Here is a 72,089-nt window from a genome sequence, read left to right as displayed (position 1 = left end):
CCATTAATTAATTATGTGACCTTTGGCATGTCGCTTAATCTAACTTATACTTGGCATCCTGATCTGTGGAAGTCGAAGATCCCTAAGGCCCCTGTTTCTTGCCTTCACATGTAACAATTCTCACTTGTATCTTTGTTAGAATGTTTTAATCGAGACCTATATTGCATGATGTTATGGGTTACTGCACCAGGTGCTTCCCAGATATTAATGGTAGAAAAAACTCTAATGATTATCCTGAATTCATGACTGTACAACGTTCGGGCTTTCACACCTCATGGATGTTTCTCTCTCTTTCTACCATGACTAAGAACAAATTCTATAGAATAAAAACCTGTTACAACAAACTGATAGAAGGGGAAAGTTATCAGCATAGAAGTTTTCCCAAATTTATCCCTTCAATTTTTTAATATTTTTTAGTTGTAGATGGACAGAATATCTTTATTTATTTTTATATGGTGCTGAGGATCGAACTTAGTGCCTCACACATGCAAGGCAAGAGCTCTACCACTGAGCTACAGTCCCAGCCCTCCTTTCAATTTTTTTTATCATAATGCCCATTATGAACAGTGTCCACAGACAAAGGTGTCATATAATGCAAAATATTCTACTTCATCTGAAATGTTTATGTTCTAAATAGGAAATAATTTATGAATTCAGCTGGATATTGCATTTAACAACAATGATCTAAATCACTCAATATATTGGCTTTTCAGTAAGAAAGAAAATTAGTCCCATCATCTCACCCCTAAGCTTTAGATCCTCTCATTCTAAATATTGTACATAATAAAAAAGCCCCACTATCTAAACTGTTGTCTTACGACTTATCATTTAATAAAATGACCTATTTCTTAAAAGGTGCCCCACTCTCTCAGAGCCCAGAGGAATTCGAGCGAAGTCTTTACAAGGTGAATTAATGGCCAAAAGCATAGCCTTTTTGCCAAGCTAGTAAGTCAGAGAAAATCATTTCAACCTTCATCCAGAAATTAAATGGTTATTGATTGATATGGAAGATACTGTAACCTTTCAGATTAAATTAAGAAATGTTGCTGAACACAATTAAAATGTTTCTAACGTAACACTGTTTTCAGAGTGCATTTTTGACTAAATTCCATCTCTGAGGTTAATTACCATGTCTGGGGTCCAGGAATAATAGATTAAGTGGAAAGTTGGCTCCAAAAGCTTAAGAGTGGGAAGAAAGCAAGAAGTATCCAGCAGTGATTTATGTCCTAGTGATGAATATGAGGGAGGAAAGCCAAACAACCCTACCACTCGTCTATGCTAAAAGTTTTAGGCTGAAGTATGGGGAGAAAATTAAACGGATGTACATTCCCTTCCATGGGGAAGGAGTGGTTCTTCATTTTTCTCATAATTAGAAACCACCTTATTCTTGCTACTAGGGCCAATAGTGAAACATCTTAATGAACATTCTGGAGACATCCTGAGTGGTATAACAGCTTTTGTTTCTAAGGAACTTACCGCTCTTTATGAGCATCAATGTAGATATGAACAGCTCTGAGAAGGTGGGCAAGCTAGACTCATAATTCCAAATGCAAAATTTCTCAGACTGAGAAGAGTAGCATAATATTCGTGAGAGGCTTAAAGGAACTGAGTCTTTACCTTGAATGTATCATGAAATGGCTGCTTTCTGACAAGAGCAACTTTGCCTCATTTTCTAATCTGTAAAATGAAAGGTTCAGGCTAACTGTCTTCTAAAGTTGTTCCAGCTTTATGATAAATGTTTAAAAATTAGAAAGAGGAAAACCACAGAAGTTATATACACATATACCTACATATAGACAAATATGTATGTATGTATGTATGTACATGTATGTGTATACTAATATATATATAATCTTTATCCTCATTGTGAGGGCTCCTACTGGGACTCTGCCTCTCTAGAAGCATGCTGGGTAGAAAGTATGCACTTTTTGGGAACTTCAACTAAACTTGTTTTCATATAAATCAGGTTTCCAAAATGAAAGCCCAAGTAGCTAGCTCACTGTGAAAACAGCAAAGATATATACTTTAAAAAAAAAAAAAAAACACAGACTAAAAGGCCTCCTTGACACATTCAGTGAAGAGATGCCCTGGTAACTTTTACCAGTTAATTGATGCATAAAAGGTTGTGAAGATTAATGTACATCAAAATCAAAACTAAATTGAATTTTTGACATTTTTGCAAATAAAAACCCCAAAGAATACATAGGTGCCTTTTGATTTGTCACAGCTGGAAGACTCTGAATCACGAAGCGCTCTAGGAGAGGCCATTAAATAGCGTTAGATGGTTTGTCAGTGTGGAGGAAAAGTAATTGAAGAACCAAACTGTGTGTATGAGCATTGCATTTTAAAATATTTACCAAACAGAGATAAAGTGAGTCTTTTTCTTTCTCAACTAAAGCATAAAGTGTTGATTAGGTAGCCAACAGGAAAATTTAATAATTTAAATCCTTAACTCTTTTATGGGGTCAGAATAAATGATCTTTGCTTAGACATATTTCTAGTTTGCATTTAAAAAATATTGACCATCAAAAAATGTTTCCTCTTTATGAGCAGATAAAAGATTTTAAGTCCAACAACTGCCTTATAAGAATGATATTGGAAAAGACAAATTTGGCCTAGAGTTAATATAGAAGGTAAAGTGAGTATAAAATTCTTAGTATTGGTTCAGTAAGACTATGAATACAAAAATAATCTCAGATTACCTCATTCTGAGGGAAGTCATAAGGGAAGCTGCTATAGAAATACCAATGAAATAAGAAATTGCTAGAATGTTACTAAACATGAGCTTCTGTTGTATTCTTTTAAAATAATATGATTAGCACTCATGGAACTATAATATCTTTTTTTTAATACAAAACGCATGTAGAACACCACAAGGTCTCTATGGGAGTGTGCCGCAAACTGCCCGGCCCCGGGCCGGCTGAGTCCCGCTCCTGCTGCCGAGCACTGCCTGCGGCACCCCTGCTGAGCGATTCCCTGCTGAGCTGTCAGTGCACGCGGGCTTGCAATCTTGCAACCCGGTTGGGCACAAAAACACAAGCCAGTCAAACTGAGACAAAGTTTTATTTAGAGAGAGGCCGTGTGCGTCCCCTAACAGGTGGGTCCGCCACGTGTGTGTTCTACCTGAGCCGGGGGGTTTCCCCTTCCCCCGGAACACCCTCCTACCATCCTTTCCCAACCAATGGGAACTCTCCCATTACAAGAGTGACATGAGTAACCTGAGTCCTGAAAATGGGCCCAGCTAGACAGCATGAGTCCAATTACCATATGAATGTGAATTGCTGGCTGGCAGTCATAAAATCCAAAGGTGCCTGTATCAATATTTTTGCTGTGGCTCCTAACATCTGCCCCCTTCTGTTTAAATAAACAACAGGCAAATGTGGCTAGGGACCGTGCCTGTTAGGTATGTCCAATTCACATATGGTTCTTACCCGTCATGGGAAAACTGACCTTATTGCGTCAGTCTCCTGGCTTAGGTTGATACCACTGTAACCGAATCATACCCGTCACTGACTACCGGTCCAGTATATAGCCATACCTGTGTAATAGGCCTATGCACCAGTGGGGGGGTGAGGTTCTTGCCTCACCTCTGTTGGCCCCCAAATTTAACCTTGGTGCCAGTGGGGGGGTGAGGTTCTTGCCTCACCTCTGTTGGCCCCCAAAATCAGACCATCACTAGCAGAAGGGAGAAAGACGCAGAATTGCCACGACACCAAGCCAATTGACGGCTCCTTTGGAAACACTGGTGACACATCGGCTAAGATATAGCACTACCAGTTCGCTGTATCAACAAATAGAGCACAATGCATACAGGTGATACATAGTCCAGGCAAGTTGTGTAAGCAGTTCAAAGTGGAGGAGTCTATCAATATGTCCATTTCCTCCCAAGGTAAATTAAGTCCTTGATTGAGCAGTTCAAATTGGAGGAGTCTATCAATATGTCCATTTCCTCCCAAAGTAAATTAAGTCCTTGATTGAGCAGTCTTATTGAGTTATTTTGATTGATGTATCAATTTATACAGTTTATAGTGATAGCTATCATAAAAGTTGTAGTTTGGTCTTAGTCTTCACCGGCACTGGGATGGAGATGGGAATTATGGCCATGTTGCTAAAGAGACATTATCCTGAACAGAATTATGAAATATAATGAAAAGGAAAGGTGAAAGTAAACAAACATATCTGTTAACCACCTTTAAAAACAAAATTTAATAACAGCTGTTTACCTAAAGTAAATTAAACCATATAAGTCACGTGACTAAATTTTTTTTTTTGAATACTTGTATCTATATATACATGAGCGCTCCTTATAAATGAAATATGGACATACACACATACAGACATACAACACAAAACAGCATACATAACATAGAACATATAAGACAATAGTAAATAAAGGCCTTGTAGCTATAGCTAGGTGAAATCTCCATTGCAATGTTTAAAAACTTTACAGTTAAAAATAAATAAATAAATAAAACACAGTCAAAAAAATAAAACTGATCAGAAAAACATTAACCTAGGTTTGTATGAGCTTAAAAAATAAGGTAAAATAAAATAAAATAAAATAAAATAGAACTTTATGATGTGGGAAAAATGCAAATAATAAAATAGATATTGAAAAAGGCACCGTGGTAAATCACTGTCGCAGATGCAAGAATAGCCAGGCTGGAACTCTGGATATCAGCTGTTATGGATTTGAGTCAAATCATCTTCTTTTTCTGTAGAAATTGTTTTAGTTAATCTCTCTGGAATCCAAATTGGTTGCTGTTCCTCCTGTGGAAAAACACAGACGGAGCCCCGACTCCAGACTATTACTGGGTCCGGACCTTTCCATTGTCCTGTTAGAATATCTTTCCAAAGTACCTTAGGCTTATGTACATTTTTCGGATACATATGTCTTTCCGCAGCACTAAGTCCTGATGAATCCAAATTTAGAAAGTTTAGAGTAAAAAGGGTTATTTTAAGTTTATCTTTGGGGGATATATACCACTTACTAATTCCCTCCCTTTGCTTTAATAAGTACATTTTTATAGTTTGATGAGCTCTTTCAACTATGCCTTGTCCCTGTGGGTTGTATGGGATTCCTGTTATATGAGTAATGCCAAATGATGAGCAAAATTGTTTAAAAGACTTGGAGATGTAACCAGGACCGTTATCGGTTTTTAACTGTTTAGGAACACCCACAGTGGCAAAATTTTGTAAGCAATGAGCTATAACATCTTTAGTTTTTTCTCCGGGATGAAGGGAGCCCATCAAAAATCCAGAAGAAGTATCAACTGTAACATGTAAATATTTTAATTTTCCAAATTCTGGCAAGTGTGTGACGTCCATCTGCCAAATATGGTTAGGTATCAGTCCTCTAGGATTGACTCCAAGATTAACTTGTGGCAAAAATGTCACACAATTTTGACATTGTTTTATTATATGTCTGGCTTGTTCTTTAGTTATTTTAAAACGTTTTTGTAAAGTATTAGCATTGACATGGAACCTTTTATGAAAATTTATAGCTTCTTCTATTGTGGAGAAAATATGTATGTCATGTGTAGATTTATCTGCTAGTTCATTACCCAAACTAAGGGCTCCAGGCAATCCTGTATGTGCTCTGATATGTCCTATAAAGAATGGATCCTTTCTATCCCAGATTAGACTTTGTATAGCAGAAAACAAAGAGAAAACAGTAGAGGAAGGAGAAATCCTACCAGCATCTTCAAGAGATACGATAGCATTAACTACATACTGACTATCAGAAAATAAATTAAATGTAGAATCTTTGAACATCATAAAAGCTTGCAATACTGCATTGAGCTCTACCTTTTGAGCTGATTGTTTGGGTACTAAAAATGTAAAAGTTTGATCAGGAGTAACTACTGCTGCTGTACCATTATTTGACCCATCAGTGAATATATTTGGAGCATTTATGATAGGGGTTTTTCTCGTCATTTTTGGAAAAACTACAGGATGCTTAGACCAAAAGGACAACAAAGGATTAGATGGCAAGTGATTATCAAATGCAACACTAGATTTACACATGATTATTGCCCAAGTATTTAACTCATTAGCTAACTCATCAATTTGATCCATAGTATATGGAGTAATAATTTTATTGGGAGAAATCCCAAACACTCCTTTTGCTGCTTTTATTCCTTTGAGTATTAATTGCCCTACAGCCTCAGGATATCTAGTAAGAATAGTATTAGGAGAATAAGATAAATGTATCCATAATAATGGACCTTCTTGCCAAAATACCCCTGTAGGAATATTTTTTGTTGGTAATACAATAAATAATAAAGGCAAACTTATATCAATTCTATCCAAATGCATATTTTCCATATATGTTTCAATGATTTTTAATGCCTTTCTAGCTTCAGGCGTTAACATGCGGGGTGAATTTGGATCTGATGGACCTTTTAAAATATCAAATAAAGGTCCTAATTCTCCTGTTGGTATGCCTAGATAAGGCCTTATCCAATTTATATCTCCCAATAACTTTTGAAAGTCATTAAGTGATTTGAGTTGATCTACTCGTATTTGAATTTTTGGTGGACGGACCATGGTTGAGGATAATAGAACTCCTAAATAATTAATTGGAAGATTTAATTGTACTTTATCTATTGCTATCTCTAGATTATAATTTTTTAATAAGTTTGTAAGCGTGGCATAACATTCTAGCAATGTGTTTTTATCTTTATGTGCCATTAACACATCATCCATATAGTGAAATATCTGTAGTTCAGGGTTTTGATTTCTAAGTGGCTGGATTGCTTTATCAACATAAATTTGGCACAAAGTTGGGCTGTTAGCCATCCCTTGAGGGAGTACTTTCCATTCATATCTCTGATCAGGACCTTCATGATTCAGTGCAGGGATAGTAAATGCAAAATGTGGACTATCCTCGGGGTGAATTGGAATTGAGAAGAAACAATCTTTAATATCTATAGCTAGAACATGCCACGTTTTTGGTAAAGCAGACAGTTGGGGAATCCCTGATTGAGCAGGTCCCATAATAACCATCTCATTATTAATGGCTCTTAAATCTTGTAATAATCTCCATTTACCAGATTTCTTTTTAATAACAAAAATGGGAGTATTATGGGGAGATACGGAAGGTTGTATATGTCCTTCCGCTAATTGCTGTTTGACCAGATCATGGGCTACTTGTATCTTTTCTTTAGTTAGGGGCCACTGAGGAACCCACACTGGTCTTTCTGATTTCCAAGTAATTTTGATTGTCTCAGTGGCCCTTTTTGAAAACCCAATCCATGTTTATCTATCTCTTGATCTACTTGAATTGGTGCTGTTATATCTTGTTCTTGATTTCTTAATCTCTTTTCTTTTCTAAAGCCTTGTTTTGCCCTAGTAGTGGGCGCGTTAGGATTGACGTTATTTGTTAATGTCAATCCTAATTGATCTAGGACGTCTCGTCCCCATAAATTTATGGGGAGATGGTCCAATACATAGGGCTGTATAGTTCCTTCACATCCTTCAGGATCCCTCCAATCTAATACCATTGCACTTCTATGGGGATTAGTTGCCACTCCTAGGCCTCTAAGCGTTTGGGTCGCTTGCTGTAATGGCCAATGTTTAGGCCATTCCTGGCGAGATATGATGCTGAGGTCAGCGCCTGTGTCCAGCAGTCCATTAAAATCATGCCCTTGAATATTTAATTTTAGCATAGGGCGAGAATCTAAATTTAAAGATAGCATAGCCCAATCTACACCTGTGGAGCCTAATCCCTTGGAACCTCTTTCTACATTACAACTGGAAAATTTATCATGTAGGCTTGGTATTATTAATAACTGTGCTATTCTATCTCCTGATGAAATTACTGATATACCTCTTGGAGAACTAGCTATGATTTTTATTTCACCCTCATAATCGGGATCAATTACCCCAGGACTTATCATAAGTCCTTTAAGTGTAGAAGAACTGCGTCCTAATAATAAGCCTACTGTTCCCTGGGGAAGAGGTCCTTTTATTCCTGTGGGAATGATTTGAACTCCCATCTCTGGAGTTAATACTGCTCTGGCAGAGGCACAGATGTCCAACCCTGCGCTCCCTCTAGTCTGTCTGATGAGGGATCTGATGGATAATGCGTCCTGGGCACCACCTTGATGGTGCTGCTGGGTTCCTCCATTGCCCCGTATATTTGTGGTTTTGGGCCCCGGGGCATTGGGCCCTCCAATTCGTTTTTTGACAACGGGGCCTGATGCCTTTCTCCACGATATCGTGGGTAGACACTTGGTCTTTGTCCATTTTTTGATAACGGAATACCCTCTATGGTGGTTTGAGAATGGCATTCATTAGCCCAATGTCTCCCTCTATGGCATCGTGGGCAAATACCCGGGATTCTACTCTTTTATTACTTAGCTTTGTTAAACCCTCCTCCTATGGGGCAATTTCTTTTAAAATGCCCTTCTTGATTGCAATTATAGCATGTTTTTGGCTTGGTACTTAAAGCCTGTTTTACTTCAGCTGCCATGACTTGTCCTTGTTCATTAATGTCTCTACATAATTTAATATATGTGTTTAAATCTTCCTGTTTCCACGGTCTAATGACCTCTTTGCAGCAACGATTTGCTTGATCGTAAGCCAGCTGTTTTATAAATGGCATTGCCTGTTCTGTATTTTCAAATGTCTCAGAGGCTGCTTCTATAAGTCTAGCTACAAAGTCAGCGTAGGGCTCATTAACTCCTTGTATTATCTTAGATAGTTGACCTTGAAAATCCCCTTGTCCCTTTAAAGTTTTCCATGCCTTAATTGCATTTATAGCGACTTGAGCGTATACGCCAGGATCATATCTGAGCTGTTGCATTTGTTCTTGAAACTCCTCTTTTCCCAGTAACATTTTCAGGCCTCGTTCAGGGTAACCTGCTTCTGCATTTTGCCTAGCTGTCTCCTTGCAAAATTCCTCATTGGCAATTTTCCATAATAAATACTGTCCTCTATTTAGCACAGAATTACACACGTTAGCCCAATCTGCTGGTGTTAAGTTCCAGCCGGTAATAGATTCGACCATACTGACTGTGAAGGGAGCGGCCGGGCCGTAGGCTGCTACAGCTTCCTTTAATTGCTTTATTATTTTGAAATCTAAGGCACGGTAAACTCGTTCTTTTTCTTCTCCCTGCTCAACTACAGGGCATGCTAGTTTTTGGGGTCCCGCCTCAGGATTCTGTTCATCATCTATGGAGGCAGGTAAAGCTGTTGGTTGAACTATGCCCTCTGGTGGTGGAACGGAGTTAGTAGCAGCCTCCCTATCTGACGACCGTTTTTTCCCTGAGCTTGCCTTGTTCAAATTTTCTTCTATCTGACTAGCTTGAGAGACCTTTTGTTTTGCTTGACCTAATATGTTTTCTGCCATGGCTTGGACCTCTAACAATTTACTTAACAGTTTTTCGGTTTGTTTTTTACTAGATTCTAATCTACTATAAAGGTAACGTAACCCAATAAGATAGGATAGAAGAAAGCCAAAACAGAATGAAACAGAAACGGAGAGGAGGAAAATGATTATGTCAATTTTCTCTCTCTCAGGGCCGAATAACTTCAAACCTTGAGTTAACCATTTATCCCAACTCGTCTGAAAAAATTGTAAGGCTAGAGAGCCTGAAATAAGAGCAGAATAAATCAAAACAGAAATACCCATTCTGTCGCCTTTCCTTAGGGGCGAGCGATATTACTCACCTTTAAATTTTGGGCGTTCCCGGTACAGGGCCACCAAAATGCCGCAAACTGCCCGGCCCCGGGCCGGCTGAGTCCCGCTCCTGCTGCCGAGCACTGCCTGCGGCACCCCTGCTGAGCGATTCCCTGCTGAGCTGTCAGTGCACTCGGGCTTGCAATCTTGCAACCCGGTTGGGCACAAAAACACAAGCCAGTCAAACTGAGACAAAGTTTTATTTAGAGAGAGGCCGTGCGCGTCCCCTAACAGGTGGGTCCGCCACGTGTGTGTTCTACCTGAGCCGGGGGGTTTCCCCTTCCCCCGGAACACCCTCCTACCATCCTTTCCCAACCAATGGGAACTCTCCCATTACAAGAGTGACATGAGTAACCTGAGTCCTGAAAATGGGCCCAGCTAGACAGCATGAGTCCAATTACCATATGAATGTGAATTGCTGGCTGGCAGTCATAAAATCCAAAGGTGCCTGTATCAATATTTTTGCTGTGGCTCCTAACAGGAGTGGAAACACATTCTTGTTGAGGCCAATAGAGGAGACCTCAGGGGACTTTGTCCTATGGTCCATGTGGTTCCATGTGTTCTAAGGTGACCCAGGAAGAGATTGGTTGCAGCACATGAAAAGTAATTCTGCCATCTGTTCAACTGGATAGATACTGGTGAGCATATACAGGTATGTTTTTCTCCTTAGATGAAATGATTTATTTATTCCTCCCTCTTTCTCTTCCTCTTCCTCCTCCTCCTCCTCTTCCATCTTCCTCCTTTTTCTTCCTCTTCTTAAACAGTGTCATTTTAGTAATAGACAAAGTTAACAAAGAAAATGCAAAAATGGACATGCATTTGGTAATTCCAGAAAGTTCTTGCCATGCTCTTCATCATCTTTACATCCATACTTACTTTTTCAGTTGGCAAACTACAACTGTTTGCACCATGTAGGTATTAAAGACCAACCCTGGTCTTGAAAAACTGCTGCATGGAATAGAAGAAACCATTTCTATTCTTGGAAGGACAACAGCACTTTGTTTTAATCAGACGCAGTGGATCTAAGACTCTACAATTCTAAATGAGGTTAATAAATCAAGAAGAGTTAAAATGAAAACAAGTTTCATAATCAGCTTGCAGATAAACACTGTTGCATATTCTATTAAGATTAGTCCCAAGGTTAAGGCAAGTCAGAACAAATTTTTCATACATGTACACAGTTCAGGGTTTTTAGGTAGAAATAGATCAATACTGCTATTTAACTTTAAAAATGATAAAAACAGCATGCAATCAGAGGCTACCCAACAGACAGCTCCTTCTACTGAAAGTATTTTTGTAAATCTCCAGTTACCTGTATTTTTGGAATCACCTGCATAGGAAGTCTAAAACATCTAGTCATACCCTACTAAAGTCATCTCTGCCTCTCACTGAGAAATAAGTGTTCATAACATCCAAGCTTTTGAAATTAATGCTTTGATTGAGTTAAGATTTCAATGGAGTTCCCCACCTTATCCCTGAAGTGATACTATTTTGGAAAATGGACTGTCTGAAACAAACTCTTCTTCAGATCTCAAGAAATATTCCATCTTTCTAATTTGTGGAGGAAGATGACCAAGATCAAAGGGCCAATATAACTTTGGGAGATGACAATTATTTAAAACTTTGGTTCTTATAAGTAGAAGTCAATAGAACAATGGAAAGGAATAACTGTGGTTACCCAAAGAGCAATTGTAGACTGAAAAGTTTAAAACTAAAACATATAATTAAAATATTGAAAATTTGGGAAAGAGAAAAACCTACGAAGAAGACCATGAACAAAGAGACACAAGTAAAAAAAAAATCCAGGAAATCAGAGACTAAACAACTACAGAATTTGGTGTAAAATTAGGGTGAATTACACTCACTGGATTCTGTATATTATAGAACAATATTAATGACCCTAGCAACTGTGAGTCAATGAGACGTCACAATAGGAAATTAAGAAGAAAGTAAGAAATGAGTTGTTGAAAACAGGAACCCTGATTCTTAAGGCAGCTTTACTATATTAGCTAAATATATGTTCTCCAGTGGCAGAGAGACCTGGTTTTTATCCCTGCTTGGACATTTAAGATGGGACCTTGAAAAACCACTTAATGTCAAAGAACCACAGCTTTTGTCTTTACATTTGAGAATAGCAAATATCTTCCTAGGGTTTTATGAAAATACAAAGAGATATTGCATGTAACTTGCTAGACTAGCAAATGGCATATGGCAAACACTCAATAAAAGTCAGCTATTATTTTGAGAAGAAGTGAGATATAAAGTCAAGTTAAATAGTTTTTGTGTCCTTTGTAACTTTGTTTAGTTTTTAAATTTATTTATGTGGATTCATGTATAAATGGGTGTTTCAGAGAGGTGTATATTGAACATGGTTATAGGCTAAAGAAAACACGCCAGTGAATAAACAAAGAGGTACTTGAATTCAATCTAGGGTAGGAAATTTCTCCTTTTGGAAAATTATACTTTCATAAACCCAGTAGGGGCAGACGAGATCTTCTGAGCAGTAATTTTGAATGGTGCCAAGACATCAGAAAAGGAACAAAAATGCTTTAAATGAAAAAAAAATGAGATCCTTCTAATACTGAGCACAATTTGAGCCAAAGACTTATGCACAAATCATAAATTGAAAGGTGTTCCAAGGAAATAGGAGTAAAGAACCACAGAGATTGAAACTGGGAGGAGAAGAACCTAATATACCTCTGTGTTTCCAGAGACTTCCACCTGAAGATTGAAGGGTGGGGGGAACATTTATTGATGATGTTCTATCCCCCAGTGGTGGATGGTGATCCAGAAGGCACTGACTCCTTCACAGTTCAGGCTGTGCTTAGCATTTGCTGTGAAATTTCCTACTGGCATACCATGATGCAAAGTCAAAAGGCTTAAAAGACTTTTTAAATTTTTTTTTTTTTGGTGTATGTTTGAGACAAACATGCTGTTAGTTCCAAGTAAATTGAAGTCTTCATGGAATAAATTTGCTGTAGCTATGACTAGAATCAGAGATGAGGCCAAGAACGTGTGAGTTAGTGAACAAGAGACACCTGATACAGTTTGCTTATTGCAGTGTTCTAACTTTTCATTAGTTCAATCCCTAACTGAATCTTCTAGTTTGGGCCTTCGGAAGACATAGTAGAGGAAGATACGTTAAACTAGATACAATCCTCTTCCTTTCCTGAAATAGAACCTTAATTGATAGACATCTCTTGTCTTTAAGACTTGTTTTAAATTTCCTATATGCTAAGTCATACATCAACTAATCTGGCTGCTTGTCTGGGGGCAAAGCTGACTTTAACCACTGGATGGTCTGAGCCCTCAATAGTTTTGTCATTACAAAATGGCAATTATTGCAATGGCCCATTTACCACAATCAATGGACATATAAGTGCTAAGAAATACTACAGTTGATGCCTTGGGTTGCTTCCTTGAGTTTCTTTTTGTTTCCACTCAGAGATTCTTCTGTGATAATAGGACTTCCTTTTTTTTGCTGCTGTTCCATTGGCATGAGGATCCTGAAATGACCTGGTAAGAGCCATAACTTCAAGTTTAGTAGAAACCTTGTGTCCAGCCGAAAAAATAAGTTGTGGGATAAAATTTCCTAGGGAAGCCTGCTGGCCCTACTCACATGCAAACCCCTCACATGCAAACCCATAGTTGCATGAATGCTAGCACCTTTTGGGATAATCTTCAACCAAAAGATGCCCCAAATGCTACTTCTTGTCAGTCTGTCCCCCAGAAAAAAGGATTCATCTCTGGAAATGAGCACTTCTAGGTCTGCATAGCTTAATGCTGAAAGCATAATATCTGCAAATGATTAACCAGAAATAGTGTTGAGAGAGACCAACCCTGTTCCCAATGCTCATTTCTCAAACCAAGTAGTCTAGCTTTTGAGGAAAAAGCACATTAATTTAGCACTCTAACATGGCAGGGACTGACTTCCAACCTAGTTCTAGAAAATATGTGAATAGGCTACTCCTGTTCTGTTTGATCTCCTGCTTTCTGGAAATGCATATAATTATGGTGGGACCAGAGGATTCCATGGTCACATATCCCTTACTAAAAAATAGATTCCTTATTGTGGAAAATTCTGTGCCAGTAAATAAGGTATGGTGTGAATTACTAGATAATGGAGGTGATAGTGTAACTTTGGGCAGGGAAAGTAAAAGCAAATCTGAATTGGCTTTGGATTCTTCTATAAACTCTTGCTGTCTCCTCCAAGGTGTAAAGGTTTTGGTTAAAATCTAAAAGCCATCTCAGTGGCTTTCTTGGGATGGTTCTACAAAGAGAAATCATTATTGGTCTCAGATAGTGACAGGTGGGGTGTTCAAAAGTGTATCAGCCAGGCCAGGCTTGGGAAAGGGGAGTTGGTGTCTCTGGAACCACACCTAACTCACTTGCCATCTTAGTCTCTCTTTCCTGGCCCACTGTATAAGCACTTGTGTAACTTCAAGTTTAGTAGTAACCTTGTGTCCAGCAGAAAAAAACAAGCTGTGGGATAAAATTTCCTAGGGTCAGAAAAAGTGGCTCACTGAGGTCCATAATACAAACATAGGAAACCTTTCAAAGATGGGCTTATTCTTTCCTTTGAAGCCCTTGAGCCTGATTTTCACTAACATCCACACTGTAGCTACAGAAGATGAAGGTTTTTCTAGATGCTGCCTTGAAGGCCTTGATTTGAAATCTGGCAATCTAACCCACCCACTGCCCACCCACTGCCCCCCAGTTTAGGTCTTCTGAAGCTAAAAACAAAAGACAGCCAACTTCACAATACTTAAAATTATGATTGTTATCACTGAATAACACAGCACTCCCACTTCCTCTTAGCCTCATCCTATTTCATACAGGTCAGAGACTTGGTCATTGTGATGCCTTAACATGCCTGGGTTTCCTCATCTTGCTGTTGCCCCCTGCCAGTGAGATTCTTGTTTCTATCTATTCTGCAGTCATACCTTGTATATCTACTATCCAGGTAACAACTGGTCCTAACTATGGTCCCTCAGAAAGCAAAGCTTAATCAAAGAGTGCAAAGGTAGTTTATTTGGAAATAATCAAAGTGAGCAATCAAACAACAGCAAAATAGGTAGGGAGAAAAGGAGGTATGTTACCAAGCTAGTCACTGCCCTAGCAATAGCACTTCAATCACTCCAAAAACTTCTGAGAAGTATATAAAATGCTTCTCAGAATTTTCCACTGCAAAATTGACAGAATAACATTCATCAATTATTGGTTGAGGGCTGTGTCTGAGGATGTCAGCTTTCCTGAACTTTTGAGTTTTGCACATGGATAAGGTTCCCCTGACATCCCATGCCAGGACCTTGGCCAAGCCTCATATGATGCTCAGGGTGCAATTAAGATGAGATGCTGAGAGAATGAAGTGAGTCAAAATATATACAGACGTCCCCCTGCAGCCACAGCTAGAGACAAGTAAATTGGAAAGGACGGAAGTAGTCCACAAGGGGCCTTGTTACAGAAGGAGGGAGGAGAATATTAAAAAAGAAAAGATTAGAAAAATAAATATGAAGAGAGGATAGAACTAGATGCAGTAAAACTCCAAAATGGTGGTGTGCAACAAGGACATATTTATGAACAACAATACCTATCACATTTGAAGTGACAGTCATTATGACAGTATAGTCACTTTTCTATGTGCCTATAAAATCTTGAATGAAAAGTCCATGAAGCCAGTGAAATCTGTATGTTAACATATATTTGCCAGAACCTATGGAAGTGTGCACCTGTTACATATGAGTCATGAGGATAGCACTCAGGAAAGGCAGGAGGCCTGAAGGAAGAGGAAATCAAGAAAATGATCTGGGTACATTGGTGCATGCCTGTAATCCCAGTGGCTTGGGAGGCTGAGGCTGGAGGATTGCAAGTTCAATGCCAGCCTCAGCAATGGTGAGGTGCTATGCAACCCAATGAGACTCTGTCTCTAAATAAAATAGGGCTAGGGATGTGGTTCAGCAGTTGAGTGTCCCTGAGTTTGATCCCTGGTACCAAAAAAAAAAAAAAAAAAAAAGAAAGAAAAAAAGGAAGAAAGAAAGAAAGAGAGAAAGAAATGTTATCATGCTTCTCTCTAAGAAATTGAAGATACATCAATCAGGTGAATGCTTTTGAAATTCTAGTAAGTCATAGGATAATTTTTCCACTGAAATATAACCTTTACATCATAAAGTGTACAAATCACAAGTGTATTTTTACAAAGTGAATAACCCCATTGTTTTAGTCAGCTTTTTTACTGCTGTGACTAAAAAATCTGACCAGAACAATTTTAGGGCAGGAAAAGTTGATTACAGGGCTCACTGTTTTGGAGGTATCAGTATTAGCTCTTACAACCTAATCACTTCCCCTCTGAACCCTCTTGCATTGTCTCACACGTGAGCTTTTGGGGAACCCCTCACATAGAAACCATAACACCCATACAACCAGCATCCATATGAAGATACTGAATATTGCCTGCCCAGTATCCCAAAAGTCCACCATTGTGCTCCCCCTGCCCCATGACAAGAGATGCCATTTTCTCATTACTCACACCGTAGCTTGGCTTTGTATCTTTCTGAACTTTACTCAAACGCAAATGCTAAAAAAGTATTCTTTGGGGTCTGGTTTCTCTCACTCTACGCTTGGCTTGCGAGATTATGCAAGCCTTGAATTTTTGGTGGTGATATTCAAGCCAAACTTTTTATATGTGCTATTTCTATTTATTTTTCTGATACTTAAGTTGGAGGTCCTTAACAGCTATGGATTTGTCTTCTACTTGGTTACAAGGACCTAGATGTGTCTTATTAATCTTTTTCTCCCTAGTACTTTATTCAGTGCCTAAGATCATGATAAGGTGAATGACATCTCTGTTTATCTACCAAAGGACTGACTAGCACAGAGCCTGAATTTTTCTGGCACACAATAAATGTGAGTTGACTTTTTGACCATAAAATTATTGTAATTTACATTATGTCTCTAATTTGCTATTAACAGCTCAATCCATGAACACTAGTCTTAAGTATATAATTTATGCTTATACAGGCCTGTGTTTTTATTTCTTTACTTAATTTTTATTGAGAGAAAAGACTTAATTTTGCAGCCAAGACTCCCAAAATAGTATTAAGTAACAAAGAGACTCAGTAGTGATGGATTCGAAAGGAAGACACTCTGATTTCTCAAATGGCTGAAGCAAACTGAACCAAAGTGCAAATTTTCAAAGGCCTCAATTAACTATAATATCAATACCCCCACCATGTACCTGCCATTTTTTTTTTGGGGGGAGGGTGCTAAGTTACTAATGTAGACCACAAAAAATAGTATAGATTTGGAGATACTGGTTTCATGTGTTCTTGGAGAAAAAGGTAAATTTTGCAAATTTAAACAAAAAGCACAAAAACCAAGTTTTCAGAAATTAGGAATATTAGTTAAAATTACACTTTGTAACCTTTATTTTATCTTAGTAGAACCTATGTATAGGCTTAAAGATTAAGGAGACATTTTTTATATGTTGTTTACTTTATTATCTCTCTTACAGAGAACATACTCTATAGAAAATAGTCTCTCTTGTCTTGGGGGAGGGGGAGCACAATGGCAGACTTTTGGGATACTGGGCGGGCAATAATCTATCCTAAACTCTGTCATGATTTTCCATAAAATCCAATTCTCTTCATTATTGTAAACAACTTTTGTAATAGTTTCAGTTAAAGTATATATAGCTATAACTTAGCTATAGTAATAGGAATCATACAATAACATGCTAATAATTATACAACAATTAGCATAACTAGTACTTACTATGTGCCACATATTATCTAAATATATATGTCAAAACTAAGCAAATGTTTATTTATGTAATGCTCATTTAAATATTAACCTGAATATTAACCATTTAATCTTTATCTAGCATATAAAGTAGAAATTCTACTATCTCCATTGTATTATTAAGAAAACTGAGCCTCTTTGAAATTAAGATACAGAATCATATATTAGAGGTACTGACAGACTATAATCCTATAATCCCAAATTTTAGAATCTTTTTTTTTCCTTTTGTTACTGGAATTGACCCCAGATGCACTTTATCCCTGAGGGTACATCACCAGTCCTTTTTTTTTGGGGGGGGGGGTTGGGGGGGTTTGCTAAGTTGCTGAGGCTGGTCTTGAACTTGTGATCCTCCTGCCTCAGCCTCCTAAGTCACTAGAATTGAAGGCATGCACCACCATATCCTGCTGTGCTTTTAACTACTACGTTATACTGCTACCCATTAAACTAAAAAGGGAAAGCATTGACATTTGTACATAGTTTTAAAAGGATTTTACTTATTCGTTCTCACAGTCAAATGTCTCTTTTATGTGAACTTTGTTGAAGTCTGGAAGAGTGTAGGTGGTCTGGAAGAGAGGCAAAGAGCTGACCTGAGACAGAGAGGAACAAGTAAGAGGTGGTGGTGCCCAGCCTCAAGGCAGATGGAACAATTGGGGAGGGAGTTAGACCAGGTAGGATCCTTCAGTAGTGTGACTCTGGGTACTTCCCACAGCAGTTAGAAAATCAGGAACGTGTCACTCATAAGAATAAGGAAGAAAATCACCTGGATGTTAATAATCTATCCTAAAATATTATTTTCAAAACAAAATAGAGATTATGCCTTTGCTAAACTATCACTTGGAATGAATCTTAAAATATAAATTAATAAAAACAATTTTTAAACAGGCGCTAAAGGCACTTTAATGCAGTTAAACAATCAGAATGAGTACTGAAAGGAATTAATAAAATTAAGAGGGCAATTCTTAGATGACCAATAATGAACAAAATATCAAAGAAGAGAAGCACAGAAATCTAATTAGGAAAAGGAGACCTACACATTACCCTGCCAGACAATATAGCCCAACTCTACTTCCATCCTTCTTCTTCCAGCGCTTTCTATTCTTTTCCATGTTAGAAAAAGCTTGTGTGTGAAGAGTCAAACCCCTTGTTCAGAACAGCAACTTGGAGTAGCATTTTTGAATACCTTTTGCTAGAGCCCATCAGACTTATGTAAATATTATTAATTGATACTTTATCATTAAAAAGATATGTTATTAATTAAGCTAGGTGTCACAAACAAATCCCCAGCCTTCCGAATCCCATGTGGAATTAACATATTAACACTTTTAGGTAATAAACACAAATTGGACAAGTGACTCCATATCCCAAGATACATGTGGAATCAATTTGGAAACATTAATGAGCATGTAATTTATTCAAGACAAGAATTCTTAGATTTTATTCTGCATCTGTATTGCTGTTTGCAACTATGATTGATCCACAGCACGTACATATTTTCTGAGGGCCTTAACCTTTAGAATTTGAATAAAATGTATTAAATCTGTGAATACCTCAAAGATGTCTAATTTTTTGAAACATGGCCTCAGAGCTTGTGGGAAATTGGGTTTTTAGATGAACATATGAGCATCATATGAGCAAATATAAGGTAACGTACATTCAGCAAAATTTGATCTGATACCTGAAGGAGATTTTTAATTATGGTTGAATGCATCAGATATTATTTATCATTGATCAAGAAAAAATGCTTCAAATTAAATTTCATTTAATAGCATCTTTTGGACATTTACTATGTAACAACATTTCGAGGTCAAAAATGTGGAATGGCATGATTACCATCAAGAAGTTTATAAGCTTGTTGGATAAAAAACATTTAGAAATACACATAGAACAAATAACACTATAGTTAATCTACTATTAGAATGCATTTTGGGAGAAGTGGGAGAGAATTCTAATTGGCCATGGAAGATAGAAGTATTAACCAAAAGACACTGAGTTTCCTGAGCAACAAAGAGTAATAACATGAGAATAAGATTGAATTGAGGAGTCCCTAGAAAGGTGACCTAAATGAAAACTCCTGGGCCCTGAAGTACAGGTACAGAAAAAGGGATATTGTGGCTAGGCTGAGATGTTCATTCATGAGACAGTTACCTAACTGTGCACATACTGAATACCAGACACTCTTCTAGGCTAGATCCCCTGACTTCCTGGAAGTTATTTCCTAACTAGGAGAAGCACAATCACTGTCAGTAGCTTAAAAGGTGACAAAAGCTATGAAAAAAATATTAAAGCAGAATAAGGAGGACTGAGTATAATGGGAAGAGAGTGGGCTTTATACTAAAGAGTAAAGCAGAATGAACTTCATTAATAAATGGATACATGAGCAAAGAACCACAGTACGTAGGGCACAAGTGTTCCAGAACTCCAGTACAACAGCTCCTGGATTGCAGAAGCATACCACTTAGGAGAGAAGCAGCAAGAAAGACAGTACTTGGAATGGTATGAGCTGAAGGAGCCTAGAATCTGTAAAAATCATAAAGGTAAAGAGGCCAAATTACGCAGGGGCTTGTAGAAAATGATGAGAACTTTACTTTGAACTTGACATGGGGATTCCTTTAAAGGTTTGGGACTGATCAGTGCATAATAATAATTTAGATTTCAAAAGGGCCATTTTGATTGTTGTGTGAGGACAGTCCTATGGTTGGAGTTGGGAGGTCAAAAATTGATATAATTCACATAACTCTTGTAATAATCCACACAAGATATGAAGATTGGAACGGGGTGATACCAGTGGAAATGGAGAGGAAGAGCAAGAATTATTTACAAAGGTGTGGCTGTGGGGGAGCCACCAAAGAGAGTAGAGTATCATGGTGCTAGAACAGTCTCTTGACCAGAGGAAATATGGGATGCAGACAGTGTTCATTGAAACCTGAGGGCAAGAGTTCTATAGAATATGCTACTGTGAGAGGAGGCACAGAACCAGTTCAAAGTGACTTGAAGGTAGAGAGCCAGAAGAACACACACCCTGACCTTATTTTTACTCCTCCCTTCCTCCCTGCCTTCTCTTATCAAGGTTTCCAAAGGACCATGTTACTGAAATTCAGAAGGCACAGGAACCTGTTGATGTAACCCATACAAGTTAGTCTCAAGGGGACAAATGCAGGAATGGAGTAAGGTCCAGAGTGCCTTGGAACAGCAAATGGAAGACAGAGAACACCCATATTTTGGAAGCTAATGGATAATATATCAAGGGAGATGGAGTGACATACTGTGCCAGACCTAGGTGGCATAAAAACAAAGAGGACAGAGAATTGGCCATAGGATTGAGCAATGTGGAGTTCATTAAAAATCTTAAAAATGGGAGTTATGTTAGAATATGAGGGACAAAAGCTAGATTAGAGTGAGTTTAATATTAAATGGATAATGAATTGGGAATAGTAAATATAGACAACTCCTATAAAACACAGCAAGAATAGGAAAGCCATATGCTTGAATATTGGGCTTACTAAGTAGCACAAATATCATATGACAGTGTTATATAATAAAATACATTGCTCCTGGGTACTGTTGTGCCTGACATGTAAAAGTCCATGACATCATTCTTGGCTTCTTCATCCTAATGGACATCCCAAACTGTGTGGCCTGCCAAGACTGCAATTTGAGCACACTTCCATAAGATACAAAGAAAAGCTAGGAACTGTGACCACACATTGCATTTTATTTCTTTTTCATACACTCTGCTTTATAGCTGCTTCAAGAGTAAGTCAAAGTAAATGAAATTGAACTGTGCATTCTTGCCTATCCTTGAATATAAACCCATATCACGTGATCTGGCCAATCTAGGGCTAGTGTTATCAGGCTACTGTGATAATATAGGCATAAGGTGATATGCACTTTCTTAGGTTAGTGGAAGCAAAAATTTAAAAGATAAGATTTTAGAGATAAAGTAAAACTAACATAACCTAGCAAAATAATTGGATATAGGGGATAAAAGATAAAGAAGAGCCAGCATTTCTCCCAGTTTTCTTACAACAAAGCAGAGAAAATTTGTGGTTTCACAGACAGAAGCTTAGACATTTTTATAAAGAAAGCATTAGATCATGAAATTGGACGAAATTATCATAACCATTTCTGGAAATTGACCACTGAAAAAGTGAGAAGTATTTATTCATGAAAAGCTGCAGAGTTTTGTAGAAGGACACTCAGATTCTGTAGCGCTCTTGACTGTGGCTACCCCCACCCTCAGCTCAGTCACAGTTAATGATACCAGATGGGGCTGGCCATGAACACCAACAGCTTTGCTGCTCAAGGCAATGACTTTATATGAAGTGGAGTTTGGAAAACCCACACCCGGTAGTGTTTTCATAACACTGAATGTGATCCCCAACTGACTCACACATCCATTGGCAGAGGTTGGAAGGTTTACATAAGCTCCAGATGTTTGAGCAGAACCTGTGAGTAATCATTAGATGACCTCCAAAGCCCCAGAGAAACAGGGACAACCCCTAGACATTTAACCTTAAAAACAAGGGGCTTAAAAACGGGTGTGGAGACGGCAGCAGTCACACATGAAGGGGACAGATGCCACAGATTAAATCTAGTCAAATTACTAAAACGAAACCAGATTCCAGAAATGCTGTATCCTATGAAATGTCTACTTTTCCACAAAAGTTTATGAAGTATGCTAAGTGTATTAGTCTGGATTCTCCACAAAAGCTTAACCAACAGGATATATAAATATAGACAGAGATTTATTTTAAGGAATTAGTTCATGTGACATGGGAACTTGGTGAATCCAAACTCTGATGAGGTAGGCTAGCATAGGGGAGACTCAGGGAAGAATTCAGTTCACCTCTGAAGGCAATCCACTAGTAGAATTCCTTCTTTCTCAGGGTGATCATGAAATTCTGTTCTGTTAAGGCCTTCAGGTCATTGGATGAGGCCCACACACTTTATGGAGGGTGATCTGCTATGTTCAAAGTCCACTGATTTAAATCTTAACCTCATCTGAAAGAATCTTTACAGAAAACTCCAGACTTTTTGTTTGTTTGTTTGTTTGGGTTAGATTGTTTCATTCAAAAGAGTACAGAAATATTACAGTGTTTATCAAAATTAAAATTAAAATATGATTAACAAAATCCTGAATGGGGTCAACAATATAGAGACATCTAAGAAAGCCATCTTCCTTTTCTATCTTAGCAGGGAGCTTTTATAATATGAATTTAAAGCCCATAAAAAGAAAAAGCACAATGGTTCTGAACTTTCAATATTCCTCCTCTTTTTATTAATCCATATTAATTTTACAAATCAGTGCATTCCATTGTGACATTTGCATGCATGTGGATATCATGCATTGATTATGTCCACACTCCCTTATACCCTCTTTATTCTACCCCTCTCTACTTCCTTGCCCAGGTCCTTCCCCAATCTCTTACAGTCTCTCTTCTACTTTCAGGTCATGTTTTTATCTTTCTTTCTCTTTAAATCTCCCCATATGAGAGAAAACATGCAATACTTTTCTTTCTGCATTTAGCTTATTTTCTAAACATGATGATCTCCAGTTCTATTTCCTTGCAAATGACAGGATTTCATTTTTCTTTATAGCTGAATAAAACTTCTGTGTGTGTGTGTGTGTGTGTGTGTGTGTGTATGTGTGTAATATTTCCTTTATTCACTCACCTATGAATGAGCACCTAGGCTGATTTCATATCTTGGCTACTATGTCTAGATAAACAAGAGTACATAGGTATCTCTTTTGTATGGTTACTTCATTATTTCTGTTCTATACTCAGACCTGTATAGATGGAGCATATAGTAGTTACATTTTTTTAATTCTTGAGGAACTTCCAAAGGGTTTTCCATAGTGACTGTATTAATTTACATTCCCACCAACATTGCATTAGGTTCCATTTTCTCCTCACCAAAATTTGTCATCTTTTGCTTTTGTGGTAATAGCTATTCTAATTGGGGTGAGATGGAATCTCAATGTAGTTTTGATTTGCATTTTTCCTAAAGACTAGGATGTTAAATACTTTTTGTTCATTTATTGTCTATTAGTTATTGTTTTGATCAGTGTCTCTGAATCCTTTCCCCACATTTTTAGTGGATTATTATTTGCTATTATTGTTAAGGTTTTTGAGATCTTCTGGATTTTAAACCTATCCCAGATGAGAAGTTGGCAAAGATTTTCTCCCATTCTATAAGTGGTTTCTTCACTCTGTCTATTGTTTGCTTTGGAGTACAAAGGATTTTTAATTTGATGCAAATCCCATTTGTCAATTCTTAGTAGCTTTTCCTGAACTCTTAGTGTCCTGCATAGAAAATCATGGCCTGGGCCAATATCATAAAATATTTCTCATATATTTTCTCTAGTCCTTTCATTCACGTTTCAGGTCTTAGATTAAGGTGTTTCATCCATTTTGTGTTGACTTTTGTACAGGGAGACAAGTTTGATAGGAGACAAGTTTCAATATTCTTTGGGCACATTTACGGCACCATTGATTGAAGGCTATGTCCTTTCTCCAATGTATGTTTTTGATACCTCTGTCAAAAATCCATTCACTGTATAAGATGCACAGATTTATTTCAATGTCCTCTATTCTGTTCCACTGTTCTATTTATTTTTATGCCAATACCATGCTGTCACTATTACCCTATAGTATGGTTTAATTCAGGCATTATGATACTTTAAACATCACTCTTTTTGCTCACGTTTACTGCAGCTATTTAGGGTCTTTGTTCTTCCAGAGAATTTTAGGATTGCTTTTTATAGTTATATGAAGAATGTCATTAGTAATTTGATGAAGATGACATTGCATCTGTAGATTTTAACAACATTGATTCTTTCAATCCATGAACATGGGTTTTCTTTCTAGCACCTGGTGTCTTTTTGAAATTTTTTTCAGTGCTTTGTAATTTTTATTGAACAGGTCTTTCACATCCTTAGTTAGGTTTATTCTTGGGTAGCATGGAGGGTTGGGTGACCATTGTGCTTGGAATTACTATCATGATTTGTTTATCAGTGGTTTCATTTTTGGTGTATAAAAATGCTCCTGATTTTTACATATTGATTGTGTATCCTGTTACTTTTCTGATTTTAATTATCAGTTCTAAAAGTTTTGAAGAAACCTTTAGAATTTTTTATGTATAGAATCTGTATGTGTACCAGTCATGGATAATTGATTCCCTACATTTCTATTTGTATCCTTTTAAAATGTTCTCTTCCATAAGTGCTTTGGGTAAAATTTCTAGTATTATGTTAAATAGGAATTATAAAAGTGAGCATTCTTTTCTTGTTCCTGATCTTTGAGGAAATGTTTTCGGTTTCAGCCAATGATATTGGTTATGGATTTATCATATATGGCTTTATTAATTTGAGGTATAATCATTCCATTCCAAATTTATTTAATGGATTTTATCATGAACCGATGTTGAATTTTATTAAAGGCTACATTTATATTTATTGAAATGATGATGAGATTTTTTAGTCTTGATTTTATTTATATGTTATATTACATTTGTTGATTTGTATATGTTGTACCATTCTTGCATCCCTGAAATAAGAACACCTTGATCATGGTGTATGGACTTTTTAGTGTGCTATTTAATTCAGTTTATAAGTGTTTTATTTATTTATCCCTACATTCATCAGGGATTTGGGTCTATAGGGGTGTGTGTGTGTGTGTGTGTGTGTGTGTGTGTGTGTGTCCTTATAAGGTTTTGGTAGCAGGGTAATACTTACTTTGTAGAATGAGTTTGGAAGAGCTTCTACCCTTTCTATTTTGTGGAATAGTCTGAGGAAACCGATGTTTAATTAAGACCATTAACAATCAGCATTTTTATTGAGAGGTATATATTTTCTCCAGTTATTTTCTTCTGTTTGTTTTGGATACTGTATATTGATTTCTTTCTCTCTTATTCATGTTAGAAGCTTGATGACCTTATTGATAATGTTTTTTTTCAATTAAATAAACAGATTCACTGAATAAATTAGTAATAAGACCAAACAATAGGCCCCCTAGAAACTTACCTCACCAGTAGACATATGTAGACTTTAAAAAAAATCAATCAGTTACAAGTTCACTATTTATCAATCAAGGTAATAATACATTAAGACACAATAATTCCTTTTCATTTATGACTCTACTCTTTTAGTTGGATTTATTCTTATTGTGCTTTCATGTTTGTTTTTATCTTTATTTTCTGAGTGTAGGATTCCCACAAGTTTCTTCTGTAATGCTGGTCATAATGCATGAATTCCCTTATTTAGTGCTCATCTTTTAAGTTGTTATTTCTTTGATTCTGATGGATAAATTTACTGGGTATAGCAAACTTGGTTAGCATTTATTTATTTTCAGATATTGAAATACATGATTCCATGCCCTCCTTGGAGTAAAGTTTCTTCTGAAAATTATATAAATAATCTAAAATGTTTGCTTTTAAATGTGACTTTGTGCTTCTCTCACAAGGATAGCTCAGGACCATCAGATGAATTCCCTGCTATTTTTTCAAAATTTTAAAAATGAACAAGGATTCTAATATTATTTCTTTGTTTTGTATTTTGGCAATTTAGTTACAATATTGTGGTGAGGCTGTATTCTGGGCATGTGTCTTTGTGGTTCAAATACCTGGCCATCCCTATTTTTCCTAAGATTTGGGAAATTTTCTGTCATTATTTCATTGAATAGTTTTTCTATGCCTTCAGTCTGTAACTCTTAACCCTCATCTCTTCCAATCATGCATGTGTTTGATCTTTAATGATGTCCCAGAGATACTATATGTTCTATCCATTTTTCCTTATTACTGTCTCAATGCATTATTTCATCAGACTTGCCTTCAAGCAAAAATATCAAGATATGATATTTTTTTTCTGCCACTTTATCTAGTCTGTTTGACAATTTTTCAACTGAGTTGGGTTTTTTGTTTGTTTGTTCGTTTGTTTTAATCTGAGATGTTAAGCTTTTCATTTCCAAGAATTCTGTGTGGTTCTTTTTCAAACTCTCTTTACTATATTTCTCATTCATCTCAGGTATTATCTTCTTCAATTTATCCAATGCTTTATCTCTATTCTCTTGGAATTCATTGAGCTTTTAAAAAAATCATTCTTTTGAATTTTTTTATGCAACACTTTGCCCAGTTCAAAATCTGTTACTGCAGAATTATCAACTTCAGGAGATACCATTTGCCTAATTTTTTTCATATGTCTTGTGCTTCTATGCTAATATTTGTGCATGTGTTGTTGTGATGGATATCTCTTCCAATTATGTGAGGGCCTTCTTAGAAAGTAGCCTTCTAGAGATGATGTGTCTTGGGGTATCATTTTGTTGTGTAGTACTGCATATAATTCTATATTAGAATTAATATGGTTTCAAAGTGTGATATACCCCTGGTTTCTTAGGCTTTGATTAGTGGGTGGGTTTTCACACAATAAATACCATATCAGAACCTAAGGAGACTACTTTTTCTGTTGGTGTCACAAGAGTGTGGTTCCTTTGGTAATTCAAACTGGCATAGTGTAGGCAGGAGAATATGTAGGGGTGCATCTTCTGTAATTAGTTGTAAAATAGGAATGGTGAGGGTTTCCATGGGCACTATTAATATTGGCTCTGTTACTGAAAAGTGATTCTGATACCTGTTTCAATCATGATGAAGGGTCTGAAGCTTTTAATCTTTGTTTATAAACTAGTGCAGTTTCTGGTATTTCACATGGAGAGGTAAGGTCTGGGATGGGAGCTCCCCTTCAATAACATTCATGTGCAGAATTTTCAGTGATGTGAGATCTGATAGTGTGGGTGAGCAACAAATGCTGAAGACCTTTGTCAGTGCAGTGTACAAATCAGTTATATTATTTCTCTTTGCTATTACTTGGGGAGTAACTCTTCAGGTAAAAGGATCCAACCCAGTAGTTGTGACCAATAGGGGACATATTATCATATTATGGGGAATTGTGTCCTCCTATACTTTAAGGTGAAGTATCCTTCAAGGTTCAGGGGGGAATAGGTTGTGATTGGAACTATGTGTGATTGTCTTGGCTTAACTGAGAGTGTTACTCAATGAAAGAGCACAAAGTCTCAGGCTCAATCCCCACACCATACGAAAAAAGGAAGTACAAACAACATAACAAGAACAGCATCAAGAACAAAACAGAAAAGAAATGGTAAAAAAAATTATGATTATAAGACTAAAAAGAAAGTAGAAATAAATTTTTAAAAATATTTCTAATTTTATAAATTGCATAAAAATTACAGATACAAGTAGTTCAATAAGCTAAAGTAATAAAGCAAAGGTCTACTTCTAGACACTTGATATTTGAGCTCTTAAAAGTTTGAAAACCAAGAGAAAATCTTGAAAGCAACAGGAGAAAGTTACTCATCATGTAAGATGAACAGCAATACTCAACCATTCTCTTCACATTTAAAACAATGGGAAATATGAGATAATGTGTACTATATAAAGTGGTGAAAGAGAAAATAACTATAAATCAGGAATTCTATATTAGGCAGATTTATTATTAAAAATGAATAGAAAAAAATGATACATCCTCATATAGATAAAAGCTGAGAGAATTCATTATTAGTAGCATTGAAAGGATAAAAGAAAAAGATTAGAGAATATATAAAGGAAGAGTGCAAGTAATGGAAATATGTGAATAAATATAAAACACTAATATATTTTCTTAACCCACATTCTTGGAGAAAAGTATACATATAGACTAGCACAAAGTAAAAGGGAAGAAAATTATTAAAGAATCAATTTGTTACATTTAGTTGGATTTAAGGAATTTTAGCCTGAGTTACATTTTGATAAGTTAAGATGTACATTCTAATCCCTGGAGCACTCCTAAGAAATAACTAAAAATACACCATTCAAAAACTCAATAGAGGAACTAAAATGTTATATTGAAAAATGTTTCACACAAAAAGAAAAAGGGAGTGAAGGAGCAAAATGTCATAAAACTTAACAGAAAATGAGTAGCAAAATGTCAAAGGTAAATCCATCATTTCATATGACATTAAATGTGGATGGAATAAACACTCCAACAAAGAGACAGATTGCCAAACTAGAGAAAAAGGTAAGTTCCAATGATATATAATATCTATCAGAAACACACTTTTAATTCAAACACACAAATGGGTTGAAAGTAAAGGGATAAAAATATAGTCTTTGCAAATAGTAGCCATAAGAGAAATTTAATGGTTATGCTAAGATTAGAAAATATGGGGCTGGGGATGTGGCTCAAGTGGTAGGTAGCACTCTCGCCTAGCATGCATGAGGCGCTGGGTTCGATTCTTGGAACCACATAAAAATAAAAATGAAGGTATTGTGTCTACCTAAAACTGAAAATAAATAATTTTTAAAAAGATTAGAAAAGGACAAAGTCTTAAAATATAAGAAGTAAAATCTAATAGAACTAAAATAATAGAATACTAAAATTACAGATGAAGATTTTAGTATCATTTTCACTGTTTGCTAGAAAAACTAAATAGAAAAAATCATTAAAGATAAAAAAGGCTTGAAAAACACCAACTTGAACTAATAGACAATAAAATATTTCACTTAATAATAGTATAATACACACTATTTTCAAATTTATAAAAAAAAGTTTTCCAAAAATGAGCTAAACTATAGAAATGTTTCAATGTTTAAATGATTGAAATAATTCAAAGTATATTTTCTCTAACCATACAGAAATTGAGCTAGAAATTTACAGAGAGCTATCCTAATATATATAGAAATTAAACAATTCACTGCTAAATACCCATAAGTCAAAAATGAAGTCACAGTAGAAATTAGGAAATGATTGAATTACACGGAAATTAAAATATAACATAATAAAATTTATAGATGGCTGCTAAGGCAGTACTTAAAGGCAAATTTATAGTTTTAAAAAGAGTATATGAGAAAAGAAAACAATTCTTAAATCATTAATCTAGTTACCACCTCAAGAAACTAGAAAGAGAAGAGCAATTAAATGCAAAGTAAGCATAAGTAAGGATAGAAGATCACAGCAAAATCTATGAAGTAGAAGACAGAGAAAATCAATAACTTCTACAGTTGATTCTTTGAAAAATCAAATCACACTGAGAAAACTAGTTTGATAGAGCAAGGGAAAGAAATAATTCAGATGAACAAAATGAGGTATAAAAGAGGGGGAACATCACCATTGTCTTAGAGAAAATTCAAGAATTACAGGGAATATCATGAACATATTTTTTGTGGAAATTTTAGCATAGAAAAAATAGACAAATATCCAGAAAGACAAAAACTTAATTCAAGAAAAAAAGAAAATCTGCAAAGTTGTGAAACAGATATTTTAAAAAGAAACCAAATTAATAATTAGTAATAAATGATCTTCCAAGAAAGAAAACTCTAGGCCTAAATGGTTTCAAAGATGAGTTATAATATTTAAAGAAGAAGTAATATTATCTACTCATATTCTTTCAGAAAATAAAGAATAGAATACTTTCAAATTATCTGAGTCTAGTATCATTCCTATAGTATAGCCAGAGAAACATATCAGAAGAAAACTACAGGCCAAAATTCCTCATGAATATAGATGCAAATGCTTTAAATTTTTAGCAAATCAATCTGGCAACATATAAAATGGATGAGACACATGATGGATTTAACCCAGAAATGCAAGTTTGGTCAAAAAAAATTAATACAGTAGAAAGTACTAATAAAAGACAGATAAAATGCATTTGACAAACTTCAAAAATTCTTTATTATGATAACTTGAAAATAATCAAAGAAAGAGACATCTTTAATCTGTTAAAGGACATTTATGCAAAACTATAATTAATATAATAATTATGAAAGACTGCCTGATTTTCATCTAAAATCATAAACAAGTCCAGTGTGTCCATTCTTAGTACTTCAGTTCTTCACTGAAGTTTCTGACCTACACAATCAGGCAAGAAAAATAAAATCATACATAATTTTAAAACCAGCAGTAGCCTTTATTCAAAGAAAAACAATTCTGTATGTAGAACATCCTTTAAAAGGCACTTGAACTAATAAGAGAATTTAAAAGTATAGGATATAAGATTGATATAAAAACCACTTCTGTTTGTATATACAAGCAATGAACAATTTGATGATCAAACTAACAAAACAATTTGTTTATAATATTAGAAAGAATGATGTACTTAATAAAATTAACAAAAGAAGTCAATACTTGCACTCTGTAAAATACCAAACACCCCTTGTGAGGGATAGGGATGTTACCCAGTGCTAGAGCTCTTGCCTAGAATGTTTGAGGTCCTAGGTTCAATTTCCAGCAGAGAGAGAGAGGGGGGGGGAGGGAAGGGGGAGGGAGGGGGAGGGAGGGGGAGGGAGGAGAAGGAGAGAGAGAGAAATTAAAAGAAAAACAAAAACAATGATCCATGGAGTGAAATCCCATATTAATGGTTTGGAATACTTAATACTTTCAAGATACCAATTTCTTCCCAAACTTGTCTACACATTGGACACAAAGGGCCCAAAATAGCTGAAACAATTTTTAGAAAGAAGAGCATAGGAGAACTTATGCCAAATTATGAAATTTCAAAACTTACTCTAAAGATTCAGTAATCAAAACACTGTAGTACTATCACAAAGAAAAAAAGAACTAGACCTTCAAATATAAGATTAATTCATTTTTTGACAGATCCCAAGGTATTCAATGGTAAAAGGGTAGTTTTCTACAAGTGGTACTAGGATAATTGAGTAATAACATTGAAAAAATTACATCCCCTTACCTCACATCAGACATAAAAATTGACTGAAATTATAAAAGATCTTCAACTGTTGTAATACTTTCAGAGAAAAATTTTATGATCTTAGGTTAGGCAAACATTGCTTAGATGAGACTCTCTAAGCACACTCCATTAAAGAAAGCAAATGACAAATTAGATTCATTAAAATTGAAAACTTTTTCTCTTGACATCATTACATATAAAATGGCATTATATGAAGGAAAATATTAGAAAATCACCTATCTGACAAAGTGATTAATCATAAATATTTAGAAAACTCTTCCAACTTATTCATAGACAATCCAATTAAAAGGCAGTAACATATTTCCCAAAAGAACATATACAAAATTTAATATTTCATATAAAAGCACTCAACAAACTTAGTCATTAGGGAAATGCAAAATAAAATGTCAATAGATGCCATCAGAATGGTTATAATAAAAAAGCCTTCTAATACCAAGTGTTGGCAAAAATGTGAAGATGCTCATACATTGTTGAATAAAAAGTGATTCAGACATTTTAGAAGACAGTTTATGTTAAACACAAAACACTTATTACATAGCCTATCAGTCCCATTCCTTAGAATCTACTCAAAGTGAAAACTTGTGTCAACTCAAAAACTTGAATGGGAATATTAACCACCAAATAATTCATAATAGCCCCAAACTGCAAAGACTTGAATGTCCAGCAACTAGTAAATGCATAAAATAGTATTCAGCAATATAAAAGAAAATGGATCACTAATGCATCTTAAAAAATGCTGAACCTCAAAATATCATGTTAATGGAAAACAGAAACAGATAACATATATTATATAATTCTGCTAAATATCCAGAAAATACATACTTTGGGGAGAAAAAAAAAAACAGAACACTGGTTAAGGTGGTGGGGATGAAGGTGATAGTGAGAACTGACAGCAAACAGACACAAAGTGTCATAACAGGTAATGAAAATATTCCTAAAGGGAATTGTGGTGATGCCTGCACAATTGTTTACATTTACTAAAAGATCTTTTGTTGGGGCTGGCGTTGTGACTCAGTGGCAAAGAAAGCACTTACCTTGCATGTGTGAGACACTGGGTTCGATCCTCAGCACCACATAAAAATAAATAAACAAAATAAAGATATTGTTTCCCTCTATAACTCAAATAAATAAATAAATAAAAACAAAAATGATAATTTTGTTGTGCATTTACAATGGGTGTATTTTATGGTATACAAATTATACCTCAACCTTAATAACTTTTTCTAAAAATCAAATAGACTTTAAAAAGCACTTCAGCACTTTGTGGCCAGAGCATTTGAAATACGACTTCAATTCACTCTGGTGAAAGCTGTGGTATATAAATTCTACTTTGAGATGACTTTTTCTAAGTTCATTTTCTCTTTTCTTCCTCTCCAAGCTCAGAAAATACATTAAAATATACAGATAATAAATAAGTGACCAATTAAAGTATAATTTATTATTATATTTAATACTAAAATATATTCTACATAACATCACATACTGATATTAAAAATAAATTACTTCATTAGGTAATGGAATAATTGGTTGAGTCTAATACATAAAGTTTTAAAGATTTTTTACAAAATTATTTTTTAGCATCTCAGAAATATTTTCACATGATAAATACAAATAAAATATGGAACTAAAATTTCTTTCACAGTGATAAATACAAGTAAAATATGGAACCTACTTTCTTCCACAATGTCATCAGAATATGAACTCTTTTCAATTTCTTTTGTTTGGGGGGGGGGTGTCGTACCAGGGATTGAACTCAGGGGCACTCGACTACTGATCCACATTCCCAGCCCTATTTTGTACTTTATTTAGAGACAGGGTCTTAGTAAGTTGCTTAACACCTCACTTTTGAACTCACGATCCTCCTGCCTCAACCTTCTGAGCTGCTGGGATTACAGGCATGCCCACGGCACCCAGCTCAATTTTAAGTGTGGTAAAATGTGCAAAACATAATGATTACCTTCTTAATCATTTTTTTAAACATATAGTTTAGTGGCAATAAGTATATGCACATGGCTGGAGTCAGTGAATCACCATATATCCACAGAGCTCTTCATGTTGAAAAGGTGAAGTAATTCCATTTCCCCTTCCCTGTTCCCTAGCAACCAACTTCTACTTTCTGTCTCTGAATTTTACATCTCCAGGTACCTCATATAAATGAGCCATACACTGTTCATCCTTTTGCAACTGGCTTATTTTACTTAGCATAATGTCCTTGTGGTTTATCCATGTGGCAACTTGTGTCACATTATCTTTCTTCCTAACTAAGGTTGAGTGATAGTTATCACTCAACCTTAGTTGAGCCCTTAGTGAGCTTGCTGTTGTGTGTATACTCCACACCTTTTTATCTATTCATTTGTTAATGAATTGCATCAGACACTTAGGTTGCTCCTATCTTCTGACTATTCTTGAATACTGTGCTAGGCACATGAGTAAGAAAATCTCTTCTAGTCCCTTACTCCCAATTCTTTTGGCTATAGACCCAGTAGTGGTATAGCTACCACTATGGTACCATATGGGAATTTTATTTTTATTTTTTGAGGAATTACCATATTATCTTCCACAGCAGTTATAATATTTTATTTTCCCACCAAGAGTGCTCGAGGGATCCAGTTTTCCCACATCCTAATCAATACTTGTTACCTTCTGGTTTTTGTTAGTGTCCATATAAAGTGTGAAGAGGGGCAACTTGCCTTTGAACAGGGCAGTTCCATATTAAATTTCAACATTAATACATTGAGATTAAATTAATACTTAATTTCTATACCATGGATCATACTTTATATGCTTGATCTAATGAAATATAACTAAAAGAATTAATTATTCATTGTTAGAGCGCTGTGCTAGGCTGATGCTCCCTCCCACTATCCCTTTGAGGTCTGCTGTCCACCAACTTGGAAATGATATATTGGAGCAGCACTTCACCTGGAAAAACATGAACTCCAAAATGTATGAACTTGAAAGACTTTTGAATCAAACTAAAAATAAATTCAAATACTAATTAATGTTTTAATCATTAGCTACATTTTTTTCCCCAAGACAAGAAGCAGTCCCAATTAGAACCAAATCCTAGTGATTCCTTTAAGATAAAAGGTTTTTAAAAGTCAGGTGTGGTGGCACATACCCACAATACCAGCTAAAGTAGGAGGATCACATGTTTGAGGCCAGCTTCTGCAGCTTAGCAAAGCTCTATCTCAAAAATGGGGAAGCTGGGAATGTAATTAACAGTGTGATAGAGCACCCCAATTTAATTCCCAGTGACATACACACATACAGTTGAAAAAAAACCTCTAAAATATTTAAAACATTTTCTGAAATAAATAGCAATCTGTGAACCTTTGAACATTCTGTCTCATTCAAGTGGGACTACATGAACTAGTATGTTTTCAGTATTTTTGCTGATTATGGAGCATTTCCATGAAATATCAGACTTTCCTAGTAAACATTTATCTTCTCTAAAAGCTAGTTTTTCTGTATCATTTCAATTGATCTTTAGTTCCTTAGGCAATAACTTCCCACTTAGATTTTAAGAGTTTGTGTTGTTTCCTGTGCTCTTTATCTTTAAAACTTCCGCTAAAAAAAAAAAAAGAAAAAAGAAAAAAAAACACACAAACAAAAGCATTTGGTTTGAGGTGGCAGTAAACAGATTCATTCTTATTTCTGTCACCACCAATTGTCTTATCAACCAATGGCCTAACAAAAATGAACAGGAATATTGATCCTGATATTGATGAACCGGTCTCTGGTGAGCAAGGCAACCATCAAGAGCAAACCCATTTTAGAGTCTCCTGGGAAAGTGTGAACAGGACAGCAAGCAGCTTACATCAAAGACATTTTGCTTGAGCAACAAGACTTTCTGTTTGGGTAAGTGATATTCACCCAAACAAAGCATTAATCACAAGACCCATCTCATCTCCCTGGGGAAGCTGAGTTAGTGCACATGAATCCTGCTCTCTAAGTGTGAATCTGAACATGAAAAGAGTTTAAGGAAATATAGAGGCTGAGAAAAGCATCTTAGAATCTTGGATGTAGTAAGGGTTTCATGGGAATAAAAAGTACTGCTACAAGTAAATATCTGAACAGTATACAATTTTAACTTGTATGTTTAATAATAATAATAATAATAATAATAATAATAATAATAATTGACAATCCCCATCAACTTGGAGATTTGTGTTCATCTCTTTCTGGCTGGTTTCATTTAACATCAACTTGAAATTGGTAGAGAGAGTGGTGTTTCCATTATCTACCTAACCACTATTTGACCTCCTTGAGTGGAGGAGTTTATTTACTCATTTTTATTCTTTTTTGCCATATCTTAAAAGAAAAAAATTGAAAATTTTTTATTGCCAATAAAATCTGAAAGTGGGATATGCAAAGACATGAACATTGGTCTTTCAGGCCTAGGAAGGAGGCTGTAGTTGTGAAGGTTTTTGCCTACCCCATGCATCTGCTCAGAAATGTTGGCGGTTTGTTAAAATATTGATAGAGGCACCTACAATGGACAGATGATGGTCCTTTGGTCTATGTGTTCATCCTAACATTTACTCTTGTGGAAAACAATCAACTCGACTCACCCTGTTTCCTGTCCTCCATTTTTACCTCTGCTGTTATTCCTGAATCTCAAAACCTTGACATACAGCATAGGCCCCAAGGGGAGAAACAGTACAGATCTGCAATGAGTTATTATGGATTGGCCATGTCCTTTGCCGACTCTTTCAAAGGTGAGGATAAAAGGGCAATGTGGCTGTCTTTTCCCATATTGCTTTATAAGAATCTAGTTCTTGCCGAAATTCTGACAGTTCATAAAAAATATGAATCCTTAAACCTAAGTTCATTTTTCTGCTTTGCTAAAGATGGTAATATTTAAAATTTTAATATTTGAGCTAAACTAACACATAGGAAGTAGATTTTTTTAAAAGGATGGAATATTATTTTCTAACTTTTATTATAACTTGAAAGTGAGTGAACATATTTTACTCTAAATCTTGAAACAAACAGATTTGAGTTTGAAGTTTATCAAATATGGAAACACTAATAAATTGCTTTTGGAAATTACATGTTCTTAGAAACATAATGATGAGAGGTTCTTGTAAAGCTAATAAATATCTTTTTTATATAAAAACTTTATGGAGAAATGAAAACTTACATTCTCTCAGTAATCATGTCCTCCTTTACAACTCTTTTCATAATGAAGGTACTCCTTCATCCCATACCAGAGTCCTTCATTGAGGATATACTTCAACATCCTAACCTCCTTTTTTTTTTTTTTGCAATCAAACAAATCACTGAAAGGAAAAAATAAAACTAAATATCTCTATGCTGTTTGTTTGAATTGGTTGTAGCAAGGAAGAATTTTGTGACATAAGAGGAAAAATAATGTCTTCAACTTTTGCTTACCAAGGGATGCAGTCTGGCCTAATGCTCTCTATGAATGCACTGTAAACATTAAATGTATATGAATATATTATGTATATTGTTAGTGTATGTGTGCACTTATGACTGCATTCTTAGTGATGGATCAAGAAAACATTTTTGTGCTTACTCTTGTTTGTCTTTAGCATGGTAGGAAATGATGACTGAAGTCTATGCTATGATATTTCTCTTTTATGAACAATCCAAATTAGTGAAAAATGAAAATTTCTCCCATTATTGTTTTTATTAGCTAATCTCATGTAGACCGAGAGAAAGTAATCATTCCATTGTATTTGCTATTAGACACTTCTCAGAATGTGGTGGGCAGGTTTAATTTTCACTTTGATGAGAACTTTCAAATAATTCAGAACGAATAGAGGAAGAAACAAAGGGTTTCTTAATAAGATTTTAAGGAAACATAGAATAACTTGTATCTTTTAATTTGGGAGCTAAGGTAGATTTGTTTCTTCATCATTCTAAAACAACTGAGGAAACACAGTTTGTTTTATGAGGTGTATTTGATCTAAAGTGGCTGTGCCTATGCATTTGGTTAGTTAAAGGGGTAAATCTGGTAACTACACATGGATCATCTTTAAGTGGCTTAGAAAATAATGAAAAGAAGTAAGATTACTAATATCCACTTAAGTTCATGGTAGCACTTTGGGGAGAAGAAGATGGACAAATGATCCAAGCTTTTAGCAGGTACTGGGGTTACATTTCTCTTCAATGCCCCATTTATGACACTGTGATTCTCCACTCCGTTTAGCTTCAGGAACACTTTCTTTTACTATGACACCTTTTCATTACATTCTAGAGAATGTTTATAAACCCATCCCTATCGCACTGGGAAGCCCAGGCTGGCTCTCCAGCATGAACCTGTGAGCAGTGTTTGTCTACCCTGAATGGACACACTACAGGCTGCTTCTTTCTTCTGTCCTGTTTTGCATTAAACAGGGATTAGGCCCCTTTTTTTTTAATTCCCTGAAAACCACCTTAAGCAGGCTATCATTTGTAGAAGGAATGTTTTGTTTTGTTTTGTTTTGTTTTTGTTTTCTGGTAGGATCAAAAGCATGGGGAAAAAAATAAACAACCACAGAATAATTTACAAATATCTCCATGATGTCACTTATTGTGTTCATATTTGGCTTTCCTTTCTGGTGGTTGACCTCCAGTTAAGAAGAATTTCTCTCCAACTTGTGGCAGCACTATAGCATCTCCAACAGAGTCTGGGGCTACCCAACCCCAAGACTCAGAGAGATACCCCTACCTATTCCATGGCTGGGGCTACAACCTCATACTACAGTGCTGTGATGTCCCCAAGTAGATTCCAAGTAGAATTGATGTTTTACCCAAAAGTTTACCTTGTTGCTAGAAAAGAAGACTCCTTAAAAAGGAAGAATGTCTCCTCTACTGTGAAACCCTTTGATCAGATTCAGATAATTCAGGTGTTGATGTCATCAACTCTTCCCATTAGTTGGAGGAGACAAAAAATATCCACTACAGTATTTGACATGCTGTAGTGATATATATATAGAAACATAGGAAAGGCTTAGTTTCGACAGACAGTAGACTATATAGTCTTAGTCCTTTTTAAAAATAAAAGATATAAACAAATTGTATTATTAAATGCTTCTGCCTCTTAGGAACTGATACACATTCATCTCCAATTTAATAAACTCTTATGTACTTCTTTTTTTATTTTTTGATACTGGGGATTGAATCTAAGGGTGCTTAACCACTGAGTCACATCCTCAGCCCCTTTTTAAAAATATTTTGTATAGAAACAGAGTCTCATTGAGTCGCATAGGACCTCACTAAGTTGCTGAGGCTGGCTTTGAGCTCATTATTCTCCTGCCTTAGCCTCTAAAGCTACTAGAATTACATGTTTTTGATCCTATCAGAAAAACAAAAACAAACAAAAAAAAAACATTCCTTCTACGAGGTGGCATGTGCCACCCGCCTGGCTCCTTCTTTACATTTCTAGAGAGAATACACAGAGTAATATTTGGAGAAATTAATTTTGTCTAAGACAAGACCAAAAGCAATATCAATTTCAATATTTCAATATGTTCTGTGAAAAAAATGTTTATTTTCTTTGACTCAATCCAAGCCACAGAAATAAGAAAAAATAGGACAGGATGAAAAATATTTGAACTCAACAGCATTGGAAGTAAATCATTATATATACTAACTTTGGAATATACCTATAGCATTGATGGGAGTCTATTTTAGTATAATCTGTATCTGCGGAACTCGGACATTTTGAAAAAAGTAATTCTTAAAAAGTTTGTGTCTTTGAAATAGTTATTCCACTTGAAGAAATAATCTCTAAGAGCTAAATAAATTAGCCACGGGCGGGCGGGTCAGGCCCAGCAACCAGCCAAGTGACAGCAGCTACACGCGCCTGCGGGGAACGCGGACCGGACCCACTAGGACAGGTCCGGCGGACGGCTGAGGGCTAGGCCCGTCCCCTCCCCCAGTGTCTGCAGGTAGGCGGGACTGTGAACACCAGCAGAGCGGGCCCAAAGCCTGCTGAGGGGCGGAACCGGCCCCTCCCCCAGTGCCTGCAAGCTAGGGGAACCTGCGACCCATCGGGGGGTTAGGCCCAGCAACCTACGGAGTGACACAGGTGCCCCTGGTGCCTGCTGGGTAGGTGGACCTTTGACCTACCAGCAAAGCAGACCTAGGGCCTGCCAGCATGGTAGACGGATCACACTAATTGGAGGAGAATCACAGCCACTACCTGCCCTGCAAGGGTGATTTTTCAACTATACAAGAGCAATATAAATAAATAGAGGGAAAATATCAAAGACACAACAATTTCACCAAGCAGAAAGAAACGCCAGCAGTATGAAACGACAAGGAAAGAAAGGACCAGGCAATGCAGGTCAACTCAACTTTAGAAGAGGTAATAACTGCAACAGATGGAATGTCAGATAGAGAGCTCAGGACATACATGCTTCAGATGATCTGGAGTCTCAAGGAAGACATGAGACAGCAAAATCAGACAATGAAAGATCACATTGACAAACAAATCCAGGAAGTAAAAGATCAATTTCACAGGGAGATAGAGGTAATAAAAAACAAACAAATAGAAATACTAGAAATGCAGGAAACAATAAACCAACTTAAAAACTCAATTGAGAATACTACCAGCAGAGTGGATCACTTAGAAGATAGAACATCAGACAATGAAGACAGAGTATTTCAACTTGAAAAGAACATAGATAGCTCAGCAAGTCTACTAAGAAACCATGAGCAGAACATTCAAGAGCTTTGGGATAATATCAAAAGACCAAACTTAAGAGTCATTGGGATACAGGAAGGCACAGAGCTCCAAACCAAAGGATTAAGCAATCTATTCAGTGAAATAATACAAGAAAACTTCCCAGACTTGAAGAATGAGACAGAATCCCAAATCCTAGAAGCCTACAGGACGCCGATTGTGCAAAATCATAAGAGATCCACACCTAGACACATTATAATGAAGATGTCCAACATACAGAATAAGGAGAGAATTTTAAAAGCTACAAGGGAAAGGAAGCAGATTACATTTAGGGGTAAACCAATCAGGATAACAGCTGATCTCTCAACACAGACTCTAAAAGCTAGAAGATCCTGGAATAACATATTTCAAACGCTAAAAGAAAATGGATTCCAACCAAGAATCGGGTATCCCGCGAAATTAAGCTTCAGGATGGAAGATGAAATTAAAACATTCCACGACAAACAAAAGTTAAAAGAATTTGCAGCTAGAAAACCATCTCTTCAAAAAATCCTTGGCAAAACACTACAGGAAGAGGAAATGGAAAACAACAATGAAAACCAACAGTGGGAGTAGGACAGTAAAGGGGGGAAAATAATCAAAGAGGAAAACAAATCAGGTTTAATAGCATTAATAAACAAACTATGGCTGGAAGAACAAACCATATCTCAATAATAACCCTAAATGTTAATGGCTTAAACTCACCAATTAAGAGACACAGGCTAGTTGAATGGATCAGAAAACAAGACCCAACAATATGCTGCCTGCAGGAGACGCATTTGATAGGAAAAGATATACATAGACTGAAGGTGAAAGGTTGGGAAAAATCATATCACTCATATGGACTGCGGAAACAAGCAGGAGTGTTCATACTCATATCAAATAAAATAGATTTCAAGCCAAAGTTAATCAAAAGGGATAAAGAGGGACACTACATACTGCTCAAGGGAACATACACCAACAAGACATAACAATCATAAATATATATGCCCCAAAGAACGGGGCTGCTATGTTAATCAAGCAAACTCTTCTCAAGTTCAAGAATCTAATAGACCACCATACAATAATCATGGGAGACTTTAACACACCTCTCTCACCACTGGACAGATCTTCCAAACAAAAGCTGAATAAGGAAACTATAGAACTCAATAATACAGTTAACAACCTAGACTTAATTGACACATATAGAATATACCACCCAACATCACGCAGCTACACTTTTTTCTCAGCAGCACATGGATCCTTCTCAAAAATAGATCATATATTATGTCACAGGGAAACTCTTAGTCAATATAAAGGTGTAGAGATAATACCGTGCATCTTATCTGATCACAATGGAATGAAACTGAAAATCAACGATAAAAGAAGGAAGGAAAAATCATGCATCACTTGGAGAATGAACAATAGGTTACTGAATGATCAATGGGTTTTAGAAGACATCAAGGAGGAAATTAAAAAATTCTTAGAGTTAAATGAAAACACAGACACAACATATCGGAATCTATGGGACACATTGAAAGCAGTTCTAAGAGGAAAATTCATTGCTTGGAGTGCATTCCTTAAAAAAAGAAAAAACCAACAAATAAATGATCTCATACTTCATCTCAAAATCCTAGAAAAAGAAGAGCAAAACAATAGCAAAAGAAGTAGAAGGCAAGAAATAGTTAAAATCAGAGCTGAAATTAATGAAATCGAAACAAAAGAAACAATTGAAAAAATTGACAAAACTAAAAGTTGGTTCTTTGAAAAAATAAATAAAATTGACAGACCCTTAGCCATGCTAACGAAGAGAAGAAGAGAGAGAACTCAAATTACCAGCATACGGGATGAAAGAGGCAATATCACAACAGACACTTCAGAAATACAGAAGATAATCAGAAATTATTTTGAATCCTTATACTCCAATAAAATAGAGGATAGTGAAGGCATCGATAAATTTCTTAAGTCATATAATCTGCCCAGATTGAGTCAGGAGGATATAGACAACCTAAACAGACCAATATCAATTGAGGAAATAGAAGAAACCATCAAAAGATTACCATCTAAGAAAAGCCCAGGACCGGATGGGTATACAGCAGAGTTTTACAAAACCTTTAAAGAGGAACTAATACCAATACTTTTCAAGCTATTTCAGGAAATAGAAAAAGAGGGAGAATTACCAAATTCATTCTACGAGGCTAACATCACCCTGATTCCGAAACCAGACAAAGACACTTCAAAGAAAGAAAACTACAGACCAATATCTCTAATGAACCTAGATGCAAAAATCCTCAATAAAATTCTGGCGAATCAGATACAAAAACATATCAAAAAAATTGTGCACCATGATCAAGTAGGATTCATCCCTGGTATGCAAGGTTGGTTCAATATACGGAAATCAATAAATGTTATTCACCACATCAATAGACTTAAAAATAAGAACCATATGATCATCTCGATAGATGCGGAAAAAGCATTCGACAAAGTACAGCATCCCTTTATGTTCAAAACTCTTGAAAAACTAGGGATAACAGGAACATACCTCAACATTGTAAAAGCAATTTATGCTAAGCCTCAGGCTAGCATCATTCTGAATGGAGAAAAATTGAAGGCATTCCCTCTAAGATCTGGAACAAGACAGGGATGCCCTCTTTCACCACTTCTGTTCAACATAGTTCTCGAAACACTGGCCAGAGCAATTAGACAGACGAAAGAAATTAAAGGCATAAAAATAGGAAAAGAAGAACTTAAATTATCACTATTTGCAGATGACATGATTCTATACCTAGCAGACCCAAAAGGGTCTACAAAGAAACTATTAGAGATAATAAATGAATTCAGCAAAGTGGCAGGTTATAAAATCAACACGCATAAATCAAAGGCATTCCTGTATATCAGCGACAAATCCTCTGAAATGGAAACGAGGACAACCACGCCGTTCACAATATCCTCAAAAAGAATAAAATACTTGGGAATCAACCCAACAAAAGAGGTGAAAGACTTATACAATGAAAACTACAGAACCCTAAAAAGAGAAATTGAAGAAGACCTTAGAAGATGGAAAAACATACCCTGTTCATGGATAGGCAGAACTAACATCATCAAAATGGCGATATTACCAAAAGTTCTCTATAGGTTTAATGCAATGCCAATCAAAATCCCAACGGCATTTCTTGTAGAAATGGAGAAAGCAATCATGAAATTCATATTGAAGAATAAAAGACCCAGAATAGCAAAAACAATACTAAGCAGGAAGTGTGAATCAGGTGGTATAGCGATTCCAGATCTCAAACTATACTACAGAGCAATAGTAACAAAAACAGCATGGTACTGGTACCAAAACAGGCGGGTGGACCAATGGTACAGAATAGAGGACACAGAAACCAACCCACAAAACTACAACTTCCTTATATTTGATAAAGGGGCTAAAAGCATGCAATGGAGGAAGGATAGCATCTTCAACAAATGGTGCTGGGAAAACTGGAAATCCATATGCAACAAAATGAATCTGAATCCCTTTCTCTAGCCAAGCACAAAAGTTAACTCAAAATGGATCAAGGAGCTTGATATCAAATCAGAGACACGGCATCTGATAGAAGAAAAGGTTGGCTATGACCTACATGCTGTGGGGTCGGGCTCCAAATTCCTCAATAGGACACCCATAGCACAAGAGTTAACATTTGGAATCAACAAATGGGACTTACTTAAACTAAAAAGTTTTTTCTCAGCAAAAGAAACAATAAGAGAGGTAAATAGGGACCCTACATCATGGGAACAAATCTTTACTCCTCACACTTCAGATAGAGCCCTAATATCCAGAATATATAAAGAACTCAGAAAATTAGACAATAAGATAACAAATAACCCAATCAACAAATGGGCCAAGGACTTGAATAGACACTTCTCAGCGGAGGACATACAATCAATCAATAAGTACATGAAAAAATGCTCACCATCTCTAGCAGTCAGAGAAATGCAAATCAAAACCACCCTAAGATACCATCTCACTCCAGTAAGATTGGCAGCCATTATGAAGTCAAACAACAATAAGTGCTGGCGAGGATGTGGGGAAAAGGGTACACTTGTACATTGTTGGTGGGACTGCAAATTGGTGCAGCCAATTTGGAAAGCGGTATGGAGATTTCTTGGAAAGCTGGGAATGGAACCACCATTTGACCCAGCCATTCCCCTTCTCGGTCTATTCCCTAAAGACCTAAAAAGAGCATGCTACAGGGACACTGCTACATCGATGTTCATAGCAGCACAATTCACAATAGCAAGACTGTGGAATCAACCTAGATGCCCTTCAATAGACGAATGGATAAAAAAAATGTGGCATTTATACACAATAGAGTATTACTCTTCATTAAAAAATGACAAAATCATAGAATTTGGTGGGAAATGGATGGCATTAGAGCAGATTATGCTAAGCGAAGCTAGCCAAGCCCTAAAAAACAAATGCCAAATGTCTCCTTTGATATAAGGAGAGTAACTAAGAACAGACTAGGGAAGAAGAGCACGAGAAGAAGACCAACATTAAACAAGGATGAGAGGTGGGAGGGAAAGGGAGAGAGAAGGGAAATTGCATGGAAATGGAAGGAGACCCTCAGGGTTATACAAAATTACATACAAGAGGAAGTGAGAGGAAAGGGAAAAACAGTACAAGGGGGAGGAATGAATTACAGTAGTGGGGGTAGAGAGAGAAGAGGGGAGGGGAGGGGAGGGGGGATAGTAGAGGATAGGAAAGGCAGAAGAATACAACAGACATGAGTTTATCAATATGTAAAGCAATGAAGTGTAACTGATGTGATTCTGCAAGCTGTATACGGGGTAAAATGGGAGTTCATAACCCGCTTGAATCAAAATGTGAAATATGATATATCAAGAACTATGTAATGTTTTGAACAACCAACATTAAAAAAAATAGAAAAAAATAAATAAATAAAAAATATAAAATTATATAAATGGCAGAGTATGGTCCCAAATTTATAAAAATATAAGTGCTTTATCTATATGGTAGGATTTAGGTTTTTATTTCTTCTTAATAAGTTTTGTAATCAGCAAAAATAATTATTAAAACCATTTCTTCCCTTAAATAGAATAAAAAGCAAGTACTCTCACTTATGATAACTTAATCATTGTTGTAGGTAAGGAGCTCTGAAAAACTCTTTCTTAGACCTGGGTATGAACTTTGAACATGTCAGGTCAGATTGGAGGGCAAGAAAAGACTTTAAAGATTCTGTGGAAAGAAAAGTAAAAGGATAGGCAGGGACTCTAAAGTTAAATATCAAAACAACAGCAACACACATATAGTTAACACATAGTGACCAAACAGTCCATTAAAAATGAACCTTCAAAAAAATGGACCTTCAATGCACAAAATGGAACAAAAGGTAGGAATAAGAAGAAAACAGGGGCTGGGGTTGTGGCTCAGTGGTAGAGCACTTGCTTAGCATGTGTGAGTCACCAGGTTTGATTCTCAGTCACCACAAACAAATAAATAAAATAAAGGTCCATCAACTACTAAAAAATATTTTTTAAAAAGAAGAAAACAAGCAAAAAAGAACAGAATGTAAAATACATAAACTATAATGACTTACAGAGAAGCACATGCTGTGTTGCACTAGGAAATGTTCATCTGTCTCCTAAATAAAGAAAACTCAGATTTGCAGAATTTGCCAATTTGTGATTCAATAGTCATACCATGTGATGACACTAAATGTGGACTTGGGAAGAGAGATGTGCAACCAGTGCTTGTGTGTTGGTACTAACTGGCTTCTGACACTATTGAATATATCAGAGTAAGTTGCAGTGTAATAAAATGAAGATGGTAAAATTCACCTTCAAAGGCATAAAACATCATCAATAATTTTTCATAATACACACAAAACTTAAAAATCAGGAGTTAATATATACCCTAAAAATATTGATGAGATAAAAGTTAAAACACACACACACACACACACACACACATACAAATTTGAAAAACAAATTAAAAAAATTAATCATATGCACACATATATCTACATAAAATAAGGAGAAGACAAATAAAATACTACAATAAAAATTATCAAGTTAAAAAGGTATCAATAGAAAAAATGGACATTAATAAAAGAAACATTTCCTAGATTATATCAGGATATCAATATCATGAACTTGTTTGTATATAATAATACAAATTCAAAATATACAAAGTCATTTTTGTGAAAATTAAAAGATTTTAATACATGGCTATCAGAGAACACAGATCAGCCATATTTAAAAAAAAAATCAATGAGTTTAAACTAAGAGGTATGTTTAGACCCCTTGGCTGACAAAGAACTATGGTGCCTTGAAGTACATATAAAATAGTTACAAATTTGATCAAGTATTAAGCCAGAACAAACATCAGAGAATGTTTCAAGGAATTGATAATATACAGAACATATCAATTGTAATATTAAATTAAGAACTAGCAACTAAAAACAGGAACATTTTTATATTTAAAATTAAAAGCACTCTTCTAAAAAGCAATGAGTTAGAAAGAAAATCATAATAAATTGCATGTTTTTTAAAAAAAATTTAAATTGATTTTTTAAAAATAAATGACAGCAGAATGCATTACAATTCTTATTACACATATTCAGCACAATTTTTCATATCTCTGGTTATATATAAAGTATGTTCACATCAATTCATGTCTTCATAAATGTACTTTGGATAATGATGTCCATCACATTTCACTATCATTGCTAACCACCTGTCCCCTCCCTTCTCCTCCAACCCCTCTTCCCTATCTAGAATTCTTCTATTCCTCCCATGCTCCTCCTTCTTTCCCCACTATGAATCAGCCTCCTTATATCAGAGAAAACATTTGGCATTTGTTTTTTTGGGGATTGGCTAACTTCACTTAAAATCATCTTCTCCAACGCCATCCATTTACCTGCAAATGCCATGATTTTATTCTCTTTTATTGATGAGTAAAATTCCATGGTGTATATATGCCACATTTTTTATCCATTCATCTAGTGAAGGGCATCTAGTTTGGTTCCACAGTTTAGCTATTGTGAATTGTGCTGCTGTAAACATTGATGTGGCTGTGTCCCTGTAGTATGCTGTTTTGAAGTCCTTTAAGTATAGACTGAGGAGAGGGATAGCTGGGTCAAATGGTGGTTCCATTCCCAGTTTTCCAAGGAATCTCCATACTGCTTTCCATATTGGCTGCACCAAATTACAGTCCCACCATTAGTGTATCAGTGTATCTTTTTTTCCCACATCCTAACACTTATTGTTGTTTGTCTTCATAATAGCTGCCATTTTGACTGGAGTGAGATGAAATCTTATAGTGGTTTTGATTTGCATTTCTCTAATTACTAGAGATGATGAACATTTTTTTCATATATTTGTTAATTTAAATTGCATGTTTTAAAGAACAAAAATTAAATAATTGGAAATAAAAACTTATGTGAGGCATTCATTATTAAAATATATTCCAAACAACATTCCAAAGATTGGAATGAAATATTTTTGAAATAAAAGAAAAAATTAAAAGGTAAATATGAGAGAAAATAGGGGTTAGAAAATGCTTTACAGAGAAGACATGTGCACTGCATTTTGAAGGATAAATAGAAATTTTCCAGGGTCACCTGGAGGAGGATGGCTTTCTAAGTGGAGGGAACGACATAGGTAGTCAGCAAAATATGAAATTTTGTAATGCATTCCAGGAAGGGCAACTAATCTGGTATTACAAAAAGATCTGGCAAGAGCCCTTGTCAGCTGCAAAGTAACTGATGGTCAGACAAAAAAGTCTTTCTTTTATATACTGAATTATCCTTATTTTACCCCCAAACTCTTAGTAAGACACAGAAGAATTTTGAACAAGTATATAACTTGTCCTACTTGTATTTTGGATGGATCAGTATGTTACCACTGTGGAGGATGGAGAAGAGTTTTTGTGTGTGATGAGGTGTAAACGAGAAGGGTCTGAAGGCACAGAGATCATCCACGAGGCTCTTTAAATAGGGATCTCTAGTGATTGGATGGATAATTTATTTACTTGCTGGGGCTGCCATAGCAAAATACCAGACTTGATGGCTTAAACAACAGAAATTTATTTCTTACAATTCTGAAGTCTAGGATATCCAAGATTAAGGTAGCAGTAAGGCAGGTTTCATGTTGAAGCCACTTCTCTTTACTTGTAGACAGTCACTCTCTTGTGTGACTTTTTTTTTTTTTTTGCTAATACAAAAAGAGAACTGAGGCTGTCTCTTATGTCCTCTAATCCCATCACCAGAGCCACACCCTCATGACTTCACTAACCTCATGTATCCCAAAGGCTCCATCTCCAAGTACCATCATGTTGGATGTTATGCTTCAACATGAAAATTCTGGGATGACATAATTCAATTCACGGCAAATGTTCATGTGTAAAGCAGGAAGAGAAATAAAGAAGAAAGGCAAGTTTTCCCAGGAGGAATGTGAAAAAAGGCTGAAGGATATGAGTTTTATTTTAAATACGGTGATATTTAATTTTGGGTGCCTTTAGGAAACAGGTGAGGATGTCTGACAGATCCTTGGATATGTAAATGTAAAGTTTTCAAAAGAGGGAGAGACAAAAACGATTTGGAAGTCATTTATTTATTTATGATAAAGCTATAGAGAAGTAGAGCATGTGCCATGGAAAGGGACCAGGGACGAATCCCTTGGGGACATTGAGACATAGCCATACATAAGGACATCTGCAGGAGACTGAGAATAGTCAGATGGATGTAAAACAAACAGAAATCTGTGTTGTCATAGAAACAAAGGATATGATTGCCAAAACCATAGAAGGAACAAGTAAGGAGTCTATTAAATTGAAACATTAGAATATCGTTGGGCAACTTGTTTCTCTAACAATGTCTCCATCTTGTTCCAGGTTTCATTATCTCTGCCAGTCCCTTGTTCATCCATGCCTCAGAATGACCCTGTGTGATTTGCCTATAGCGTTAGTTCTGGTGTGGCCAAGAAGGGCTCTGTTTTTGTTACTACTCATCCCAGACTGTAGATTCCCAGTGGAGAACTGCACCTTTTGCTTTCTGACCTGAACCACCTTCTTGAACAAGGCCTCCGGGATCATATGCTGGCCCTCATTTCTAAACACTGTTTCTTCTATGTATGCTCTACCTGAGTGCTCTTGGAAGGAGACTCAGCTCCCGTTTGGATGCTGTATATGTTTGGTGCATTTTGTTTTAGCATCTGCTCCTTATAGTTTTTGGACACATTCTTTTGAAAAGAGCCTCCTGATTCCTTAGAATTGCTTGTTTAAGGCAATACTGCTAGTGTTTGCAAGTTCAAGCTTACCTTTTAAAAACATAAAAAGAAAAAAAAAGGTAAAAGAATGAACTGAAGCCCAGAGGAGCATCTGGGAAGAGGTGCGGCTGCCCTGTGACTGTGCATTTTAAGTGGGAGTCTCGCCTCATGCTTTGAATTACCTCGGCCTGGGCCGAGTGTTCCCAGTGGACTCTTTCCACTTAAGCTTTTTATTAAAAAAGTAAATTGGGATTATTGTATTCCCTCACTTTACTTTGGAAGTAGAAATTTTAAATTAATTGTGGTCTAAACTGATAGCAAACAGAGAGGTTCTGATAGCAGTCTGGCGGCCTCTTGTTCAGCCAGTAGAGATTTCGGTTATTGCTTCTGGGAATGGCTTGGCTGAGATATTTTTAATTTACATTTTTTTCTTCTCTCTAATGAAGGATTGAATTATGACTTACTAGAAAATCCCCAGTGTCGAGGAGAGAGATGTTGACTAACTTCCTCTGAGTTGATTGGAGTGGAGCTATTCAGTTGGAGCTGGGTTTTATATTGCAGGAGTGGCGTTCTGCAGGATTTCTGCATTCAGGGCAGCATTGTCTGGAAAATGCCTTTAGCTCCCATCAGGAGTCATCCCTTCAGCACAGTGGGTAGTGTTGTCAAAGATGAGAAGGGTATTTCTGTACGGGTTCCTTGAGTGGTGCTATTGTGATGTCCACGCTGGTAGGATCAGTCACAACAATTCAGTTAGGAACTTCCCTAGGCCTCTTGAGCCTAGCTCTGCCTCAGCAAGTAAGGAAATCCCCAGTGTCAGCTCTCTACATAGGCACCACCTGCAGAGGGATCAATGCCCAATGGACAAGACATATTTGCAGACAGTAGTCTCTCTGATGTAATAATAGCTCTCTGCCTGCTACATAGTGGGGATGGTAAAAATGTGGATGTTGCAAAATAGAATTACTGGCCTAGAAATTTTCCTTCTGTGGGCAGATGGCATGATCAAGAGCAAAGACAGGCATGTCCTTCCACAAATCAAGGGCAATGGTTACACAATAGGCTTAGATAATGACCCCTAGAAGAGACAGCTTTGAGTAAAACTCAGTGATGTATAGTAAAAGAACTTTTGTGAATCCAAACAGCTCAAGTGAAATATCTTTACTAGAAGCCCAATGCATGGAACAGAGTGCATGTATTGTGTTTGTCTGTGTCCTAAAACAACTGCATCCTAAGCATTTCCATATTTCAAGAAAGAGTTTAAAAAGAGGGAAAATAGCACCCAAAGTGAGAACAGAACTCAAGCATAATGACCTTGGAATAACATTTACTCTATGCTTCTAGGTTTCTGAAAACAGCTTTCATCTGCAAAAATATTGTTTGAAGCTGCCTATTAGAGAAATCTGTCCTGAAGCTTATTTCACGTTTTCATAGTAGATACTTCAGTGCCAAACAGTATATGGTATCTCAAAGTGCATGTCTACCTCATATGTAACACTGCACTCCACAAGCCCTATTGCAAAGATAGGGCATTTTCCAGAGGATTGGATGAAATGCATTGGGGAATTCAACTAATGAATTTTTTTTCTAAAATCAAGAATTTTTTTTCAAGCATTAAGCCAACTAACACATGGAAAAGAACCTTAAATGTTTTTTTAGAAAACAATCCCCATTTGGTAATGCACACTACAAGTTGAAAGATGGCATTCTGGCTTTCCCAATCATTTAAATGGATGCCCTATTTCCTATTTATTGTTTCTGTTTGGCAAAACTCAGATTCCTAAAAGAAAGAAGATAATTTCCTAATGAAAATGGATTTTTTTCTGAATAATTAAGACCTTGAAAATCCAATGTTTAGAAAAATTTCAACCAGACTTCACAGAAATGAAAGGTTAAGAAGACACTTGTTTTCGATGTCAGATACTTAAGCTTAAAAGACAGATGAAAAGTTTTCTCCCTTCTCATATTGGTTCTTCCATCAAACTGGTCTACCACATGGTACAGAAAGAGTTTTTCTCTTGTATTTTCCAGTTTATTGTGGTCAGACAATAATTGCCCATGAGAAATAATGAGGGTCTTTAAACATTGCAAACTCAACATTTGATTTGCCAACCAATAGCAAAGCTTAAATGTTCCCTGAGCTAGATATCCAAGGACTAAGTGTAAAGTCAATAAATAGGGCAGTTGTCCTTGCTGTGGTCCTAAGTGAGAGAGGTATGAGAAAGTGTAGTTCTGAGGGATGAAGGGCTGCCATGCCATGCCGTAACGTTTGTACAAGCAATGGCAGCATTGGGGATAAGGAATGTTGGTAAACATGTACCTATGTCACACGTTCATATCATCAACAGCCGCCATCAAGTATGTACACTTATACCAATACTGCTAACTAACGGTTCTTGTGCTTCATGTTAAGTTTTTGAACAAACTAAGTGCTCTGTGTTCTTTCTTATCATAAAATATTCAGATGAATCTATCTTCTATCTATTTTAGATATATAGGTTTAATAGGATTGGATTTTAGAAAAGAAAGTACAATTCTTAGGAGCAGGCTGATTTCTCAAATGTCGTGTTTTTCTGACATCTGACTAGGAAAATCTAGTTAAAATGTTAAAAGCCCCTTTGTTTTAATTGTGTTTTACCTAGGAATACAAAGCTCCTTTGGACCACACACGCATAAACAAGGGAGTAAATGGCTGTCATTCATCCTGAAATCGGAAGAGAAACAGCATGGCCAGGAAGCATCATTCAAAGAGGAAGATCTACACTGGGCTCTGTGCTGCCACTTTGCCTGTACTGATCTTCATCAGCAGAGGAAACACGTCTCTCTCTTCTTCCTATGAATCTGCAAATGTGGGCTGAGCTCTGGCCACACTCCTCATCCTCCATCCTCCTGTCCCCTCTGATGTTTATTTCTGGTGCTGAGGTATGACCTTATATTATTAATAATATTTTAAAGATTAAAGGTCTGGATAATGTGTAAGATCTACTAATGATGACAGCTTCAGAGGCAGGATGATTGGGGCTAGGGAGAGAAAATGGCAGAGTGAGTTTCTGCCCATGAGTGAGACTTTCTAATCATAAATGAGCATGACAAAGAGGGAGGCCTTTTCAACATGTAGGTGAAATAGTGTCATCAAACTACCAAGCCTAAATTCACTACAAAATACCCGTGACTGAGTCACTACCTAACTTTTTTGCAAATGGTTTCTCTTCCAAGCAGAAGTAAGTAATGAGAATTTTATTCTAGAAATTCACTATTTCAAACAGAATTCTGTAGGAGGTGCCGGTCTCTTTATACATTATTAAATCTCTCACTGAGGATTTCTTTCCCCTGAAATCTGACCTAAGGTTTTTTTTGTTGGAAACTATCGAATTTGGAGTTGATTTGGAATGCTTAGCAACTTAGACAGGCTGCCTTCCTTTGAATCAGATGTTGTGCTCTCTGCTGAAGTGTTCTTCCCACACCTGCAAAAGAACCAAAGACCCCTTGTCCTTTGCCCTCAGACCTACCTCACTGTGCCATGGACATGCTTTGTTCAGCAACACATAATGAGTTCCCTCTTTTCCAGTAGGGAAAGGAGACAGGTGTAAGTTCCTTCTCTCTTACTTCATGATTCCAGCCAGAATACACAGGAAACTTAAGAGGCTGTGGATGCTTTTGTTCCGTGATGTCCTCCAATGTCCCAGCTTATACTTGCTCCTTCGGAATTGTGCTGCCAGTTGCCTCAATGCAGTAAGAGAACTAAATAGGGACTTTAATAAATAGAGGAAACAGATGGAGGCTAGAAGCTCTTATGAAGTTAAAGGAATTGCGTGTTTAATAGCCTCAATGCTTAATAGCAGTAATAGCTGCCAAGCCACCACATAACTCACTAATATGCATGAACTGTAACAGCAAGAAAGTGACTGCTTTCAGTCTCAAGGACTTTCCTAAAAATTCAAGGTTGTAAGAACCTAACCTAGAGAATAATTACTTGTCCAGACGTGATAACAGACTCTGGCAGAACAAAAATGACAGCTTGATTCACAGACAAATATAAGTCGGTCTTGGATGTCTGGCTTCCATTTTTCTGTGGAGAGATAGATGTCTTTAAAAAGCCTCAGCAGTGAACATCCTGTCAGTTTAAAAGGTCAGACACTGAAGTGTATCAGAAGAGATGATGCTGCACAGACCATTGAGAGAAAAGAAAATGATTTCATTATCCTCGTTCATCTCTATAGATTAATTCAGTTCCCATCATCGTGGCAATTAAGGCATCTTTGTAGCCCTGTTCTGACCTAGTTGAGGTAGAACAAGGTAATAAAAGCAGCACTGGGGAGGAGGGATACTATGACTGAGTCAATATTCCTTAGACACAAATGCTGTTAGGTATAGTGTTTGGAGCTGAGACATTCAACTACAGTTGCTTAAGGGGAAAAAGTGCAAACTTAAAACAACCCCTAGAAACATTTGCCTGTATGTGAGAAAGTGAAATTTGCATCTCAGATGCCCTGTGAACTGTAACAGTGCTTGAAAATAATCATGTAAAAGAGATTTTGCTATTCTCAGTATGCTTACGGATGGGACAGTATGTACATGTCTGGAGGGATAGAAGGCTTCTGGGAGGATTGCTGCTCCCCAGGTCATGAGGAGGAGGGCAGTTGGTTTTCTACCCCCCTAAGTGGTAGTTTAAGTATAACATTTAGGAAAAGAACAGTTTGGCTTCTCCTAACTTAGCTTCAGCTGATTTTCTGAAGGGAGTTTCTAAGATTTCATCTCAAAACCTCAGTTGCCATGCTGAGTTGCTGCTCTAGCACCCCTGATGTTGTCGACCGGTTACAGTTCTCCGTACTCCTGCTGCCTTCCACTCCCACTAACCTGATCCTCAAAGAAGCCCTCATTACTCTTCACTTGGCTGACCACAATGGATCTCTACTCATCTCTCCCTTTACCCTTTCCACACTATAATGCATTCTACTCACAACTAACACATTTAGCTTTCAAAAGCTTATCTTTAATCATGTCACCCCTTGCTCAAAAGCCAATGGCTTTCCAGCAACAACCATAGCATTCGAAGGCTCCCCAGAGCAAGCCACAGCCGATCGTTTATGCTGCATTACCATTAACCTTCCATTACCATAACCTTCCATGGGCTCTGCTCAGTCAGGACCATGAACTGATCCTCAGCTGTGTCTCCTGAGCAGTTTGCTTGCACTTCTTCCCATTCTTTACCTGCTTGCTAGAATGCCCTCAATCTATCCCCCAAGGCCATTCCTTCAAGGAACTTTTTGCTTCCTTTTATTGAACATAAATTCTCTGTTGATTGTACTTTCTTAAGGCACTAATCATAACCATATGCGATAGTTAGAAAATTTCAGGGACTTGGAGTAAGATCTATTCAATTTTGTTTCTTGTGCATTAGAGCTAAATAGTTAATCTTTCAGAAACCTCAGTTTACATAATTAAATTCAACAAATATTAATTTAGAGAGAGAGTGTATACTTAGAATATACCAATGGATAAAGCAAATGCTTTGCATCCTAAAGGGAGAGAAGAGATACATAGACATTTCAAATATACAAAGTAAATTGTATAGCATAAGTTGGTTAGTGTGATTCTTAAAAGCTGAAGAGAGAAAAAGGGATGGGAGAGTCAGAGCAAGGTGCAGTCTTAACATGAGTTGTTACAGTAGCCCTCATTACAGAACAATGTTTGCGCAACACCTTGAAAGATAATAAGAGAATTTGCCATATGTCTGAGGAAAATGCAGCCCTATCAAAGGAAATAGCAAGTGCAAAGGGCTTGAGACCTCTGATATTCAATGAAGACCAGAGTCCAGTGTGTCTCAAATAGAATGAGCAATAAAGAAAGGAGGAGGAAATGAGTTCAGATAATAATGAGAGCAAAAGGCAGAACTTGGAAAGCCTGCATTCCATTGTAGGACTGTTTTTACTCTGAGTAAAATGGGAACAACTATAGTTTTATTGTTTTTGTTTGTTTTGACACATTGTGAGTAGAAGATTATGATGATCTGAATTGCAATTTAAAAGAACTAGTCTGACTGCTCTGCTGAGATGACACTATGGGCAAGCAAAGTAGAAGCAAGGGGACCTGTTAGAAATATATTATGTGACTCTAGCAGGAGACAATGATGACTTAGGTCAAAGTGATAATGATGGAAGTAGCAGGAAGTTGTCAAAATCTGGTTTTATTTTCAAGGAAGAATCAATATTTAATTTTGAATTTAAAGTGGTATGGAAATGAAAGGAGTCAATAATGACTAAGATATTGGGCCAAATTACATAATGGAGTTACATCAATTGATATGGGAAAGATTGGATAGAAAATGATTTGGGGAAAAATGCAAACACCAAGGGCCTAGTTTTGAACATACTTTGAGTTTGAGATTGCTATGAGGCATAAAAGTTGAGAAGTTAAGTAGGCAGTTGTGTGCATTCAACAATGAGATTAGAGTAATTCTTACCCAGCAAACAGACTTGATCTGAAATTAAATTGTAATAAGATAATGTATGCAAGTTTCATAGTATTTGCATATATGATTCTGCATTTCCTTATATTATCACTTTGTATTTGTATATGGAATGTATATGTGTATTTGTGTTCACTATGTATTCTGTATTTTCTTAAAGTGAAACCCATAATGATTTTACTTGTTGTAAACTATTTGTTGTTTATCTTTTGTCATAAATGAATGCAGCTTCATTGTAAGAATATAGAAAATGGTAGTAGTCACAGAATATAGAATGTAAAATACCCACCTATTATCATATCACTCTCAAATTAACAATTGTTAACATTTTGGAGTATATCCTTTAACTTCTCCTTACTTGACTTATTCATTGGGGAATTTTTACTTTTCTGCTTCCCCACCCCCATAATTTTATTATAATCCCTTGTATCAGTATGTTTTTAAATATTTATTCATTTAATTAAAATTATGTACCTCCAGTTTTCAAAGAACAGCTTATTTAAAACAGACTTAGACATTTTTTTTTTTTTTTACTTTCCTAATTGCTTCATTTCTGCTATTCCTGGGGTGATTAAACTGAAACTTAAATCCATGATTTTTCAAGTCATAGAAAAAGGGTTCCTCTTGACATTAGAGTGAATTGCTGGTGTTCACTTGGGTGATGGCTGCCTTGGTTAAAATGCAGGCAAGAGTGCATAGGACTGGGGTTGAGAATATAGCTCAGTTGGTAGAGTGCTTGCCTCACATGCACAATATCAAAGAATAATTGATCCTCTTCTCCAGAATTCCCAGTAGAGATACCTCAGTAATGCCTACACATATTCCCCACTGATGTTAACTGTGTGGATGATTTTGTCATTAATTTTTAACCTAATGCCCAACTGTTATGTTTTATTTCATATGTTTCTTTTTTCTATTCCTAATTTGTGTTCCTTAATTTCATCTTGTATGTTTTATAAAGTTCCTTTCTAGAGCAAAGCACTAACCAAATAATTCAGACATAAGCATACTTGTTTATGGCATGCAAAGAGGTCCTACATACGGATTACCACCAATGGTGCATGGTTCCTGGATGAGAAGGAGGAATGGATGCTCACACAAAGTAAGAGAACATGGAACATTTTTTCATTCCAGGTCTCACACTCTGGAAAAGTCAGGGCCTTTGTTTCTTGGATTAGATAATTATGGAAAACCAATTGTATTCTACACTTCTATTCCTTAGTTTTTCAATGAGAAGGAAAAAAAAATTATGGTGACTCAGATATTCCCATCAAGCCAGCACCCATGTTGCTTATGCTGTATTGTATATGTTTATTGGTGTTACTAATGTTATTGTTACATTTGTATTCTCTGCAGTCATTTTTCTCAGTATTTTTTAAAAATATTTTTAGTTGTAAATGGACTTTATTTATCTTCATGTGGTGCTGAGGATAAAACACAGTGCCTCATCTGTGCCAGATGAGTGCTCTGCCAATGGCTACAAACCCAGCCCCTCAGTATTTATTTTTAAGATAAAATTGTTTCTGAAGTGATTCTATTTATAGTACCAAACTTAAGGCAAACAGTAATTGTAGTTCTAACAGCTTGCATGTCCAAATATTTTATACCAATAAATTCAGGAGACCCATTAATAAAAAGTAAATAAATTAATAATAATAATAATAATAACAACAACAATAATAATTATCTCCAATCCCTAAGTGTTCTTCATGTGTAGACATAAATAATTCATATATATGGAGAAAATAATGAATAGGTGTGAACATCTGTACAAAATACCATATAGGCTTAGGTAAAATATAATGCAATTCTAAGCTGAGGGTTGTAATAGATAATAGAAAAAGGAATTATACATACAGAAGAAAAACATCATGACAAAGGATTAAAGAAACTCCAATCTAAATGTGGGTCCATAGTTAGGAAATTTAACTCTGTGGGGTCTTAAACTACCTGAAATTTTGCTGTAGAGAAAATGTCTCATTTTCTATATATAAAAAAAAGAGGTGGGTACTGAAGAGATTGCTTTGACAAGGCAGCAAAATATGATTTTAAAAATCCTGTGATGAAGATTGCCATATTGAGTATTATATTATTTTACCATAAGGAATGAAAAAAGATTAAAGAGTGACATTTGGGGAAATGAAGCCGTAAGAAATTCATATTTTAAAGATCAATGCAAACAGATGAAGTGTAAAGTGACAGCGTTATTATTTTTTGTTATTAAGATCATTGCAGCAGTTGGTTTATATTTTGACTCACTGTTTTTATTCATACTGAAGCCTTACTATTTGAGTGCTAAGAATGGAAAGTTCAGGGGACAGAAGAAACAACTGTGCCTGAACCTAAATGTCAGTGGCTCTGGAGACCACTAATGGGAGAGACAATTTATTCTCATTTCTAGTTGGCTTAATTACCTGTAGTCCACACAAGGAAAAATAAATAAATAAAATGATATAACAAATGAAATCCCTTAAAAATTGGGATCTAGCAAACAAAGAGTTCTGAGTGTTAGAGTATCTGCATCCTGGCCATAGGCAACAAGGACAATATGTACTCTGAGTCTAACGAATCGCTGTTGTTCACTCAGGTGATGGCTGCCTTTGGTCAAAATGCAGTCAAGAGTGCATAGGACTGGGGCTGAGAATATGGGTCAGTTGGGAGAGTGCTTGCCTCGCATGTACAAGGCCATGTGTTCAATCCCCAGCACCATAATAAGTAAATAAATGCATAGAACTGCTCCTGACAAATTTTCTCTGCATCCCTGAGACAGCTTAAAAAATATTTTACTTTCCACTCTTCATGCCTACGAGCCAAGATCTTCCTCCATCAAGTTTGAATATGATTCCCAACACAACCTCTAGGAACATTTTAAATGAAGTGGCCTAAATATGCTTAATGATATCTTCAATTTGGATTCAAAAGAAAGGTTACTTAAAAGATAAGTCTTATGACTTCAGGGGCATATACAGAAATTGAAATGAGTGGCTTTTCCAGTAGATCATATGCCAATACTAAATTGAAGTATCTGACATGTTAGGGGGAAATGTAATTTATTACAAGTGTGCCACAGATTGTGGTAAAATTTCCAGTAATAATATGTCAGAGTTGATATCAGTTTTAATGACACATACTGTTTCCTTTTTTGTTGATGGTTTAGATTTTTCATTTACTGAATTTGATCTCTTTTTTCTCCCACATAAGAATCAGATGGATCATAGTTCTTCAATTGCTGTCTGAACTAATAAAGACTAATAATGTCATTTGTAAAATGAGATAACTTTAAAAATGACTTTCAACTACATGTCTGCTGCCAAATGCAATTGTGTCTTCAACCAAGAAGTAGGTGTCTCTTCCCCAACTCAAACATAGAATGAAAAAAAATTCTGTAATCCACAGTGCATTGTGCAAATTAGGCAGTATATTCAGGAGAAGCAGATATCCTCCACTGGATTATGCATTCCAGTAGCATCTGCAGCAATTTTGTGCAGAGTTTGTAGATTTGCCTATTTCTCTTACACAGGTAATGTCAGAAGTAAGCTTCCTGGAAACATTCTCCTCATTCTATACTCCAATCCCCAAAAGTCTTTTGGAGAGAGTGAATGAGTATTTTGAGAATTACAGAAACCCAGATTATCATTCATTGACTCAGAACGGGTTGCTGTAACTCCTAAAAGAAGATGTAAGGTCAACACTCTAGCTTTTATGCAAGGCAACAACTTTCTAAGTCAGACCCCCAAAGCTCAGGAAATAAGGCCAAGTTAATAAATGAGATGGCATCAAATTAAAAGGCTTCTGCACAGCAAAGGAAACAATTAGGATTATGAAGAGAAAACCTACAGAATGAGAGAAAAACTTTACATGAAAATAATCAACTAACAATTGATAAATGGCAAATGAACTAAACAGTTACTTCTCAAAAATAGAACTATAGTGGCCAACAAATACATGAAACAACGTTCAACATTATTAGCAATTAGGGAAATGCATATCAAAACTACACTGAAATTTCATCTCACAACAGTCAGGGTCGCAGTCATTAAAAATACAAATAATAATGAAAGCTGGAGAGGAGTTAGAGAAAAAGAAAGACATTGGTAGGATGATAAATTAGCACAACCAGTATGGAAATCAGTATGGAAATTCCTCAAAAGATGAGAAATTGAACAACCAAGTGATCTAGCTCTAACACTTCTCGATATTAACCCATAATAATTAAAGTCATCTTACTACAGTGATACATGAACCGAAATTTGACAACCCTGCTGCCCAGGTATTCTGACAACAGGCTGACCAGCAAGTCATACTAAGTCTGAGTGAGAAAATTTTGTGTTTGTAGTAACACAATTCACAAAAGCCAGACTATGGAACCAGCATAGGTGTCCATCAATGGATAAATGCAACAAGAAAACATGGCATATATACATATATATGTATATGTATGTGTGTGTATACAAAGTTTTATTCAGCCATAAAGAAAAATAAAACTATGGCATTTGCAGGAAAATAGATGAAACTAGAGACCATCATGTTAAGTGAAATAAGTCAGACTCTGAAAGTTATGGGTCAGATGTTTTCTCTCATATGTGGAAGTTAGATAGGAAAAAGGAAAACAAAGCTGGGGGTGAATCTCCTAAAAATCAAGAGATCAGTAGAGGCAAGAAACCAAGGCATGGAGGACAAAGAGGAAGGGAGGGGAAATGCTGGGGAGTGATATTGGCAAAATTATATAATTGTATTGTGTGCATGTACAAATATGTAACAACAAATCCCATCAATATGTACAATGTGTACCACCATAGTGCACCAATAAAAATATGGAAAAAAATAAAATAAGATGTAAAAAAACAAAAATGGGTTGCTGAACATTTTCTCTCTCCAGTCTTCACCACTACTACTAGAATGACAATAAAATTAAATAAGAAATGTATAAAGCCATAACAGCTCTGAAAGTGAGAAAAACTATCAGAAATGTTTAGGGCAATCTAGGGAATGTCTGGAAACTTTTAGAAAGCGGCTGAGTTCCTATTGACTACAATCTAAAAAACATATAGGAAAAAGTTATCACAATGAGTAGGGCTGTTTCCTAGAAGGTCTCAGTTGGGATTTTAAAAATAAATAAAGAGATAAAGTTAACATGTGATAAGCAAAAGTCTGGTCTCTTATAACCTGGGGAACAGCAAGAAAAAGAATTTGGATGGATACAACAGCGGCTCAACAGCAACTCTCTAAGTTAGCAGGGAGAGTTCTGAGTACTGTGGTTTGGTTCCTTCCTCAGCTGAAGAGTATGAAAGGCAGTGGGTACAACTCATTCTCCTCTGCTTTGGCTGGCTTACTCTATGTGACCACTGACTTCAGCAAGCCTCTCTGAGGAAGGAATAAGGCAATCAATCAGGAGCTGTGTCCACCCATTCACATTCTTAGTTCCTTGAACAGTAATATCTACATCTCATGCAAGACCTCTTTGTTAGCAAATAGTGCACCAGGATAGAGCAATGATTAAATGAACATTCTCTGGTGTAAAAATCTCTGGATTGATGCTGGAGTCGTGGCTCAGTGGTAGAGCACTTGCCTAGCATGTATGAGGCACTGGGTTCAATTCTTGGCACCGCAAAAAATAAATGAATAAAAAAATACATAAAATGTCCATCAACATCTAAAAAATATTTTTTTAAAAAATCTCTGGATTGGATCCAGAATATACCATTCAGTGATTGTGTAACTTTGGATGGTCACTTGTTTTTTTTTCACTTATCTGTTACATGGGGCTAAATTAGTCTCAACCACTTTGGGTTATTATGAGTATTCTGCATTATGGGTACTCTGTAGGCCAATATGTGGATGCAGTGCATAGGTAAGCACTGTATGTATTTACTATTATAAAATATTATTATTGAATTGAAAGAATAAGTTAAAGAACTTGGCACAAAACAATATGATCCTAAAAGCAAAATAATAAATAAAAGAGATATAAAAGAATAAAGAAAGAAAATATTAAGAGGTGTGGAAGATAGATTCACCCATCTAATCAAACTTCCAATAGCAAACTGAAGTGAAAATACAATCAAAGGAATAGTAGAAAATTTCTCTAAGCCGAATATCTATGTTCTTAGATTAAAAGAGATTCATGGGTACAAAGGAATAAAATAAAAGAGAATACATGAGTGTCTTGTGAAATTTTAAAACTAGAAGGATATAGAGAAAAAAGTCATAGAACTGGATAAAAAACACATCTTACCTACTCCTGAATGAAAATCAAATTTTCAGGAGGCATCTTATTAGCAGCACTGTAAACTAGAGGTCAATGGTGCTTCACCCTCAGAGCTTTTCAGGAAAATGACTTTGAAATAAATTACTATGGCCGTCTAAAATGTGAATCAAGCATGGAGGTGAATATGTTTCATTTCATTGTATATTGAAAATAAACATGTATTCAAATACACCTACTTGAAGAAAAACAATATGCAAAGCAAAAAAAAAAAAAAAAAAGAAAGGAAAAGAATACCATAAGAGACAATGAGTTGGAGAACATAGGATTCTGATGGAAAGAAACAGAACTGTCAGCTAATTAATCAGGGTGCCCTCTGCTTCAAGTAGCAGAAGACCCTAACTCATCTAGTTTCAACAATAAAGAATTTATTATAATCTCAAAAATAAGAACATCCAGAGTTAGGGAGGCTCCAGGGTTAATGTATGCAACTTTCTGAAAATCTCCCCCTAGCATCATGAGATGGCCAAGCAGTCCAGCCATCACATTTCAATAGGAGCAAGTTCAGCAGAATAAAAGAGAATCTCTCCCTCCCAACCTATCCCATTTCTCTACTTTTTATTTGGTAAATAAAACTATTGTAGAAGATTTTTGCAGATTCAGATTAATTTTTCATTGGCCAGTATAATCAGGGATAAGGTAAGTGAGATAATAATGATTTTTTGATCATAAAAATTATTAAACAGAAATGACCCTCTTATTTGAGTTCCATGGGGAAAGGATAGATGTTAGATGAAGCTTTAAGATTTACAAATGTGACTGGTACAGATGTAAATCTATAAGCTATGTTGGTACATGTAAGAAGCAAAAGATAATATGCTCTATGAAGAATATGCTCAAGAATATAATTGATACCATCACCCAGATTTCACCATCAAGATAATGATTATTAATGGTAAAGAGATTAAGGCATGCAGCTTTGCCATCAATAGGAAGAGAGATGGGTAATTTAAAATTTTCAGAAAAATATTTCCTATATAAGAAAGTTATAATCTAAATGTGAAGCAAGGCAAAACCTAGCTGGGACCTGGGCACTTGATGGAACTGTGTGACTCAGTCTCCTGAAACCCAAACTCCTCTCTTCCAGACATTTTGAAGGACAGACATTTGAATTAATTATGAGAATCATTTTGGATCTATAATAGATACAGTTTTTAATCAATTATCCATAATGTATTTGTTACTCTGAACATCACTTACCTCTTATGGGATTTTTTCTTTTCAGATCAACATTTCTCAATGAACTTCTTTTGGAATTATTATGTGAATGTAAGTTTTCAAAGCTGACTTTTGCAAATTAAAAGGAAAGATTTTAATTAAATTATTTTATCTTTATGTAGACATAAACACTCTCTTCTGATTCTTATCACCTGATTCAGTTTTAGTACCTGGAAGCTTAGCTATTTAAGAAAAATTAAAAAAAAAAACTCAATCCATGAGTAATACCTTTGGATAAACTTGTAAAATCTAAGATCTATTATATTGGAGAGGCATAAAAGTTTAAGCTTTTTTTCAGATTTATCTATGTGGGTAATAATACTCTCAAATTTAAATTAAATTAGATGTATTATATTTTTGTGAAATTTCAAATAGTTCAGTTCATTGATCATTAAATGTCTACATAGCTGCTTCATAACATTGAAACTGGGCTTCTCAACTAAACTGAGTGCCATAATAGAAGATCCTCTTTATTTTCAGTTGTGACTTTTTCACCTGAGAATGTGGGTTTGACTCATTAAAGGACCTTGGTTACTATAAGGAATGATCCATAGAAGCTCAAAGTCTTCTTGTTGAACTCCTGGTACCAAGCAAAGGGGTCATACACAGTTTCTACCCTCATGATGACATAATCTCTTTCTACGCATACACAAAACTTTCCATCTAGCAAATGAAGGTTATTCTTGCAATAACAAGGGCTTGAAAGACAAATTTTAAATCATCCAGAGGAATAGGTTAGTAAAGAAAGCAAGAAGCAGCATGGTGTGTCCAGAGATGCAAATGTTCAAACCCACACATACATACACACACACACACACACACACACACACACACACACACCAAAAAAACAACAACAAAAATGCATTTCTGTATTTGCTACCTCAAGCAACACTTGTTGAATGGCTTTGGAAATTATAGAATAATTATAAAATAATACTATCCATGTCAGTTATCATATTTCAAATATAGCTAAACTGTCAAATCAATTAATGTATGAGAAAGTTAAAATATTTCTTAATTTATCTTAAAATCACATATTTCTAACTAGACACCATGAAGTCTAATTAATCTCCTTTATTCTTACCTCTTTTTAGAGAACTGAATTATAATCAATTTTAGTTCCTATTAAACATAATAACAATTAGAATGTCTTGCTCCAGGTTTGAAGGCTTGAAGTCTTTTTCTTGTTTCTTTTCTCAATTATTTGCAGAGAATATCTAAATGTAATCCTCAATCCTGTTCCTTCCTACTCTTAATCTCCTTCCTCCCAGAGTTCTTCTACATATCACACACAAACTAATGGCATCTCACTATTCCATTGGTCTCTTGTCTGTCAGTTCTTTGAATCATCTTTGTCATGATTAATCAAAAACAATGTTATTTCTAACACTGCAACTATCATTTGAGTACTTATAACAAAGCTAATGTGGAATGTGTCAAAAATATTATTATTTTTATTTTTAATATTTATTATTATTAAGATACAAGAATTGAAAAGAAGGCAAAAATTATTATACTTTATAATGATAATAGCAATAGCAACAATAAATAGCTAACATTTGTTAAATGCTTAGAATGAGCCAGGCAGGAAGTGCCTTATGTATGGAAATCATTAAATTGTTATAACAGAATTGTGAAGTAGGTATGATTATTATTTCCATATACCACAGTAGAGCATCAAGGCATGGAGATGACTTGATCAAAATTACACAGCCAATAAGTAGTGGAGCCAAGACACCATGGGCACTCTGGCCCCAGGGTCAGTACTCTTAACCACTGAGCTATTAAAGTCAATGAGAGAGAACAGAAAGCAGACAAACCCAATAATCTCCTATTTAGAATTTTAATCAATCAGAAATCATTGTGGAAAGAATACCTAAAACCTTCTCTGTAACTGCCAGTCCTTCATAAATTGGGAAATGTACTTTCCCATTCCAGAACCTTTTGCTGTAACTGGGCTCCTAAAATAGTTCAGCTTGGCCCAGTGTCACAAAATCCCTCAGAAGGGCTGCTCTGCCATCTGGCTCTTGTCCCTTTAACAATAGTGTTCACCCACTGTCTGATCCAGACCATTCCTACCCTTGTGCTTTCCTTCCCCTTAGTTATAACACTTTCCAAAGCCCAGATGGCCCACATATTATCAATTCTGTCTTGACCCAGATGTGATTTACTGAATCATCCCTAAAACACTTTTAATCATTAGAACAAAATTTATACTACATTTACATAAATGAAAAGTCCATCTTAGTTGTTGTGTTTCTTGTATAAAAAATAAGAAGGGTTTATCTTGCAAAGAACATTAAAATCCCAATACCTGTGAGAGACCAACTAAAGCTTTTTCTTTCCCTTTTGCCCCACTTTGTTTTGTTTAGTGTAAAGTTTTGATGCTTATAACTGTCATGCATCAAACATCTGACAGTCTCAACTTAAGCCCACAAGATGGAATCCCCTCATGATCTGAGGAGAACTTGTCTTTTCCCCCAATGTTATGGGAATATGTGTGTGCATAAATTAGGAAGCTTAATTGTAGTTGATCGAAAGAATCTTGGTTCCTCTTTCTGTATCTAGAACAAATGAAACTTACTGGCAGAATTTGAATAGTTACCCTAATTCCCAGAGGGAAGGGAGGCTGGCAAAGCAAGTCCTATACAGAGAAAAGGTTCTGCCTAGCCAAAGACTCATATGTGAGAGAATACCCCAGACACAAGAAGGAGAATCTACAGGCTTACCAGCAAACAGAACTTTATGTGTACAAATTATCTGCTTATATATATATAAGCAGATAATTGAGTATATATATATATATATATATATATATATATATATATATGTATATATATACATATATATATATATACATGCTGAGAACCATTGCCAAGTAGGAATGACGCATGGCATGATGCAGGTCATTTGAAGTGACATTGCATGTAAGGTGACCTTGCTCAAGGACCAGGGTGGATCTGGGTTTAGGGCGGTTCCAGGTTTAAGGTGTATCCTGCTGGGAATAGGGCATATCCTGCTGCCTCCAGGAACCCACTCCTTGAGTTCCCGTTGAGTTCTCTAGGGATTCAGAGAGTATTTTGGGATACAAAGCCCAGTGGAGGTGTGGATTTCCCCAGAATGTGTGTGTAGAGAGCTGGTGTGAGTTCCGGAATAAAGAGTTGCTGTTTGATTCTACAAGGTGTGTGGTGGCTCTTGATTTTGTGCCCAGCCAGACTGCGGCATATACACTTTATGTGTACAAATTATCTGCATATATATATATATATATATATGTATGTATTTATATATATCTATGTGTATATATATATATAACCAAATGTATTACTTTTCTAATTCATATTTTTTAAAAAAAATCTAACATAACACATTTTTTTCCTTGAAATTCAAAAATGTATTTCCATCTTTTCTAACTGGATGATGGCCCACATTTTCTTCAGTTGATTCATTCAGCACCAAGGCCAGCACTCTGGGTAATCATTTCCCTGCTAGTTCTGTTACTACACTTCCTCAATGAGTAGGGTTAAGTTGTAATATTATCCATCATAAACACTCCACATATAAAAAAATCAGATGGAAAGAAAAGAACAAGATAAATAAGAAAATGGGAATTTAGACTTATTTTTCTAAAATTGATGATAAGGATTATAATCCAATGGAGATATAACTATATACCCTAATAAAAGCATTTCTTCCTTATCATTTTTATTTTGAAGTCATTAAAATTCAAATCATGGTCCTGGGAGCAAGATTTTTTTGACAATCACTGGTCGTCAGCAGGTGAATTAGTGATAGTAATTCTACTAAACAATTCTTGTGTGCCCTTCAGATCACCTCAGGCCTGTGTCTTACCCAAGACACTGCAGTAGTGATCAGTTCCTCAAAGACTTTAACAAGCATTGTGCAGTTCCAAACTGGAATGCATCACCTTGGCCTGTGTCCTGTGCCTCTTGTTTCTTGTTCCAGAGCTTCTGTGATGCTGTCACAGATGATGCAGAGACCTATTCAACATTCATTCATGCACAGTCCAAAAATTTGGTGGAGTCAAAGGCCAAGGGTCACCTTTGTTCAATGGAAGTAGAAACCAATGGATAAAAGTTCCACAATTTTTCCTCCAAAGGAAAATTCTTTTCATTTCACAATATTAGAAGGCATTGCAGGTCCAAGTACTATTTACATACATTTGTGGCTTAGTTGAAAACTCATATTTGTATCAGTTTCGTTTCATTCATTCTGTTACTTTCCATTTTCATGTTCACTTACAAATATAAAAAAATACCTAAAAGCTTTTATGGGATTTGCTTTGAAAGATACTCAGATTAAGAAGGTATCAGTTATGTACTCATTTTTGAATCATTGTATATAGGGGAGTCAGTGTATAGTTTTCTAGATCAGCACATGTATCAATTTGTAGGATGATATTGCAGGCTCATAATTTGTCTAAAGCTAATATTACGAAATATATTTTCATAGGACATTCTAATGTTTAATATAATCAATTGTTTCTGGGTGAAGCAGTACATGGTGAAACTAGAGAATCTGATGATAATAATGCAATTGCCTTGAAATGATTCAGGCATAATTCTAAGAGATAAACAATATGATGTGGGTTACCATTGTGTGCCATCAGGCATTCAGCAATTATATGGATGGTTGTTGTAAGAAGCATGGTAGGCAGGAAAAGCCCATACCAACAATAGCTGTCTATTACAATGCAGAAAAAATTAAGTTTCTTTCAAAGCTAGATGTGTCACATGTAGTCAAACTGACACTGAGCATCTGGTTGACACCCTAAGAGTTAGAATTGATTATTTAGTACTATAGACAAATGGATAATTGTCAATGGCAGAAGCTGATTGAGAAGAAATCCATGCTATTGGGCCCATGCCTACTCTTCATTCTTTCAACAATCATCACTTAGAAACCTTTCTCCCTTTATTCCATTATGAATTATCTCACTTCTACTGTCAAGTTATATATTAGTTGGTGCTCTTAACATAAGCCATGAAAGCTGCCTTCAGTTTCTGATTCAAAGTCAGAAGCCTCTTAATCAAATCACTAGAGTCTATGTCAATTATCCACTCCCAGACTTTAAGAATGATTCCCTTTTCCAGAGATTGCAAAGCAGTTAGGAGAGGACAAAACCAAACATAGCCACAGTGCTTGAGGAGCTCACAATCTACTAGAAAGGATTTGAACATCCAATTGATTAATTATTTATGCAATAACTATTCTGAAAGATAAATACAACACACAATGAAAGCAAATAATGGCAAAAGCTGATTGTCGTGGCGAGGATGGTGGGAAATTATATTTACAATGAATACTGAAAAAAATAAACACGAAGAGGCAAAAACAAAGAGAAACAAAAGTTTGCACTAAAGACACATAATCCCTAATTTTCTTTACTAGTTAGAGAATCTTCTAATGCTTCGTGTTAACTTAATAGAAAATATGTGAAGTAATTCATGGATTGTGTTCATACTGGTTTTAATTTAACTGTAGTTCTATAAATAAAATAAAATTTTAAAAGACACATTTTATGCAGGATGTGATTGCCCATACAGGGCAAAGATATTGTTCCTTCATCCCAGCATTTCTATGAAAATGGGTAGCTCCAACTTACTGCACTTGGGGTTTTGTCATCTGATGTAGTGTCAGTTCTTTCCTCAATGAGAGCCTAATGTACCATCCAAATCATTGCTTTGCTGCAAATAGAATGTTAAAATTGTGCTGATATTTTACTCCCTCTGCACTTTCCATTTTGGCAGCTTGGCTTTTCTGGCTGGTTACTTTTAATCATTTTAAGTGCTTGAACTAAGAACTCATTTAACACTTTCCATTAATAAAGAAAAATGTGGTCCAGGAATACCCAACTTAGAATCTTGGAGGTCATATAGTTTAACCTCTATCCAATTCAGGGAACTCTGCATCACTTGTCTGACAGGTGGTTTTTTTTTCAGGATCCACTTAAAACCTCTGGCAATGGAGAGTTCTATAACCTTGGAAGGAAAAAAAAATTTTTTCCACGTGTGTTTGAACTAGCAGTGTTATCATTTGGACATAATATATTTGCACCAATTAGCATAGGTATAAAACAACCAAATAAATGGTGGCCTAAACACCTAAATTTCTGTTCTTTATGTTTAAAAAAATGTCTAGAAGTTGGCAATGAAGGACTGGTATGCAGGTTCCACAAAGTCATCAAGGGCTTGAGGACATAAGCCTCTTCTAGGTCCAAACTCCCCGTCCTATACTTTCATCTTCATAGACCAGATGGTTGTTCCAGCTCCAGTCATTAGGTCTAATCTCCAAATACATGAAGGGTAAAGGAGCTGACTTTTAAAGAAGTTTTCAGACGGCTGAGATTCAACAGTTTCATGCGTATCTCATAGGCAAGAATATACGCACATGGAATGCCTGATGGAAAAGGTGCCAAGAATGCACAATATATTAAGTTTTAATTTTTATAACTCACAGATAAAATTGTATATATTTGTCAAGTAAAAAAACTGTTTTTAAATATATATGTGTGTGTATGTATACTTACATACACACACACATATGTACCCACATATATAGTGTAATGGTTAAGTATAGCTAATTAACCAGTGTGTTACCCCACCTAGCAAAAATTTTTGTGGTAAAAACATTTCATATCTGTTCCCTTTATTTTTCAAAATACAAGATATTGCCATTAACTATGGTAATTATGCTGTACCATGGATCACTTATTATCCCTATCTAATCATAATTAAATGTACCAACATTGCTGTGTTTCCTGTCCCTGAACCACCCTCAGCCTCAGAGAACACTAGTTTACCTTTTGATTCTGTGAAGTCATCTTTTTTGGATATTACATACAAGTGCAACCAGGTAGTACCTGTCTTTCTGTGCAAGGATTATGTCATTTAACATAATATTGTTTGTGCTGATCCATGTTGTAGTAAGTGACAGATTTCATTCTTTTGGGGTGAGTAGTATTTCACTGTGTATTTTCACCATGTTGTCTTTATTCATCAGCTACCTTCCCTCTTGATGTATATACAAAGGTAAGAGTGCTGAATCCTATGGTAGCTCTATTTTTAATTTTTTTGAGAAACCTTCATGTTTTTTTTTATAATAGCTGTGCTAACTTACATTTCCACAACACTGGGGAAGGATTCCTGTTTCTCCACATCCTTGCCAACACTTATCTTTGCCTTATTGAGAATAACCATTCTTTTTATTCCTTTCCTTCTCCATCTCCCACCCCTGCTCCCTTTCTTCCTTTCCAGTGATGTTTATTCTATTTATTGACAGTTTTAAAATTAGCACATTATGATGTACATAAAGATGAAATTCACTGTGGTATAGTCCTATATGTATATAGGAAAGTGGGCTCAGATTTCACCATTCCTCCCTTTCCATACACTTCTTCCCCCCCCATCTCCTTCCTCTGCTCCTCTGATGTCTCTTCTGTTTTCATGATTCCTCCCCTCTTCCCCCCAACTCTTAGTTTTGCCTAGGTTCCACATTCCAAGGAAAACCTTCAACCCTTGATTTTCTGGCTCTGGTTTATTTCATTTAATGTATGTTTTCCAATGCATTCATTTACCAGAAAATGCCAAAAATAGAGATAGAAAATAATTAAAATCAGAGCCAAAATTAATGAAAATGAGAATAAAAACAGTATAAAAGATTAATGAAACAAAGGGTTGGTTCTCTGTAAGAATAAACAAGATTGACTAAGACTTAGACAAATTAACCAAAAGATAGAGAAGACTCAATTTAACAAAATTAGAGATGAAAAGGAGATATCCAGAGAGTACTGAAATTCAGAGAATCATTATAAACTATTTTCAAAATTTATACTCCAATCTCAAAGATATTGACAAATTCCTAGAGACATGTAACCTACCCAAATTGAACTATGAGAATATAGAAAATTTAAACAGATCATATATCAAAAACATATCAATATCAAAAAATGAAATTGAAGCAACTATTAAAAGCCTCCCAACAAAGAAAATCCCAGGACCGATGGATTCTCAGCTGAGTTCTACTAGACCTTTAAAGAAGAAGTCATTCCAATCCTCTTCAAACTATGCCGTGGAACAGAAAAGAACAGAACACATCCAAATTCATTCTATGAAGCCAATATTATCCTAGCAAAAAAAAAAAAAACAGACAAAGACACATCTAGGAAATAATACTTCAGACCAATATCCTTGATAAACATAGATGTAAACATTTTTAATAAAATATTGGCAAATTATTATGATTTAGATATAAGGTATCCCCAAAGAGTTCATATGCGAAATGCAAGAAAGTTTAGAAGTGAAGGGATTGAGTTATGCAAGGCTTAAACTAACTAGTGTGTTAATCCACTGATAGGAACTAACTGGGTGCTAATTGTAGGCAAGTAGGGTGTGGATGGAGGAGGTGTGTCATTTAAGGCATGTCTTTGGGTACATATTCTGTCCTTGGTGAAAGCTCTCTCTCTGATTCCTTATTATCATGTCCTGAGCTGCTTTCCTCCATCACATTTTTCCACCATGATGTTCTTCACCTCTGGCCCAGAGCAAAGTAGTAGATCATTTATAGACTGAGATCTCTGAAACCATAAGCCTCAGATAAAATTTTTCTTGCCTATAAATGTTCTTTTTGTCATAGTAATAAAAAAGCTGACTAAAATATAAATCACATTCTAAAACACATTAAGATGAACGCACAGTGATGGTAACGGTTCTTACTGCTGTGAGGTGATATCTCACTGTATTTGATTTGCATTTCCCTAATGATAAGTGATTTTCACCATCTTTTCATGTACCAGTTGGCCATGTAATTCTTCTTTTGAAAATCTTCTATTCTGGGGGCTGGGGTTGTGGCTCAGTGGTAGAGTGCTCACCTAGCATGCATGAAGCACTGGGTTTGATCCTCAGAACCACATAAATGTAAAATAAAGATATTGTGTATACCTAAAACTAAAAAATAAA

The sequence above is a fragment of the Urocitellus parryii genome, chromosome 6 (assembly GCF_045843805.1).
Source record: "Urocitellus parryii isolate mUroPar1 chromosome 6, mUroPar1.hap1, whole genome shotgun sequence".
Taxonomy (NCBI): Eukaryota; Metazoa; Chordata; class Mammalia; order Rodentia; family Sciuridae; genus Urocitellus; species Urocitellus parryii.
The sequence above is the reverse complement of the archived record's forward strand: the minus strand, read 5'-3'. Positions refer to the sequence as shown.